Source organism: Mycetomoellerius zeteki, unplaced genomic scaffold (assembly GCF_001594055.1).
Source record: "Mycetomoellerius zeteki isolate Tzet28-1 unplaced genomic scaffold, Tzet1.0 scaffold48, whole genome shotgun sequence".
NCBI lineage: Eukaryota > Metazoa > Arthropoda > Insecta > Hymenoptera > Formicidae > Mycetomoellerius > Mycetomoellerius zeteki.
The window spans coordinates 122,111-194,199 of record NW_017257479.1 but is presented as its reverse complement, the minus strand read 5'-3'; the positions used below and the strand labels follow the sequence as shown (position 1 = coordinate 194,199).

The 72,089-nt window shown below is 35.1% G+C and overlaps 1 protein-coding gene across 1 annotated transcript; it reads right to left on the bottom strand.

Annotated features, from left to right (window-relative positions):
• Positions 1-37,186: 37,186 nt before the first annotated feature.
• Positions 37,187-61,192, bottom strand: LOC108727350 (uncharacterized). Its single transcript, XM_018455460.1, has 6 exons — positions 60,815-61,192; positions 44,314-44,443; positions 41,805-41,947; positions 40,454-40,589; positions 38,734-38,848; positions 37,187-38,033 (listed from the first exon to the last, which is right to left on the bottom strand). Exons 1-6 carry the CDS (start codon positions 60,876-60,878, stop codon positions 37,923-37,925), a joined length of 699 nt encoding a protein of 232 aa, XP_018310962.1. The 5' UTR covers positions 60,879-61,192; the 3' UTR covers positions 37,187-37,922.
• Positions 61,193-72,089: the final 10,897 nt, after the last annotated feature.

Genomic DNA, 72,089 nt, shown 5'->3' with positions numbered 1-72,089 from the left:
CATGCATTATAACGACTGCATTTACATCTCAATTTATACAGAACAATGCAGAATTATTGTCAATTACAAATACTGAACAGATACTAGAAGTTCAGGAATAGCCAATAGCTTTTTTAATATCGTGTGTCACCTAGTTATTAAATTATAAAAACACGAAAATGTTGGTGAATAAAAGTGTGATTCTATTTTGTAATCTCAAGCAAAGATATGCGCTTTAAAATTATGTTGAATTGAAAATTAGTGAGAAAACATCCAATAAAATTCTCATTAAAGCAAAATCGATTCGAAATTGGTACAAGAATACTTACAATTAGATAGAAAGACGAGAAGCTAAAGGATTCCAGAGACGCTAAGAGGTTCTAAAATACGTACACATACACCCAAATACGCACAAAACAAATTAAAGTAAATTGGAAGAAATTCGTTCCTATGAGATGAAACGAATTAGTCCAAAATCTCACAGACTGATTTGAAAATTCTTCGCAAGGAATTTATCTTGAGTTTAGGTGAGAAATTCATCTCTCTGAGATCCTGGTTGTTTCTCGTTGCGGAAACGAATATATAAGAATAGATTTCGCGATATATAATAAATTCCGTCGATTCTTTTCAATTTGTTTATCTTTTTCGTTTTGCACGAACGCAAATGAGAAAGAAAGAAAAAGCGAAAAGAAATCTCAAACATCAAATGCAATGTGTCGCAACATATATGGGCAAATAATGAGCAAATAGCAGATATTTATCGTTCTACCGGAAACAGGAAAAAGAAAATACTAATGTACGTTTTGCTTTGGTTAGTGGCACCAACATTTCCGTTAACACAGCGTTAACCGATATATTTTCCACACAAATAAATAATACTTAAATCGCGACGTTGGCGATTCATCGTAAGGTAATTCGAGAGAAGATGCCACAAGGAGAAAGACGTCACTTTATTTATATTATTAGTATTTTTATACATTGTTAAATCTATAGTGTCAAATTTAACTTAACGTGAGTCGCCACTGCTTCTACTTATATCGTTATTTTATACTAAAACAATGGTTATATTTGACACTATACAGTGTGTCAATTTGATACTATATAGTGTCAAATTGATACTATAGTGTCAAATTTAACTATCGTTTTAATAAAAAATAATGATATATTTAGTAGGAGCAATGACGACTCACGTTAGATTAAATTGGACACTATAGACTTAGTGTAGAACGCGCGTTAATCATACTGACTGTGCAAAAGCGCATGGCAAACAGTTGCGCAGTTATCGGCTTAGATGAACATGTTTATGTCAATGTCGATTGGAAAAGATTATAACGAAATACGAAAAGGTAGGTCGTGAAACATGCTCTTTGTAATATTTGGTATGCTAATAGCTAAGGTCTGTATCTCGATGCTTACTGTAAAACCGGGCAAATGATATACGGTTTTAATCAGTGTTCCCTGACGGTCATGTGGATGATATAGAATAGATTATAATTTGTAATATTCTTATATGCGTAAAAATTGCAATTGAATATTCCTCTTACACTTATAGAGATAAGTTGACAGTAAATACAAAACACAATTTTCCTGCTTGAAACCATTAAAACAATTTTATGAATTAAAATTTGGATGCTTTATATAATTCGAAATATTTTAAGTTAATGAAATGCTGTTTAAACGAATAAAAGTATGTCCAACTTACTTCCTAAATTATTCTCTTTCATATTTCTTCAATTTATGTTTTATCATACCTTTATATGTTTTTATAGCTTAAACTCTTGATTATGGACTGTAAATATACAAGTAAAATAACAAGTTTATATTGCATCGCATTATTTAATTGTTTGTAACATCTTCTCCCATAGGAGGTGGCATCTTATCTATGTATATATACAGGGTGTTTCCAAATTAAATCGCAAAACTTCGGGAGCGTGTAGAGGAGTAAAAAACTAAGAAAAAAAGTCCTATAGACATATGCTCGTTTTTGCTCCGTTTCAGAGAAATCGAAAAAAAATGTTTTTTTTACCTGCAAGATTAAATGGGGACCGTTTTCTAAATTTCTTGGAGAATGAATTTTCTGACTATTTAGAAAACATCCCATTACAACAACGTACTGAAATGTGGTTTCAATTAGATGGATGCCCTGCTCATTACAGCAGAGTCGCTAGAACCTGGTTAGATAGAAAATTCCCACAACGATGGATTGGACGTGGAGGAGCAGTACATTGGGCTTTTTGTTCGCCCGACTTAACGCCATTAGATTTCTATGCATGGGGTACTCTGAAGCAAGAAGTTTATTCTTCGCCTATTCAATCAGAGCAACATTTGAGAAATCGTATCGTAGCTGCAGCGAACAGAATATCGCAAGAACAGTGCCTGGCTGCTACAAGAGCCGTGTTTGACAGATGCAATGCTTGTATTGCTGCAAGAGGTGCACATTTCGAACAAAATCTTCATTAAAAAGTTTATAAATAAAATAATTAAAATAATAAATTAAATATATTTTTTTCTTTTTTCGTGATTTCCTGCGAAACAAAGCAAAAAGGAGCATATGTCTATAGGACTTTTTTTCTTAGTTTTTTACTCCTCTACACGCTCCCGAAGTTTTGCCATTTAATTTGGAAACACCCTGTATATATATATATATAGGGGGAAGATACCACTTTTGCAAGGTACGATATATCAATTTTTTCCAATAATACGGAATATTAAACGTTAAATTTATTAATTTATGTAAATAAAGAAAGGTCTCTAGATTTCTAGAATATAAATAATATTTTTTTCGTAACTTGATTCAATAACATTAAGAAGTTATTCAAGAATAAAAGCTTAAGTGTGGCGTCTTCCCCCCCAATTACCTTATATCAGAAATGTACTTAGTCGTTTCAAAAACACGCGCGATTAAGCAGAAGTTAACCCTTCGGTAATGTGAAATTTACATTCCTTCGTAACCTGGATCTTCGAACTTCGAAGATCCAAATTTTTATATTGTTTCTGACTGTATAAAAATTTTAAAAATCTTACATACTTGGAATTTATTAACAAGTTTTTACTGTTATAGAAGTTGGATCGTATTTTACTTATTTTATCAGAATTCACAATCAGAAAACTGATTGTGCCTTTAAAGTCCAACATTACTGGTGAAGGGTTAATAATACCTTCTACAAAAAAAAATGCCATTCTCTCATCTTTTTGTACCTTTATTTTCTCCGAAACGATCAAAAATAATCTCCCTACTACCAGATGCGAGTTAATAATGGAATCAATACATTCGAACTAAGAAAGAGAATCAATGAGTCTAAATCTTTCTATTCAATTTGAGAAAAGAAAAGAAAATAAATGTATTTTAACAATAAATGCTCTTTTCAGATATACGAACATCGTCGTCCTAATTCCGAAATAGAATTATTATTGGCAACGTCAGATTAACGATTAAGATATTAATTATTAAGACTGATAAGAGGACGAGAACACATTGCAAATTTTTCGTCTAAATAGCTAAATTATAGAAAAAGGGACATGTGAGAGAAATAAGATATTTGCTTTTGAAAGTAATTGGTAAATTTATCTCTCCATATTAATTTATCAAAGTGCAAAATATGTTGTCTTCAAAATTCTAGAAAGAGCTCGGGATTTTAATTACATAAAAAGTTATCTTCACAAAAAGATCTCTCTTTATTAATAAACCAATCTCGTTCCTATTTAAAAACGTGTCCCGAAAAAGCGCTTGCAGCGTCAATAGCTTAAATTATTTCAAGTGAGATCCTACTTTGCGATTTTAATTCACGATGCACAGTGGCAGGATAACGCTTGGAAACGACATTTGTGCCCGTCGTCCGGTAAAGTTCATCGCAGTCGTTTGCAGACGTGTAAAAACTAATATCCGCTTTAAAACGGAGGAGACGTTATTAATATAACGGCATCCCGCCGGTACAAGTGCGCTCGACGTAATTATGATATGTGCATAAAGAGCGGCGTGCATATGCCCGCGGTGCTCATGTAACTCGCAAAATTCAGAAATTTCTTGCGGCGCCCGTAATATGAATGCACACGTGTGTATGCACGTGCTGGGTAGGCATGCTTCGCGCACAAGGCTGGTCGTGCTGTAGTTTTTAATGCAATTAGCAAGAAATAATGTCCGGTGCGTGATACGACACAATTATTGCTTACGCGACAAGGCGTGTTCTTAATTGATAATTAGTTCTTGACTTAAGTTTTACTTGGCTAATTTGCAACATTACACTTTGCGCTCCTTATTTTTACTATCTGCGTTTGCACTTTTAAAAAATTATAAGGTAGTTGAAATAAAAAATAAGTTATTGGATGAACCAACAAATTGCGAATACAAGATAAATAGCTAAATAATTTAAGTTTACAACAAAGAAGATTACCTCAAGCAATTTGTTCATTTTAAATACATAGTAAAAAGATTTGTGTTGGAAACGGTCCACTCACGTTTGTGTTGAATTTTTTAATATTCGAGTGTTAATTTAACATAATGTGATTATGTTGTTTAAAGATTTTTTGTGAAATTGATATTCAATGTTTCTTAGTGTCAAAATGACACAATTTATGAGTAAGTGAACAAGTAACATAAAAATAATGTGTTTTAAAATGTAAATTCTAAGACAAATGAATGAAATACTAGTATGTGTTAATTTAACATCATAATATCATAAATGTTAATTTTCTGAAAAAAAATATGTTCCCACGGTTTGTTTACAAACTGTGTCGATGTTATCTTTCTTTGTATTTATTCTCTTACATAATATTTATGTTACTTTCTAACATATTCATCTTGTGTAAAATTAACTCAAAAATTTGAGTGGACCGTTTGGGACATGCGATTTATGTTAAATTCAACATATTTTTTCCAACTGTGTACAATTAATACCATTCAAAGAAACATCTATTAAGATTTAATAAATTTTTTTGTCAGTGTAGTATAATTACGAATAAATGAATATATATAAATATGTGGCAAATGTATTTGATGGGTTAAGCTCAATCCTGCAGACAATGCAAGCGAGCGTGAACAAACACGAATGAACAACTTGCTTCAATGGACGATACGAATGGTATCGTCAATGCTTGCGGTGCTTTTCGCATTCATCGAAACAAATTTTTCAATCGTATTCGTTCGCGTTTATTTGCTTAATCTGGATACAGTTTGAAACATTGCATTCGATCATCATACATGCCGCGAAGTATCATATTTTAGTAAGTAATATTTGCGTGATTGTAATTAACTGCGAGTGAGACCCGCGAGTAAATTCCGCAAGCGAATTTTCGGGAATGAGTTTCGCGAGAATTCCATGAGCAAATGCAATCTGTGAAGAAGAGATGGCCAGAGAAGCAACAGGCAACGACAGGGAGCAACCGTAAAATGATTTATTATTTGCAATTAATCGCTTATATTCGGATTGTTTATTCGAAATATTAAAATTTAGAGATAAAAAGAAAAAGAACATATTTCTTTCTTCGAAATTATAAAATTATTTTATAAAATATCTGTTCAAAGAGACAAATATAAAATTTGGTATACGTAATAATTATACTCTAAAGGATTAATTATTTTGAACGCTGTAATAATTTGAATATATGTTATACAGATTCAACACAGTACATCGCAATCTACAACTCTATTGTTACGCATCGTATTGATGAACAATAGATTAATTTATATTTTAAACTAAGATAAATGGATCTGTGAAAGTTTGATTAGATATATATATATATATATGATATCAAGTTAAAAACATACACAATATGACTATAATTATATTTTCACAAATCCATTGTCTTAACCCTTTGAATACTGTTGGCACATATATATACTCTCAAGAAAAGAAGTTTAATTTGGTTTGTTGCGTATATGCAAGAAAAAGAAGTTCATTTTAGCCTGTCAAGAAGACGTATGTGTACGTCCTTAGTACCAATCGCACTTTCCGTACTAAAAGAGTTAAAATGGACGAGCCAGAACAAGTTAGAATTTATATTTCTATTTCTATTTGTAATTCTATTTATTTTATAAATTATTTTTCTCCTTTCCTTAAAATTTATCATTTTGCCAAGTGATTAATTGTTTAGAAAATTTCAAAAAATTTATATATATTATATTCATTATCAATTTAAAAAGAATTGAGATGATTGTGTTGTCAATCTAGGGTTTGAAATTTTTAATATGAGCATGAAAGATTACTTTTTACAAAGCGCGTTTCTACTTTTGATGCTCCGCTTGTTAGGGAATATTTTAGTATTAAATAAGTGTGTAATATAATATGTTTTTAATTACTTAAAAGATAAATAGTGAGATAAGAGAAAAAAAGTAAAGTAAACTACTATATAACATCGTCAGAATATAAAGTTTTTATTTTAAGTTCTCTCAAGATGTTCGTATTTTATTGACGAAGAAGATCGAGAAGAGAGAAGATGGAAAAGATTAAAAAGATAAGAGATAAAGAAGATTTAGAAGAAGATGAAGAAAATCGAAAAGAAAAAAAATATAAAACAAAATTAAATTAAAGTTTATTTGTATGTGAAATAAAAGACATTGTGTCATACGTATCTGTGTCATATGCATCGCATGATGGAGAAAAAATGTTATTGTTAATAAGTTAAGTATCTTCGTTTATCTTTTTTTTACATTTTTTCATATCTTATATATCAGAAGTCTGTATTTGACTTCTACATATTTTCTCTTTCTTCCAGGATTAGATATTATATAAACTGATGTGAGAAAATAATATTCAGAGATTTTTTAAAAGCATTTTTACAAATGCTATGAAGAATAAATAAAAGAAAGGTAAAAAATATTTTATAATTGTAAATATTAATTATTCAAATTAATTTTAAAAAGATTTTGTTGAACACGTTGATAATTACATTAGTAATAATTACTTTACGTGACTTATTTAATTAGTTTAAACGGATTTTATTCTGACCTTTCATAACTCACAAGAGAAATTTCACAACCGTGAAATTTGTCCGGAACCGATTTGATTCTCCATGAAATATGTTGTAAAACACGAAAATCTAAGAGACACGTATCTTTTTTTACGTGCACTAACTCATGTTTAAGGGATGAAACACCCCTTTGAAAAAAAAACGGTATTTCTATTTCGAGCCGAATACTGTCGGAAGTATAAAAGATGAAAAAAAATTTTTTAAACAAAAGTTGTACGATTTCAAGAGTACTTCAATGTTATGAAGAAAAAAAATTTTTTTTTCTTCATAACATTGAAGTACTCTTGAAACCGTACAACTCTCTCTTTTGTTTAAAAAATTTTTTGTGTAACATCCCCAACATATAAAATACATTTACAAATTTTTTTAATATAGCAAGATTGAATAATCAAATAAAGTTTACTAGTTAGGAGTTATAAGTGAACATTTAAAGTTTAATAAAGGATTTCTGAACTTCACAAATGTTATTTTCGTTATATTTCGCAAATATCCGAGTAACGATTTGCGAAGAATAGCATGAAGAAAATGTAATGCGAAAAAAAGAAACGCATGCGCTGTGATCTTATTTTGCGTCTTTCTTGCTTGCTCTATGAGGAAAGTCAAAATTTTAGATGCAAGTGCGAAGGAGGAAAAGAAAACGGAGAAGACGAACTCACGGAATTCACAGAACTTCAAAGGCAAAGAATAACGAAGCGAATCGGGAGTACAGGTCGCCGGTCGACGAGCACAAAGATGTAATTTACAAGACGAAGGGGCATATCGTTCGACAAAGCAATTATCGTTGCAAAGAGCACGAGCGAAAGAGAGAAACGGAACGAGTATATTATACGAACATAAAAGGAGTTTCGCGTCGCGCTGGTTTCTACTACTTGCGTCGTGCCACACAAATATACTCGCTTTCTCCACTATTTGCTATAAGTGATGGTAGAGTAGTACCAGTAGTAGTTCGCAACATACAGATCTTATTCTATAAGACGATTGCCTTCTAATTCATCGTTTTGCACTTATGGCTTCCTGATCGGCAAAGAGCATTTGCGTTCTACTGAATATGCTGGAGCCGACTTTTTTGACAATAACAATAATACGAAAGCTTGTGTCACCAAAAAATTTTTGCCTTTGTTTCATGTACACAATACTATTATAAACAAGTGCTACTATACAAAATTACTAAATATATACAATACTACTATTATTATAGGTTTCAATAATTATAAATCAAGTCAGTCACACACATTTATTAAAATTTAATTGAATTTAAATATCATATCATTCATTCTCACTATTTTAAGCGATCACTTTGAGTGAAATACCAATATTTTTGAAAGTTGAAACTTTAATGGATACCTGAAAAATAAATCCATAAACAATACAGAAAATATTGATTCTTATTGTTAGTGATAAACTTATTTAATTATATACGTGAGTGTATTATTATTCACGGGAGTTAATTAATAGCTTAACTGACAGTCGCAAATTATAGTAATCATAGGAAATGATCGCGTTTCAAAAGGTAATAATGCGCTGAGACATGACTCATATTACTGTAACCTACTTGCTCGAATATTGTCATGCGAATGATAACATTGTGATCTTACTTACGCACAACGATCTTGGTTCTCAAAACGCTATGTATGTCACAGAAACGTGCCAATCGATTTATGTTATACCGAAATAACCTAACGTTTTACAAGATACTTTTGTATCATATTGCGTTTTTGTATTTCAAATCAATTTCGATGATTAAATTATTGAGACTTATTAACTTGTCATTTAATTCGAAAAATAAAATTTATTTTCATTTTGATCGAAAGTATTGATTTAAATTAATATAGATTTTAATAATAATACCGGAATATATTAATAGGAATTTAAACGCAGAGATACAAAACTAATTATGTTGTTTTCCTAAAATCAATTTGAAATTATTAATTTATCATAGACATTTCAGATCCAGGACAATCAGAAACAAATTCTCTATTCTCTACAAACGAGATCTCTAATTTGAAAGATTTCTTTCTAATTATTTTCCAAGTAAATTCCTCAAGTAAGGCAGAGAAAAATATTGGGACGGAAGTGATTGATTTCTCAATTCAGTCATTTCGTATCTCCTATATTTTTCTCAGATGCTCGTCTTAATCACTTCTTAGGAGATTTATTTAGAGAATGATTAGATAAAATCATGAGTTAGAAATTGCCAACTTGTTAATAAATTAATACATTAATTAATTATGAATTCTATCAACGCGCATACATTCAGAAAAAAGACATAATGATGGCAATTATATTGGTGACAACTATACTAAATGTATAAGATTAAATGTACAAAAAAATATTATATAATGAATAAGCTATTTTATAGTTATATCAACTATATCAAATAATTTATTCAATTATGCACATTAATTTTATATAACATTAAACTTGTATAGTTGTCGTTTATATACACAGTTATTACCACTATGTCTTTTTCTGAATGCATTTTTCTCGTCATTATTATTGAATAATTATACATCAAAAAAGTTTATATCATTTGCTTAATATGAATGTATCATTATTACTTTTTTACATAAAAAAAATAAAATTGTGTAATTTTAATAAACCGAGAATTCCGTATGATTTTAGCAAATCAAGAAAATAAGATTAAGTTGTTAAAAATAATATATTAATAATAAATTCTAATAAATTCTTTTCCAGATATCGTATATCTGCAATTGACATAAATTTAATTTTGCAAACTTGGACGATATTTAGATTTAATAATTCTTTCTAAACAGAATAATAAATCAGTCATTTAAATTTTTATTTAACAAAAGAATTAATTAATATATATATGTATATTAATTAATTTTTTCTCTATTTATTATATTTTATTTACATTTCTATATTTTCGTATCATAGAATATCTTGGAATTAATCTCCGCAAAATACGCTATTAAAATATTATATGACAGTTGTTATGAAATTTAACTTCCATAATAAAATCAATCATGTTGCAAATAAATTAGAACAATATTCAATGTTTGCATTCGAAGTATTCGAATGCCCGTGAGAAATATAGATATTATATCACCTGAATTATCTCAATTTCACTGTTCATGCTATATTCTATTATATGTATACACACATACATATACACAGGTATTCGCAACATGCAACAATAATTAAAATATCTCAATTAAACGACCGTTTAAATGCGCGGACAACGACTCTTGTAAAAATTTGCGTCGAAGCTTTCGTACCTCATCAGCCGTACACTCAAAATCCAGTCAGCGAAAAGGCTCTTCCCGTTCTAACCCGTCGCTCCCGGCCACCACTGGCCCCCAATAGCGTGCCATTATTTTTCGCGAGAGCTACACTTCCGTGTAGGTGCCCCATTATATCCAGGATCACAATGGAATCAGTGTAGCTTCACAGCTCACCACGCACCCTCCATTATACGTCGTACTCCTTTTCGCTTCCGCCTCGGCCACCGCTGCCAGCCGTCCACCACCATCGCTACCACCGATGCACATCCCCTTCGTGTTTTACACTTCACGCCTGATAGCTCCTTCACGTTTTACACGCGCTCGCATTGCGATTCCGCCGATGTTGTACCCGGTTGTTGCTCGGCACTTTAGTAAAAGGTGTTAAATTAATATCGAAATTCATACGAAAAAACATTTCGATACTTTTGGGATATTTTAGTGTCACGTTGTTCAATTCTTTCAATCAGCAGCCCAACATTTTCGAACCAACAAAATCACTAAGAGCTCTTGTCTAACGCAAAATTCATTTGTCGTGTGCCAGTATATAAAAATAAATAGAAATGACGTAAAAAGAACGTAACGCGTGTCGTTGCTGTACGCGTGCAACCACGGCAACATAATGCGTACGTTGCATTAATGGCCCTTCGAGGAACCCATACGACGCGTCACAGAAAATCGTTATAGTAATAGCATGTCGACGATTACGATTCCATCTTAGGAAACGTTTACACGTTTGTAACATGTTACGTTTGCAGAATTAATGCAAATTGCTATCTTAATTAAATTTCTGTAATATTCATATACTCATGCATCTAACTTTACATCATAGATAATACGTCAATAATAACTCAGTAATAGATTCCTATTTTCATAGAAGAAATACTTTCAAAATCCCATTTTTAAAAAGTGTGGCAGTACGTGTATTTATATAAAGTGTGATTTCTAGCTAAAAATAAATACTGAATAAGCATTAAAAACAATACTAAATTTTTATAAATATTTGTTTGAATAATTCTAAGTAAATATTTACTAATGTAAACGTATATTTACTGATACAAAAACTATTAATTTTATTAAACTACACGGAGAGAATTTTCTTTTAAAATTTACCCTGAAAATATGGTAGTTGTGGTACAATACAATATTTTAAAAATATTTTTACCATGCACTTCAGTAAAATTGATTAAACTTATTTTATACCTTATTGTAGTTTTATTAATGAATGAGAGAGATTTGCATTAAAATTCTTCGAAATATAATGTATCCCACAACTGTCATATTTTCAGGGTAAATTCTAAGAAAACATTCTCTCCGTGTATCATTTATTTTATTGAGTAAATATTTATTTACTGTAAGTAAATGTTTACTTACAAGTACAATATTCAAAAAATATGTATTAAGATTTAGTAAATTTTTTCAGTATATCACGTCGACGCGATGTCGCACTTGCCTTTACTGCACATTCGTCGCGAATATGCGACGAGATCAGCAGTTATATTGCAGTTTTCAAGTATCTTTTCTTCGCTGTTTTCATCCTCAAGCTTGTTGTCCAAACTTTTATGTCGTACGTAGTTATGTAGGTATTGAGGTACCGAGAGAATAACATAAAATATACGCTTCCCCCCCTGGATTCTTATTGCCTCTTTATTATGATTCTGAGGTTGAATTACGCATACGACGTCAACGTTCTTTCACATTGTTCCTTCACGTTAAAAGTATCCGAATATTCCGCGACGTGGAGTGACAGTGAGCTTTGTGCTTATCGGACAAAATCCATCTCTTTTTCCGAGGGATTTTCCTCAATTTTAGTTGGGGATCGGCGCGGGATTAAAAAGATAGCGGATGAGAAACGATCGCGCACGCTCGTACTAGCTATCTGAATTCTTTGATCTAAAAATGTAATTAGTCGTGGTTTGATCGCGCGCAATGAATGGCAGACATCAGGATATAGAGACAGAGGAGAGATACGGATTTAGAATAGAAACATTCGGCCACGTATTTTGAAATTGTACAGGTGTCTACGAGGTATTAAAATGACGAATTTTGACGCAGCACCAGTACGGTGAACATGGACAGGCCGAAACGCACACCGGCGAAAACGCCGTTCGATCTGACCATTTTTCACGATCGAACGAACGAACGTATACGCATAGATCACGGGATTAAAAATCCTTCTCGATATTTTAGTATCCAAAACGAGATCGATATGAGGGAGAGATGATCCACATCTCGCCATCAATCTCACAGCCACTTTTGTTCCGCTCGAGCGATTCCGCTTATGCATATGATATATGCATCACGTGACTCGCGTGCCGGAAAGTATCGCTTTATTTTTACGCCATCCTCCGCATTTCTTCTCCTTCTATACGTCCCATCCCAACCCCGAAGGGGGCTTCTTATTCCCCCGATAAGCGGCTCTCTTCTTCTTCGTCTTCGTCTGCGCTCCTCTGTCTTGAAACGTAGCCGCGATCACTCACTGCCATTTTCGATTCCTCGCTCGAGGCGATCGAGACGAACGGGTAGAAAGGCTCCACGCCGGCTGCGGGAATAGTCAGCAATTTTGTAATGATGCGATGCATGCGTCTTGGGAGGCAGACAACGATATATGAAGAAGAAGCGACGGCAAACGATTCCTGGAGACGGAAGAATAGATCCAGAGAACGACGTGAACGTGTCGGTTCTCCAAATCTGATTGTTCTTTCGGAATTAGAAATGGAATTTCAATACGTGTATTTTTTGTCATTGTGCAATGTATTTTCTCTTCTTAGGTTCGAGTGAAATATCAATAATAATATTTGCATGCTATCTGCAATTTTACATCGGAAAAAAATTCTCAATTTTAATAAATCATTTGTTTGAATAGTACCAACTAAATATTTACTAAATATAAAGATATAATTATTTAGTGTAAAACCATTAATTTGATTTAATAATCATTTTTTATCGAATAAATATTTATTTACTGTAAGTTGCCACTAAAATAAATATTTATTAATATTTAGTACATTTTTCTCAATGTATGCAAATTATCCACTTATAAATATTGTACAATTTGTATCAAAATTTTTATTGAATAAATATTTATTTGCTGTAAATTGGCACTAAAATAAATATTTATTAATATTTAATACATTTTTCTCAATGTATGCAAATTGTCCACTTATAAATATTGTACAATCTATATTGCAAATCGTATCAATGAATTCTAAAACGTTTCCATGTCAATAATAAAGCAGACGACATAAATGTAGTGAATACTATGTGCAAAAGGGTTTAACGTCTCGTCACATATGAGTACTTTCTCAGTTGCCTATAGGGGTTTTCAACCTCGAGATACGAGGGACATGTTCTCCAAGTTTCGTCCTACCTTTCACAGTCACACACCGTCAGCCGTACGCGAGCGAAAGGCGTAATGACGCCGTTAGCTTTCCAAAGACCTAACACAGTATGCCCTATCCCAACCACGTAGCCTCAATAAAGGTACCTACAAGGGGCGTGCGCGCGCGCGCGAGAGAGAGAGAGAGACAGAAAGGACGATAGAGAATATCCAGAGCGACGTTGTTCAGGACTCTGCGCGAACTTTTGTTCGTCAGAGATAAACAAAACTGAAAGTGTGTGTGCCCGGTAGTGCAACCGGAAGATTATTCCGCCCCCTATTCTCTCTCCACCTCTCTATCTGGTAACGAGGACCGGGAGGTCTGTGTAAATCGACGAAGGTGAGACGATATATAGCCGCTTCCTCGACGCCGCGAATCGATCGTGATATTCCGCCTCAAAGGCGGGAGAGAGAATGTCACTCTCGGGCTTGGCACACACAGAATCCGCTTCCGCTACTGCTGCTGCACGTTACACGCCGTGTGCAAAGCAGCAGCAGCAATAGCAGGAGCGGATCGTGCCTTTCGAGCAGCACGTGTGCGCGACGCAATTTCTTCTTGCCAGCAGTTATCGTATTATTTATGACCTTGTGTGTGCTGAGCTGTATGCATTTAGCTACTGATCGACGATAGTTCCGTTAAATAAAAAGCTTGGAACAATGGACAGAGCCAGTGATTTGTATGACACGATAACGAATAACTGTTTTAAGTAAAGCGGCGTTTATAATGAAATTTTAAGGAATAAAATTCAAGTTTAAACTTTGAACCATAAGAAATTGATCAATCACAGTCAAATATGAAAAGAACAACTATGGCTATTGGTAAATTTCTTACAGCCCAGACTCGAAGCTTAAATTTTACGCTTTAAAATCTCATTGTAAACGCCGCTTAACAAATCATGTAAAATCTGACGTAAAATTTCACGAATTATATCCACGTCTGAACAAGACTAGGTCAGGATGTAGCATTAATTTAATTTAAATATAATGTAACTCGATACGTTATAATTATATTATTAATTGGAAAAAATAAAGAAGATATTTTTTAAAAGCAGATTAATCAGTTATTTCCTAATGTATCCGGCTCACGCTGTTTGAACGTACTGATATCATCTCCAGGTATCTAATGTAAACCGCTGCACCATCTCTTCCGCCAAGGCAAAGGAGACTGATTCCGCGACCTTAAGCATCTTAGAAGCTCCTTGCTGTGGATTATTCACGATTCCATCCTTCTACTGTTCTTTCCGAAAAGCTCTTACTTCCACTTGTCGAGGTAAACTCAGCACAGAAAGGCCCTGGATAAGCATGAATAAGTAACACAATTTCGTAACGGCCGCTACGCTGCGCTTCGCGGCGCCGAGTACTTTGCGGGCGTAGTTACGGATTAACTAATCTTACAGCTTAAAAAGGCATGGCCGAGTGCGGGCGATTACATTTGCAGGCAGAGTTCGATTTCGACTCATACCCTCGAACGGCGCCGTTGTATCGTTACGATCGATCATTACGTTAATTAATAAAGGGATATTATTTGCGCTTTTCGTCGACGTGTGTTTGGAAACGAACGCACAACCGGATTATCTTGATTATCTTGGCCACTGTAATTATATCTCTCATCGACGAGACTGCGATGGAAATGGTGGATTTTTCGCCGGATATTTTTAGTCGATATCACGATCGCGAAAAAGAGGCAAACGGTAGGTGAGAGAATGAGCGAGGGTGGAAGCGGGACAGACAGAGAAATGGAAGGCAAACATTTTAGCAATGCGTACTTAATATAAAGTTTAAGTTTCGTGGCGCGCTTCGTTAAAGAAAACTAGCTGCACGAAAGTTTCCACGAACGGAACAGTAGGTACTTCGAGAACGGTCGAATAGCGACGTCGGTATTAGGTGCTCGCTTCTTCTTTCCCATTTTAACTCTGTTTTTTCTTCTTATTCTTTCGCCAAGTTTATGTATTCAATCAATTACCTGACACTATCTCGTATCTGATTTCGTTACAGTCTCTCAAAAATAGCCATTTATATATCTCGTGGAGATTTTTAATTAATATTTTTTAATATATTTATATCTAATATATATATTTCTATATATACATATTCTACAATATTTTATTTTAAATATATATATATAACATCTTATATTTTAATATGTATCTAACTTTGGAACGTTCTATTGTAAAAGTCTATTTTATTAAATTTTATTTTTAAATGGTTTATTTTTAAGCAGTGTATTATTCTAGCGCGATATACTTTTAAGAGATTAATTTTTTTAACAATACATCAACGTTCTGATATCTCCATACGTATATCAGAGCGCATAAATTCCATTCAGCGCAAGTAATCGTTCGTTAGTAGTACGTCGTTAGTATGAGCGTAATGACTTTTAACGATAATTCGGTCAAAATTATTGATTATACAACACGAGAGTATGTACGGTACACGTGAAAAGCACAAATGAGTGTAATTAAGGCATGTGCTACGTCTCCTTTTTTAAGCTAAGCGATATAAATTATCCGCGTTAAATTGCTCGGTCCGCTAAAGCTCGTAATTGGTATTTATAAAGTGCTGCACCTTCTCCAGCCGGCAACCGCTAAGCAACTAACTTGAGGCATTCTACATTGCAGGCGCCTTAAAATATATAGGGGTCCACCTACGCGCGCGCGGAACCACTCGAGCGCGCTTAACGATGATCCATCGCCGTTTTTCTTTGCCAGCGCTACCGGTTTGAAATCGCCTACCACGAGAGAAAACCGGTAATTTTTTTTATTAACATTTATTAATAAAATCGAAGAGAAAATCTGTACTTAAGAGTTGATTGTTGGAAATAATTAGAGATTCCGAATAAAAAATCCGCTTGGTGAAACTCTTGACAGATTTCAAACTATTTTAGAAATAATTGATTGGATAACGTTCTAAGAATATCTCAATTTAAATTGATTCGCAGTGACACGTATGCATTCTCCATGTATGCTATTATTTCACTCGATCTTCGAGTCAACGATATTTGCCGCATTTCGCGAAATGTCACGTCCCATATAAGTGCGCGAATGATGCATCGTTATGTCTCGTGCAAACAATTTTCGCGGACAGACGTGCGCTTAACGTTAACCCACAGTCGCAGGAAGAAATGACAAATCGCGGTTAAATCTTGTACGAGATGGAGCAGATATCCTCAGCGAAGACTCCATTTGCCGAAGGGTGGATTTGTCACAGGTAATGCGAGAGGGTCGAGGGCGAGGCCAGGCACGTAGCTTGTTACCACTTGTTTATCCACTGCAGGGTTGTTGCTGCCAGCCTTAGAAAACCTCGCTCCACCACAGATGCTGTCGACATACTAAACGTACATTCTACGTGTACTCGTTAGTACCCCTCCTACCTGCCTCCCTCGCTCTCTTTTCCGTTATTATGGATTGTATATTTCTGCGAAAAATAATCGGAAATATGACAAGATAATCCAAATATTGTATTAAATTCTTTGAAAAGGAGCGGACTTTTGACAACTCGTTCATTTTATAACAAAATTAAAATTGCTAACTTTATATGATTGAAATACATAATACTTTCGGAAAAACAACTGCCAATCATTCCATCAAGAAATTATTTCATGAATCACAGCATCTACTTTATTCGCAATTTCTAATTTAATTTAAAAATTTCCTCTCGAAGCTTTCTTTTCAATAGAATTAGTAATAACTGTAATTATGACTTATCTCTATAATATTACTTATGTCAGCAAATATTATATGTCAGTAAATATAAACAGATCAGATGAGGAAAACGTATGTATGCTGAGAAATCAGATATTGGATTCACAATCCATAAAGCATCATGAAAGATATAAAGACCGACAAAGCGGCAACAGCTAAGAATAGACAAAGGATTTCATACAAGACGATAAAAGTTGCTTATGCATGCCTATCCTGCGCAGTTTCAATCGATCTTGTCGGAATCTCACATAAACAACGCGGTTTGTGCCACCGTTTATGGTTGCGAAACCAATAATGCGATAATTCTCACGTTACATTGCCGTACAATTTTACAGAGACGTAAGGTAAAACTACCTTAAGAATTCTTCTACATCCAAGACACCAATATGTCATTATATTTTTAAAAAAGGATTTATTTAAAAGATAAATTTAATTATTAAGATTTTCAAAAATTTCTAGAATAAACAAGAGACTTTATAAAACGTTAAATCAGACTTTACAACGGCTGCAGTTCAAGCTGCAACAATACCATATTTACGTCACTGTACAAACAATAATACAATTGAAATCGGCAAAAAACAGGTGCAGTTGAGCCACAGCGTCATGCAAATAAAAATGGAAGAGAATGTAAACGTTCCGTCATCTATTGTATGCGATAATCCATTAATAATAATTGTTCGAAGTGTCGAGTGGGGCTTCTCTTCATTTATCATAGTCATTAGTAAATAGTCATTAAAATTACATTTTTTTACATTTAGGTCAATATAATTTTTTGAGAATGGAGACACCCTATGTAATTGTATCTTAATTTTGTAACAATAAAATAATATATCATGTATGAGATTAATATGTATATTGTTATTATTCTAAGTAATCTGATTTTAATTCTCAAAGACAGAAACGTAAGATATTGTTAGATTTTAATCGTTATGTACTCATAAGTTAAGATAAATAAATTATTAGCTGAATTTACTAATCGTTCAGTTTAATGTTAACCATTTTATCTATTTCACGGATAACCTAAGGTGTAATATCTTGAAATCCTCTTCTGACCACACACGTGCGCGATGTATTGTACAATCTCTACGCGATAAATTATTCTACAGATCTAATGCGAAACATTTTTATTCGCAGCTTCCTCTCTTGTTCTGAAATAAACAGCAGGACGGCCGAACCTGCTGACTAAACCGAGGACCTAGCGTGAGAAGAAGAGAAACTGCGAGCGTTTCACCGCTTTTACTTCAGAACGTGAATCCGGCAACCTTTCGGTTTCTCACGTCTCGCATTGGAACGTCTGACATATTTCGCGTTCGCTTCACTGTCAGTCCAAACAGTGGTCGAGCAGCAGCTCTAAACCTTCGCGTTTCTCGTCCAGTCACGTCTCACCATACATACCCAGTGACTCAAACGGGCGTGCACACTTATATATAAAAAGACAATAGTCAGTACAGTCGCCTATCTATGCAGCTGCTCATCTCTTACGAATGTTTTAAGGGAAGCCGGTATTGGAATTGTCATAGCGTGCAATAGTACGATCGTTTCATTGCGTTCATTCGCGTTCAGCCAATATTCCATTTTAATTAGTTCCATGTGCTTTGTGCATGAAATCTCATTACTGCCATTAGGTGCTGAATTAATGTTGTACCTTAATTAGATTTGCATGCAATAATCGCGGTACTCTGCGTTTCGGCCTACACGTGGACAAATGCTATACATATATTAAATAGTTGGACGGAAAATTGTCATTTCTATCGATCGAGTTGGATAAACTTTAGATTTTCAAACGATCTCGCAAATCGAGCTTCCCTTCGAAAACTTGTGCGTGATCTCTCTCGAGATTTTCTTCGATTTCTTTTCTAGACATATAAAGTGCCTCTCCCGCGTATTTTCTATATAAATTACTTTATAACCGCACACAGATTCCAATATATTTTCATATAATTTTTCTCCTTCCTGTTCTCTTCATTGTCCATTCCCGTTAATTACACAAAAGTCTCATTAACCAGTCAGCGATACCTCGAGCGGCGTGATGGATGTAGAGAAAAGCGGAGGGAAGAATACATGTGTATTCCAACGAAAAAACGTTTGTAAAAAATTTGCTTCAGCAGAAATATGATATGTTTTCAAAATCACTGAAAGTCTACCGTAACGATCATTTCATTCATTATGTTTTTCTAAGAGAAGAGAGGAAAGAGGCACGCGATTGTTAATATATCTACTATAAACATTTCATGTCAATTTTTTAAAAATGTATATCTTTTTTTTTAAATGAGTCAGTCCAATTTTTTCAATAAACTTACTTCGATCACTGTAATCACTATTTACTAAGAACTGAATAAATAACAGTCGTTTGCGATCATTTTGCAAAAATTTTACAAACGCTGTTAATTTTGTTACTGGCAAGTCACTATTTCGTTTGCTCGACAATTCATTCTATTACTTTACTTGGTCTCGCATATATACTTGAGAAATGTTGTATTTCCTACGTTAGACAGATTATAAAAGAGAGAAAAAGCCTTTCCGGATAATATCCCCGCATTACATTTTCGAAAATCACGGTCTGTGATGGAACTGTTTCCGACGTAGGTGAACAAGCTAGGTCATATTAAATATGAATCCGCAACTCGGCTATCTATCTTAAAAGTTTGACGCGTAAGCGCGTTTATCGAATAGCGAGCAAACAGAGTGCTTGCTCTATTATATGCCACGAAATAGTCGCTTCCAATGTAATCGAATGGAAAACAATACAATACGAATTGATCCATAGAATAATCAAATGAATAGAATAATCAATATATGATAATACAAAATCAATTAAACAATAATTAATTAAGTAAATCCAAAGAAGACATATACGTGCACTGAGAGAAAACGAAATAGTTGTAGCAACTATAAATTTGGCAACTTTTGCAATTGAAGTACCTGTAACTAGTTTTACAAAGTAATAGAAACTAAAGTAGTGCTGAATGTTATAAAAATATAGTCACGGTAACAAATTGTATGCACTATTAATTGGTAGTGAAATAGTGACTCAACTACATTGAGTAGTTACTTGGACTCCATGCAAATAGATATAACAATTACATTTTTCTAGTTTAGACAAAAATTTTTTTTTTAATTAAACACTATATCATGTAACTAATTAATCATTGTTGAGGTAACTTCAAGGAATAATATATTATAATTAAAACCCTTTTCTCTAAAATGTCGCTCAGTACGAGTAGTACGCGGCTTTGTCACCAGAGGGACGTAGCGGAGTTCAGTTTCTCCTAAGAAGGAAACCACTCAGCTTACAATAAAAGGTGCAGCGTTGGTTTCAAACTTGAAAGACAAAAATAAATAAGAAATGCATACACAAATTTGTAACTATGTATTATAAAGCTTTAATAAGAACAAGTAAATTAAGTGAATTAAAAAAATATAGTAATATTAACCATTTGTAATTGATTATATAATTAATGTTATATTTTCTTAGTTCATTTAATCTAGTATTCTTATTAGAATTTAATAATATGCATATAGTTGAGGCACTATTTCACTACAAATTTATAGTTACTGATACGACTTTTTTTTCTGAGTGTGTATAATAAATTTTATTAACGTTTAAATTAAAAGAATAAAATTAGAAATAATTATAAAAATAGAAAACGACGTACCTATATAATAAAGAAAATTGTATAAATTATCCATCACACTTTTAAATCAAACAGATCTCGAAATAATTCAAATATTTCATATGCGCACTATCGATCAGACATTATGTAGATATATTCTAAATATATAACGTATCTCAATATTGCAAATGTCTATCTAGTATTCCTTCTCTTCAAATAGAAAATATAAAAATTATATTTACTGTAACCCGTATATAGGAAGAATTTGAGAAGTTGAAGAAAGTCAGTTCGTCGTTGTTGAAATCGTAAATTATTTTTATCAAATGTCTCGGCCAGTAATTTAACGCGAGAAGGAAGCAGAGCGAAAGAGTTTCGCCCGATCGACATTACTGACCATCCGCCACAATGGCCACCGCAAATCTCAAAGTTCGGCTATAACGAATCACCAGAAGTGCAAATCTGGCTTCCGGTCACTGTGAAGGATAGAAATCTAACGTGCCACACGCAGGCAGGATGTCAATTTCTACCAAAGCCTTTAATCGTGTTCTACTCCTGCGGGATTCGATCTGTTTTCTTTTTTTTTTTTTTAATACGAGATGTACGTCATTTCTGCGTCAATAATATAATCAAAGGATCGCGCGAATAAAATGAACAAACGTCACCAATGCAAACTTACGAAAAAATAACTTTGAAAAAAATTCGAAATAATGTTGGAACCTAGAGGTAACCCCCCTGGCACCTTTATTTGTTGTTCACCGTTCCGGAATGGAAAAATTAATCCACCGAAAAAAGTTTCACGGTCGAGCTGTCTACTCTGACACGTCAATATGGCTGACTAACCCATGTGGCTTCCGCTGCTTTCACAGGTTTCGATTTTTCATTCGGAATCTTTTTTTCACAGTTGTACACGCTATGAGCACAATTCGTTGCAAAACGTTTAACTTCTGCGTATTCAAATTATCGTTATTCAATGAAATCAGAATGCCGTGAAAGCGTCGTCGTCCTAATTAAAAGTCATTAAGAATGTATACCGGTAAAATATCGTGCCTGTTAACCGCATAAAATATTGTAGCTTAATAAATTTGTACAATATAAAATTTTAACTATGTCGTTTTATGTAAACCTCGCGAGCTAAATTTTACATTTCAGAAATAACGTTATAATAACGTAACGCGTTATTCGCGTTTAACATGCGCATATTGAATCTCGTCGCCTGTGTGTGTGTGAGACGTAGCTGAATATTTCTCTCGTCAAGGTGCGAAAATTCACGGAGGTGTGTTACGCACGAGTGGCATAGCAGTGCATTAGCGATAATCCGCGGTGATGCGAACGTGGCCGTAAGATCGTTAAAGTGATGAATCGACGAGAGAGGGCGAAGGGCAAGATTCACCCGCGAAATGACGAAGGGCGCGTGGTAAATCATGCCATGTGCGCGATGGCGATTCAAACGATGACTTCCTGGACGATCGCCAAATCCGACGCGAGCGAGCGAGCTGGAAAGCCGGCTGGAAAACGTACATGCGCCTGTATACGTGCTGTATGTGCATCCGCGTGTGTATCGGTGTACGTCCAGGTCCGGGGCTGGACGAGAGAATGGAAGGGAAATACAGAAAGTTGGACGGGGTCAGAGAGTTAGATGACGCAACCAGCAGTCTCCGGATGGCCGTGTCATGTTCGGATAACGGTGTTTGATAAAGCAGAATCATCGATTAATCTAAATCCGACGCGGAAAATGAATGCATAGAATACGCGAAAGTTCACCAATTCATCTATTCGTGTTCGTATGTTCACGTTCTTCGATATAATTCCAACTATGGCGATCTTTATCGCGCGCTAGAAACCAATTTTAAATTTAATTTATTTTAGCAGTATTCATCGATCGTGGTTGTCATCTGAACTGAAAAAAAATTCAGCATTAAGAATTTATTATTCTACCAAGGCACATAAATACTTTTACATATTCTTTATTCTATTCTATCTTTATAGTATTAAACGAAATAGTTGGAGCTCGCACCGTTCGAGCGAAAGTATAAATCAATAATGGTCAGATATACATTGCAAGAAGTATAATACGAAAGTATTCTAGCATAGCATACGATTTCAGATTTTTCTCTCTGCCACGAAATATAGCACTACTAATATGACGTAGTTTTTATTTTAAGCACTTTCGCAAAGGTTACATTATTCTAGCATAAAATAATAATACGATCCATTTCACGATCGTATTACACATTTGTCGATAGTATCAGTTTCGTATTTTTCCCAAATACTTCGTGATCCCTTTCGACATACAATAAGTACCTGATACCGTTTTTTGACATGGCAAAAATAATCCTATATCTCGCAATTCGCAAGTACATCTTCGGACAAATGGTAAAACACGATTGAAACGCATCGAATCGAACGGGCGAATCTGTTTGTCTGACGATATATTACACGCTTTATATATCCACTTTGCAAACACGAAAGAAAACCAAGGACATTCTACCGATATTCGATAATCCGGAATAGCCGATATCCAATATAATATTTCCGGAATTCTCCTTTATATCCGTTGATCGACGAGTCGGAAAGATCATGAATAATAAATGTTGAAAGGACTTCTGCTCACTATTTTCACCCTGTCTCTCTTTCTCGTTCTCTCGTCGTCTTATTTGCCTGTTCCATCTTACCGTTTACTTTATTCTATTATTTTTCTCCTTTGTTTTGACGTCAACTCATGTACCTCGTTATACTTTCAGCTGTATCAATTGAATTCAACACGTTTGAGCTAATACAATATAATGAGATTTATCCGACCTAAATAAATACGTTAATTAATAAAGCACTAATAGACAGAACGGATTTGTATCACTTATATAGGATGTTCCCGAAATAGGAAACGATTCATAACCATTTTTTTTTAATTGTTCCTCAAAAAAAGTTTCATCGAACGTTATCTTTATCTCATTTTTCTTCACAACTTTTTAATTTCATACTTCCATTATCTCAGACCAAGATTCAGCTTTAAATTCTATTAAAAGTCTATCCGATATTAAATCGATTTAAGTTTTTGTCATTTATCTAGCTTCCTGAATAGTTCAATTTACAAAAAAAAAAGCTTCATAATGAGTTATAATTTTCCTCTAATAATTTCAATGAGGTTGTTCATAAAAAAGATTGATCAAAGATTGTAATTCAAGCTTAGGAACATTCTATTCTATATAAATACGGCCGATTCACCTTTTGAAAGAATTTTTCTCTTCTGATTATGCACTTTTACATCCCAAAACTAACATTATGATATTTTCCTTCATTAAGAAGTGTGAGTTAGCAGTCTTTGAAATTTTTGCCCGTCAAGCGTTTCTCGCGAGAATGCAACGCAGACAGCTCGTGAATCAAAATTAGAGTACAAGTAATTATACTTGTTGGTAAAAGCGAATCTCTCTACCGGAAACTTGTGAAACCCCGAAAGACGGGCAAACGCGAAGGTACGCACCGCGTAAATGGTAACCCGCGTTATCGCGTAATTAGCTGTTAGAGCTTTTTGCGCATTGCGGTTAGAACAATTGAGATAGTGAACAATCGAGGCAACACAATCGGCAAACGGAATCATTAGTTTCTCCAAAACGATTTTTTGGAAGCTGCAAAATTCCGCTTTGCTTTTTATAATGTTCAAAATTTTATTTCACCTCCATCCAGTATATGTAGATTTCTCTAGAAAAATATGATTTTGACATTTTTAACACAACAGAAAATTGCAGTACTGTTGTAAAATAATAAAAATAAATTGTAATAATAATAACAATGTCTTTTTTTAAACGACGATATAAGTTTCCTTGATATCCATCAAGATACAAAGAAAAAAAAAAGAAAAATCCGAGAAAGCATACGAACTGTTCATTTTCTCTTTTACTAAACCTGTCGTTCGTCCGCCTGTAACTCGCTTTTAATGTCTGCATTTTTATTCAGATACAACAACTAACTTTTTCTTCTTCGAAAATCAATAGAGAAAAGTTAAACGCACAAAGGACAAGAAGAGTATTCTTTACTTTATTCTCTTTAAAAACGAGATCTTTAACGGGAGTTTTACTCAAAATATCATTTCAAGTCCCCTTTTCCGCTTTGATTGCCATGAGAAATTCTCCTCTTCCAATTATTAATTGTTCAGATATATATTTTTTTAACGCGGATCATCCGTCATCAATCCTAATGTAATTGCTCGGATTTTGTCGTATGGAGAGTCTAAATTGAGGTAGGATTATAGAAATAAAAGAAAAGGCGAACGAAAGAGATCGCAAAGAGACTGTCGGTGACAGTTCGACGATTCTGTTGGCTTTTTTATTCCTTTCTCAGGAAACATGTTCACAAGTCTGACTGCAGCATATCAATCGACAGTCGCTTACAGAAATCGCCGCGGGTGTTTCGTTTTAATTAAATCACCAACCCACACAACATAAGTGCTCCATCATAAACTAATTAAAAAGCTTCGGTCAACAATACGGCGCACGCCATTTAAAAGTAATTTCAGGAGAAGCGCAACCGCAAAATATTAATGAGCTATAATTCGTTAAAATTTAAAAGCTTAAATTTACAATTCGTTACATTTATTTTGTTAAATATAAATTTTAGACTTTTAATTTTATACGATCGCGGAACTGTTGGATCATTCACAATTCGTAAATATTCGTTATCAATTAGAGTCAATCAAATTACGATCATGAAATCATTACAATTTGAGTGATATTGTTTTTGATGAATAAAATTTTACCGATCTCCGTTTATAAATGTAGCCTTGTGCGAAAAAACAATATTCCGCACAGATAAAAACGAATTATAATCCGTATGTAATCCAAAATTTATCGAGACAATACGACGCTTTTGCAATTCAGTTAAATGAAATTTCCGATAAATAATATAGATGGGCGTTGAATTTGTTTCAATTGTTCTTCGGAAGATTTTACTACATATCGTACGTGGTACAATAACAAAAATAGCGTGAAAACTCGCGGGCGATAAATCTTTGCAAAATGCATTCGATCAGGTATGACTGGCAGTTACAATCACTGTAAAAACTGGCCGAGATGCCTACATAAGCCTGTATGCGTTATATGTGCGTGTCGCGCACATATTCACACGCCAGGGAAATTCAGTCGAAATTAACCATAAATCATCGCCCGAGATCGACATCGACGATTATTTATAGTTACGCGGGCATGCGAATGGTTTTTCAGCCATTATTCCAAGCTAGATCGGAAATGTGATAGGTGCGATCATAAACACCTAAACAGGTTAACACCTAAACGAAATCGCTATTTTTCTCCCTTGTATATATTTAAAATCTATTAAAATTAATAATTGATGGAATTATGTTTCCAAATTACATACATTGATACAACTCGAGCGGTACTAACGGGATCTGCCAAAAATATTTATCTTTTTTTTGTACTTTAAAGAGGAAATGTCGTGTTAGATTCGCAAAGTTAACACGCCATATTTTCAATAAAAAATACGAAATCTTTTTTTATTTTTATAAGGTATTGTAGAACTATGAAAAGTATTTGAAAAGTATTATTTGAACCATCATTTTTTTTTATATTAGTAAAATATCATGCTAACTTCACAGCTCCCACTTTAGACTATCCGTGAAGTTAGCACGACATTCTAATAAAAAAAATAATAGTAACAGTTCCAGTAGTACTTTTCATAATTTTATAGTTCTTCAAAAAATAAAAAAGTTCCATATTTTTTACATTAAAAAATCCAAATTGAAACAATAGCAATAGAAACTCTGTTAAAAATGATTGTAGAACATAGAATTCTGATAGAACCAACGCGAAATATCGCGGGAATTGCAATAAATTATCAGCATGATACTTTTTTCCAAATATCGTGATGTCTTCTAAATGTAAACATCAAGTAATCGGAAAGTGGATGTGTACAAATTAAATGAGTAATGTTCCCTATATAATTAATTATCTGTCCAACAAAATTATTTTCTGATCTGCATCTAGCTAAATTTTTAGATATTTCAGTAAAACCGTTTTCTCTCCGTGAATATAAATAATAATTAAATTTCATAATTCATTGTACCTTTCAATAAGCCACACAAACATTTTTTAAATTTATCTTTAAATTTATTAAATAAATATATAATTATAATGCGTACGTTCAAATTCAAGCTACGAAGCATGGCGATATTTCAAAAATATATGCATAGAAATAAGTTCTGTTATCTTGCTATCGTCAGCCATCGAAATTACCTGATGAAATAACTCGTTTTCTGCTTATTTCATTTCCTTTGCGATCAGCCAAATTACTCACGAACGGGTCATGAGTTCAGATTTACCGGAAGAGTTCTATAAAGATTGTAATCGAATCAGAGCGTGTGAGGGATGATTTATCGATCAGAGCGATGTATTTAATAGCGCGATTCGAATAGAGTTTCTTTAATTTTCACGCGCAACGGTGATGGTTTTTTAACACGATAATAATAATAAATAATAATTCGAACGGGAGAAGCTACCCTCAGCCGTATTTAATTCCCATAGCGGCGAAAGCCGCGGTGACTTACTCCAGCTTTTATTTCTCTCTTTCTCTCTCTCTCTCTCTCTCTCTCTCTCTCTCTCTCTCACTCACTTTCTAAAGCGAACCATTAATTTCAATTAACCATCGACAAAACTCGCCCATCGATACCGCCGGGCACCGACAACTCCAGAGAAGTCACGGGAATGGGAAACAGAAGCTAAATGACGCGCGTATGTGTAGGGATACACACGTACACATTCGTGAATGCATATATAAACCTTGACTCGTGTGGGACTTTTGCCTTTGTCGCGTATTTTTATCCGGCTCGTATAAACCAATAATTCCCCGGCAAAAACTGCTCCTACGGGAAACGCGCGGGAGTATGAGTGCAGGTGGAGTGGAGGAAGGGGGTGCATAGTCAGCCCTTTCGCGCTGACTTCTCGTTTGTATTTGCTCCATTCAATATTGCGAATTATTGCACGGTACCGAACTATCGCAGCGATTGTCGTATGTGCCGTTGATTGACATGTACAAAAGCTGAAAAGGTGTTCGAGTGAAAAATTCGATATTTTTTTAGGGCAAATATATGCGAACGTCGGTGATACTTGTACAACGCTATAATTATACGCAAATTTCACAAACATTTTACAATCGAATTTTCAATAAAAACAAATTGTAGTGGTCGAAGTTTTAAAGTCTTTAGTGTCAATTTTGGTCTTTTCAACGTTTTTTTAATATTTTATAAATAATCCTTCGCGTAATTTGTATAAAGCTGATACCGTGAACCGACATCTCTATAGAATTATAGACATATCCACTAAACTTACAATTAATGTGTGTTGCAACCGTTACAGACGGAAGTTTGCTAGTCCGTCGTCCTCTTTCTACTTGTACCTTTACGAATCCCTATAATCTAGTACGCGTAACTAGTTCAAAACTTGGCGAATACAGAATCACTACTAATATATCTTCACGATGCAAACTTATTTGACGGTCATCCGACCTCTCTCAACTGTCTCGATAGAGATTAATTCTAATAAAGGTTATTTGTAATCTTTTTCAAAATCCCAAAATAAATCGTGTTTTCAGAGTATATCATTACATGATAAAATATGTATTAAGAATTAATTTTATGTATTAAAAGAACCGACGTTTCATAATCAAATTTTGATTTTGTCCTCATTAAAAATTAACTGAAACTGCAGTACCTATTCAGTTGAGAAACAAAATAATTATTAATGCAAAACAATGATTAATAATTGTACGATTGTTACAAAACATTCAATAATATTTATAAACGACATATTTATAAACATCCAATAATATTTATGAACGGCAAAATAACTATTACATTTACTTTACTTTTGTTTCAAATAAAGTGATTCATAAATATAAACGACTAGACTACAAAAATTAAAATAAAGCTGCAATATAAGAAAAACATAATTAATAATTAAATTTTCGTTAAATAAATTAATTTGATGAGTCTAACACATGAAATATTTTCTATTTTTCTGACATGTGAAATATTTTCCGTTCTTCTTTTATCTGCGTGTGCTTATTGGAAAAATCTCTAAGTATTATTTTATGGCATCAGTTCATACAATATTTAATCCTGGAAGAATACGAATATGCCAAGCTTGAAATTCTATTAAAGAGATACTTGCGTGTGGGAATGGATAGAAGGAAAAAATACAGAGTATCCATGGGAATGTGTTGAAACTAATCAGCTGTCATTTTCGAAGGCATTCAGTTATTGAAAAAACACAAAAATTGCGCTGAAAAGAGGAAAGTCTGTCAATTTTTAATGAGTATAAATAAAGTTTAACAAAATGTTTGCGTATCATTAATTTTATTGATGAAAAATTATGCTAAAATTAAGTAAGCGCTAAATAAAATTATATGTAAAATCGCAGATAAGATCGAAAAACAGCTTCAGATTTAGTAGCAACTATTTAGAAAGTTATTAGCAATATTAAAAACGATATGTTAGAAAAAGTTTTTACGAGCTTTCGTAAAAAAATTGTGGTTTGTACAAATTCAGATGGTGCACCCTCCGAAAAAATTACTCCTTGGGATTATAAGCATATTTTTCATCAATAAAATTAATTGATACACAAACATTTTGTTAAATTTTATTTATACTCATTAAAAATTGTAAACTTTCCTCTTTTTAGCGCAATTTTTGTTTTTTCAATAACTGAATACCTTCGAAAATGACAGCTGATTAGTTTCAACACATTCCCATGGCATTCCCTGTAAAGTATCATATATAAATAATAATAGTTAATATTAATATTTCTTTGAAGTGTATTATATTAATATCAATATATTTTTATTTCACATACAAAATACTTAAACATTTAAGTCTGATTTTCGTCGAAATATCGATCGGACCATCATTAAAATACGAACATCACGAGGAAATTTAAAGTAAAAATTTTACCTACATTTAAAAAATATCAATAATTTATTCATTGCAATTTTATTTTATTTCTTTTTTTTCTCTTTTCATTATTATAATGATCGAGATATAAGTAATAGAATAATAATTCGGATATAAATATATCCAAAAATTTTTAATTTAATTAAATATATATTAGATTTTATTATTCGCAAATGACGTTATTAACATTTTGTATCCTCATGATATTCTCTTCCATTTCATTACTAAAAATCTTCCTTGTACAAAAAATACTTGATAAAAATGTTATAAATTTCGTCGAACGGTATATATTATCATATTAATTCCAGAATTAAATATTATTAATCTTTTTTACTCTCCGTCCATTTTAAAGCAATAAGATATAAAATATTATTATCTATATACAATATTTCGTACTCTTAACTTTATATATGTATTTTTTTTTCACGTCATCCGATATAATTCTCATAGATCCATTGCCTCAAACCAAAACATGAAATTCAATTTTTTACTCACCAGTACGATGCGTAGCGGCGGAGTTGAATATACGTCGATCTGTAAAATACAAATAAATCCAAATTATTGCAATGCCCAATGTATGCCACATTTCAAAAGATAATCATTGCGCGCATATGGAACATTAATTCCAGTGGCGCGCAAATGCAGATAAATATTATTAAATGATATAAACAATATATAGACAAGTGATAATTAAATATCAGGTAAATTATTCACCTCATGTTTGCTCCGCCGTCACCCGATGCCTCCCAGGCCTCCACGTCTCAGCTCCTTCGTGGCACTCACACGACGTTCACTTCCGAAACAAGGTTAATTACGATCGTATTAATCACCAGAACGATCGCGCGGAACTTTGCACGGTACTCCCGATATCATCCCGTACGCGACGAGCACTTTGCGACGGGAAGAGTAACGCGAGAGACGTTTCTATCCTTTCCAAAATTGCGATCCGCTCGATGTGCGTACGCCACACAAAATATCTTTTTCTTTTGCTGTGTCGTGTCTTGTCATTTCCTTCTCGTGCCTTCTCTCTGCCTATGGGTGCAACTTTGGATGTTAAAGGTATAAAGGAGGTCTCGCGTATACGGCAGTGTCTCGCGCCATGTCTTAGCGAGACACTACCGTGTCTCCAGATTTCCCCGTTGTATACGTAGACATTTTGCAAATTAACACGACCAACGCGTCCAAAATGGCGGAGAGAATACGCGCGGCTAACTTCGCATGCCAAGCTTGCCGCCCGTCGCGTCGCGTAGCAGCGATTACATCTGTTGCTCTTAGCTGCGCTTTGAATTACGAATATATATATATATATATGCTCGCGATCTAAACTTGCGATTATTACATCGCATTACAAGATAAGTGAACAAATATGCGAGTGCGAACAAATATACGGTTGAAATTAAAGATAAATATTCGCGGCATGCAATATCCCCGGAAATATGACCGTCGCCGCGTCGCTTTGCCGAGCATTTCAAAGCGATGGATTTCGATCGAATAAATCTCGCGAAGCGCGCGTTTTATACAAATCACCGTGCAGGCACACACACACACACACACACACACACACACACACACACACACACACACACACACACACACACGCTCGAGCTACGAATTTATGTCATACGGCTCACAAATATTAAAAGACAAGAGTTAATTACGAGGTTATTTACCAATCGAACGCGTCGCGACGCCGTCCAACTCGGCATCGATCCTCCCCCTGGCTATACGACACTTCGTCAATGCCCGAAATGGTCATTACGCGTCGAAAAACTGCTGCCAGCAACTTCACCTCAATGCCGCTCGACTCGACACGAATCATATCAATATCTAATTAATCCTTAGTACATACGATGAGTCTTCGAGCTTTTACTACACACATTCACACACACACACGCACGCACGCACGCACGCACGAATTTCTATCTCGGGTTAATGTTCATCATTCTAACAAATATACAAGGATTATTAAGTTCTTGTTATTCTTATATATACAGGATGTCTCTTAAGTAAGATCCGGGCCGCATTGAGGGTGTATATGAAGAATGTACCTCTTATTTTTATTTTTGCACTAAAAATTCATTTTTACGTAAAAATGAAAATAAGAGGTACAATCACCAATGGCCTTGATCTTGACAAATGTTATCCAGGACATGATCCTGAACAACATTCAAGAGGTTTTGGCCGTCGGTCGGACAACTTGCATAATGCCGGTTGTACTGTAACTTTCGAGCCTTATAACTCGAAAAATACTTAATGAAACAATATTTTATTATAGTGTTTTGGAAAGCTCTCGAGGTAGGCTACAAGAATATGTAATGAAAAATAGTGGGTTTAATTTAAGAAATTGAAGGTGACCTTCATGTGACCTTTAAGCGACTATCCAAAGTCAAACCAATTTACCATTTTACAGCCCCCTTGAAACAATACAACTTTTGTCTGAAACATTTTCTTGTAAAATGCGAGGTAACGGAAATATTTGGGGTCATAGGTTAAAATGGGTCACCCTGTGTGTGTATATATATATATATATTCTTTAATATCTTTAGAAAGTATTTGATGGTATTATATGACTATCTCGCAACGTTCGATTAACGATTGAATTCAATTACGATTAATTTTTAAGTGAGTTATTCATTGAAAATGGTTTTGTGAAAACCGAAACGTTTGGAAAAATAAACATAGTTTGTAAAAAGCACTAACTTCATGTCTGGCTTATTGTATATTTTACATTTAAATTTATTTAATTCTCTGAGTCAATTAAATTTTTTAGAAAGTATGTATGAGGTTGTGTATTTTAATAAATTGTATATAAGGAACCATCCATATATTACGTAGACAAATTTGGCCATTTTTAATCCCTTCCCCTCCCCCATGTAAGCAAATGTAAGGATTTCGGAGACCCTCCCCTGTAATTACGTAAGATTTTTGCACACGCTCGATGTCCAAGACTAAAAGAATTTTCAAGGCAGTTACACGATTCTTTTAATATTATTATACGAACGATACAGTTGCATTGAAAAAATTTCAGACAAAAGTCTTACGTAAGAATATATGCAGCCCCCCCCCCCCCCCCCATGTAAGCATTCGTTAGGCAGGAATCAGACTACGCATTAAAGATTGAGGTTGAAGATTGAAGATTGAAATTTGACCAAGAAGGACAAAGAAATTTGAGCTTCTTTCGTTTCGATTGGTCAAATTTGAATTTTTCAATCTTCAATCTCAATCTTCAATGCGTAATCTGATTCCGGCATAAGAATTTGTCTGACTCTCCCCTCTCCCAATTATGATTACGTAATATATGGACGGTCCCTAAATATAACTATAATTACTTGATGCTCCTAGTTTTTCGAAAAAAGAAACGTGCAGGACACGAATAATCGTGTGTGTTAAGAATACATTTCGTGACACAAGTCGATACAATAATTACTATTCTATCTTTGCTCAGTGAATGCCAAGGAAAATAGATCGACATACCGATTTGTGTCATTAATGGAAATTAAGACGCAACGAACCGTGGAAAATATACAATATTATCGAAATTCGGTTATTGCATTAAGTAAGTATTAAACAGAGAGATATAAACGCTGCTCTATTTTTATTTATATCACGTTACGTCCGAATCTGTTCGAATTCATTTAAAATGTAATCGGTCGAAAATATATATCGCGAGGATGCGATATAAATTCGTCTATTTTACCTCTCTCAGTTTTAAGCGTTTCTGTTTTAAGCGAGTAAATTGCACGAAATACCCTACTTCGATACGCTTGGAAATCACGGAAATTGATAGTCAATCTAATTGGGCAGCTAATTGCTAATTGTAGGAAATAACACGGTTCCGCGCGGTCTTCGAGCTCCTCCCGTCTCAACTGGTCTCAACTGCGTCCCGGGGGGAGTAAATGCGACGCGCGACGAAAGGCGTAACTGCCAGGCTCCCCATCGAGCTCGACCGCGCGCGACAGTAAACAAGGTCGCGAGTCGCGAGCGCCGTAACAACAAACGGTTGGCGCCAGCGAGCGACGGAAGTTCCAAAAAACGTTACAACAGATATACTCAACTACGAAATATTATTCCGTCGCGCATCGAATATTCCGTCTCCTTACATTTCCCATCTAATTTCGGTGAACAAGCTCTTGTCGAGTATTACATCCGGATTCCCTTCGCTCATTATGTAAGGATGCAACTCATTTTCGTCTCTATTCTCGACAAAAGAAAATACAAAATATTCATGTAAAATAATATACATATGTATTTAATGATTTTCATTTTTTTCCAAATTTTGGAGATGAAAGCGTGCAATTTTAATATATGAAAAAGATGAGTCGCTGTACTTTCTCCGCGACGATTTTATTTTCCATTTTCTTTATTATAATAGTTAAAATTGTAATATTAATAATTTATGGCAAGATTTTTTATAATATAAATTTGATAATTTAATTTAATTAATAATAAATAAATTAAGATATCATATGGCACTCTCTTATATTTGTCGGTAATATAAATTTTCAAAAAGTCATTTTACATACAGCTAAAAACTTAATACATAAACGTGAACTTACCTTTTCTCGAAACGTTTTTCCTCGTTTTTCGCATCTTATTAATTTCTAAACAAGTCTCTTAAGTATAATAAAAGAAAATATCTTCGTCGTGGAAAATGCCCTTGTTTTAGAATTTCAAATAAAATTAGAATTTTTCAACACGAAAAAATTATTTTATAAAAAGGAATATAATATTTCGGAAATTTCGATATTTCAAATTATAGAGATAAAAGTTAGAAATAAAAAGTATGTCGAAAATTATTTATCAATGATCGCTGCAACTTATAACATTGCGTAAATTCAAAAAACCAATATTAGTTTTGCAAGAACACAATCATCGTTTTATACAAATATCAAAGAGTGAATAATTGAGGGGATCCCATAAATTCGATAATCTGTCGTTTATCAATGCATCTACGTTACTATCTGAACGTTAGTCAACGGCTTTTGGTATTCATGCGTCTATCGCGATGTTATTGTCCCTAGAGGAACGCTGTATCATCATCACCTGGAAAGGGTTGAAGGGAGCTTATTACTTTACGAGGCTCTGACACGAACGCACGTGTACTTACGCTGTGCACAATGCGCCATGCACAGCTCGTACGTCGCGCGTTCCGAAGAGCTTGTTGCGACAGCGTTGGAATTAACGGGACGGGTGCAGAGCTTTCTCCTCTTTTCTTTTTTCTTAAATAAAAATATAATGGATTTTATTGTGAATGTATTTAAGTTATCTTACATTCTCTTAAGCTCGACAGCTCGATGATATTTACAATGCTTTCTTAATTAGCTATATATTACAAATAAATATTCTCTGTTCATGCATACCACGGGTATCCCCCGCTAAAACGGGGGAGATTACAAGACTCTTGGAAAACTTAAAAATAAAAACGTATTCTCTTTCATAGAAAATTTGCCGTTTGTTTTAACATTGTGCTGTTAAAAGCGCGAATTCTCTAGGAAATGATAAATTACAAACGATGTCGACATCGAGTACACATTATACACATATATGTGGGTGAGGCTATCGATAAACGTACTCCCTCTGTTGAAGGGAATTTAATTTCTAGATTATTAATCTGCATTATATTCCGAATGGCACGGCGCGCAGGATAATAGAGAAATATCGATAATTGCATGAATGGGACACGTTTGATTAAATGCCGTGACTTTCTCGTATGGATTTTATAATAACTCATAAACCGAACAATTGGTTACAATTAATTATTTACGACATGGGCCATAATGTAACAAACATGTCGTAAAAGTTTTTTAGTCAAATAAATGAAATTCTTGGATAAAAGAAAATATCATTTTCGTATACATATATAAACCTTTTGCCGGCCATTTCGGTAATTTTTGAAACATTTAAACATTTGTTGAAACAGCAGCATGCCTCTCCTCGAAATCTTCCCAACACATAAATAAACTTTATTTTAATAAAATTTATCTAAACACATAATACAACATACAAATTTTAATGACGGCGTAACGTCTTCACGATAAACACCGAAAATCGATTTGACGTGAAAATATGGCCAGACATACTTTCTCACCGTCTCTTTTACAGTCATTCTTTCCATCTACTTAATAATTAAGACACGACAATGCAAGTGCTAATACTATCATTTGTGCAGCGAGTACAATCGCGATCGTGCGCGTGTGTCTTTATATATATAGGTAACGTACAACACTACATCAGATCTCAGAAAAATAGACTCATCCATATCCGGTTCTAGCTAGGATTTCGTCTGACATGTTGAATTTGTACAAACCGGCATGCCCCGAACAAACATGTCAAATGCACCGCAAGTCACCCCACAACGTGGCCTTACAAAACCCTCTCGAGTTCCATTTATTTCATTTGTATCAACAGCATTTCGCAAATATTGTGTTTACGCGTACGAATATTATTTACGATATTGAACGATACTTTTTTTTTTATATAAGAGTAGTTCTTTTTACTTGTTCTAATTATTTCGGTCTTTCAATTGCGCAAAATTCCCCGTGATTCTATCCATTCTGATGAGAAAGAATTAAAATTTCTTTTTAAAAAGCCACATTATGACGATGAAATTAAAAAGTGCTCTTCAAACTTTCGGATCTCGCTCATTTTGCAAATATTGAAAGTACGTGGCCCCCGATATACTGCGACAGTGCTCGTATAATTCCGTGGAAGGAAAATTAGTTTGACATACCTAACTCGAAGCTTCGTTACCTATCGGCTCGCCGTTATTTCGAGAACGAGTTAGTTAATTGTACTGATCCTCCTTTGAAAACTTTCATTTTGGATGAGTCACGATAACGCGTGTCGATTTTTAACGTTTCTCTAACTTTCGGCGAAGCGACACGTGCTTGTCAAATCGATAGCAACACAGCGATTGCATTTTCTACCGAAACATACCCGCGCGCGAAAGAACGCACCGTGATTTTATCCACCGTTCTCTCTGCTCAAGTAGAAATTCTTTGCTCTACTCAGACGACTCGTCTCGCCGAGCTTCCTTCTTTCTAACGCTGTTCTCGCGAATCGATAGATCGTGATTATTCGATGAAATTGATTTCTGGGCGACGATAGTTCGTTCGTTCCGCACGAGTGCTCTTTTTCGAAATCGAGGCGAAAACGTGCCGGAAAGGCACGTTTGCCTTCTTCCTCGCTATAAATGTTTTACCTCTGCCGTCTTTTTCTCCGACTTCATCCAAACCCACGCCAGGTATTCTCGAGGATCAAATTCTGTCTCGCGTTCTCGCATCAGAACAGCACGCGCGCGCGGCCATTCCAAAGGACACTCCGCGAAAGATCTCGCCGATTAACAAGGAGTATTTTTTTCTTATTTCATTTCTCATCTCGCGACAAAACCGCGTAAAAATCGAGTCAGTCTTGCGTCGCGGTATCGTACGGACTAGCGAATCGCATTAAACGATCGATTGAAGAGACTCCATTTCTTTAGATATATCGCATCACGATCGGCTTTATCGTTCGATATCTTCGATGACGTGCGTGGAAGAGAGCCGTCCTGAAAATCCTCTTCTGCGATTCCGCTCCCTCTTCCTTCTACCACTCTTTCATAACGTATTTCTAAAGCATTTTCCTTCTCCCAATATCTCTTCGGCTCTTAATACTGATCTCTCGTTGTTGCTTGCTTCCGTAATCGTGATTATTGCGATCTCTCGCATCATCTTGCAAATGAAAAATATATTTTCTTCGGAGAAAGAAACGCCGTACTTTTCCTCCTCTATGTATCCCTCCCTCTATTCTCAAACCCTTGTGGATATCCTCTTTTGCCCTGATGCTCTCCTCCTTTCTTCTCCTTTGATCGCTTCGGCCTCTTCTTCGACCTTTTACCGAGAACTCTTCGAAAATAAGGAATATATTCCCTCTGAAGCAAAGCACGATAAAAGCCGAATGGGCTATCTCCAGTTTCTCGTCTTCTTGGAGCGCCCTTCTTCTCATCTCTTCATTCTTCTTCCTCGATCTCTTTTCTCTACATATCCCGCCCTCTCTCATTTGCCTATTTTCTATCTTTTGAAGATAAAAAATGATCTTGGCCAAGACCAATTACGTAAAGTACCTCATAAGGAGAATAAGCGTCATTGGCATAATGGCAGAAAGATTTAGCGTCGAGATACCGCTGTTCACGGTACATTCCGTGTAGGGTGCACAGTGCGCCTGTAACAAACAAGACAAACAATTCGCCCTCCCTTTAATACGCCGGTTTTGTTATCAACCTTACTACTTGCTAAGATGATGATCATTTACTATTAACAAGTGTAAGATGGTCATTTGCTGATTTCGCTCAATATTTTCTTTGGCTCCGTACTTTACTCCGTACTTTCTACTTTAAAGCAGAAATAATACAAATATAGGTACTCAAGATAATTTACTTTTTTAAGCTACTTTTAAATTAATTAATTGTACAATAAAATTGATTAGCTTACTTCAATTTATTAAAAATTAGATTCACAAGATTACGATAATAAGATTTAATTTATATATGCGTGTTATCTATCTGTTAAATAATATGAAGGAACTTACTTCTTTGCTCCATCAAAATATTTTCAAAGGTCATTCAAGATATCAAGTATCAAATATTCACAAAATATATTGAAATATGATGACTTACCTTAAAATTTTATTTAAAAAAAACATTCCAAGTTTATTAAAAAAGTATAAAAATTGATTCTCTCTCCCCATCTTTTTCAAATATAGTCCAAATAAATGAAACGAGCCATATAAAATCAAAATGTTTTCGAAGGCAATATTGCAACAGTAATTAAAATCAATTATAAACGGAGCAATTAATGAAAGCCTTCAGCGTGTACTTTCATGCCAATAAAACATGATGTCAAATGAAATATGTATAACTCACCTTCAGCAGCGAGCTTGACATTCTGTCGAGGAACTCTTTTGTGAATCGCGCTGTATCATCGCCACACTGACGGCGAACCGTATGATGAGAGCATTCCAAGTACTCCTGGAAGGCGCTGCACAAACAATATCCCATACTCTATTCAAAGTCCCTTTTCCAGCGTCAAAATGGAATGGAAATAAGTGTTATCGAATTACTGTTGTAAAACGCTAACGAGCGTAACAAATCGAATTACAACTGGAGAATACCACGCAGAGAATCATTAGCGCTAGAATTACTATCATAAACTTTTTGAAATTTTTCCATTGTTTTTCTAAAATATTATTCTAAAATTATATAAAATTCGTAAATTTATACAGAATAAATTCCCGTTTATTTTTTTCGCACTTCGCTCCGTCTTTTGTAAGGTAACCTTTTCTCTTTCCAAAAGAGAGCGCTCGCGACGGTTTAATTAAATCATGCACTACGAAGAAACAAAATGACGCGAGGAATGTGCTTTTGCGGACCTGTTATTCAGTTTCGGGTCAGCATCATACTACTTACGTCCCCCTTTCGCGAGGGATGCGCAAGTTCAAAAGCTGCAGTAGACCGTGGTTGAGATACGCTAATGACATTACACCCCTGTGTGTCTGTACAGGCATCAGCGTGAAACTTCCGACCTAAAGGACTGATTACACTCTTTTTGCGCGAATCCTTTGAGCAACGCCCGTCGTTATTAATGCAGTTGTTTCGCCGGCGACCTCTTAAGTGTTAAATTATCGCAGTCGAGAGATTTTACGTCTTTGCGCTAATGCGAAACGCCAGAATTTCGAGTATTGCTTAAACCTATTTGTCCGTGTTTCGCGTATTTTGCTCCGCTCTCCGTCGATCTTTCATGTCATAATCTTAACTCGATTTTTCCTTAAATTTAACATCTTAGAGAAAAAGGATCATCACACAATCCCCGTGAGATGCACTCGAAACACGAGGATGCTTTTTCTTCACATTTTATTTTTCGTAAAATATTAGATCGATTCTTTATAAAAAATTTATTTTAGCGCAAATCTAACACAACTTTTAATAGATTATGATTCAATCTACAATTTAATACAATTATAATAAATTAATTATTATATAACAGTATAATGAATTATTTTATTATCCATTAATTTCGTTTATAAAATACGCGGAATTTATTCTCCATTTGTTGAAATAAATTATTAAATAAGCGCGCATTCTTTTTCTTTGAATAATACAAATGTTATACTCTATTTTATTCTCACACGTAAGAGTTAATAATCCGCAGGCATATACAGACAAAACAGTTGAGGGTCTACATTTTGAAAAGTGGCTAGGTCAAATTGACTCGCGCTTTGAGTTCTAAGGTTTACCTCCATGTTGCTAAACTAACAAACTTTCTCGGATAAGTAAATGGACTGTGAGTTGCATCCTATTTGCAAAGATGTAGAAATTCCGGTCAAGTGTACATATACATATATATTTGATATAATATATATTTTATGACCCAACATTAATCATTTTATTTACGACATAATAAAGTAAGTAATCCCGAAGAAAAGTGATGTCATCGTATCTACAATATTATTTTTTCGCTAAGCATTTCAATTATTTTCGGATTGTATCATTGAAATAATAACAAATGCCATGACAACTATCTATCTGCGCTTATTTCCTACTCATCGTTTATATACGCATATCTAAAAAGACTTGTTCGACTTACCAGCAAAGGGACTTGAGATTCTGTTGTCCCAATGAGCGGTTGGCCATTATTTCTTGAGTCGTCTTCTGATACGATTTGTAACACAGCTCGTATTCGGCTTTGGATTTCTGCATGCACGGCGCGTGTTTCAAGAATTCTGCAAACAGAAAATTGCATTTCCGTTATTGAACAATTGCGTATTCGTAGGAACATAGATATCAATAATGAAATTTCGAAGTCAATCAAGCTGACTTGAAAAGCGAGGAAATATATAATCTAATATTACTAAAAAGAATGAATATACATATGTATTAATTTTCCAGAACATAATCATTTTAATTTACAATAATATAATAACTAAAATCGACAGACCACGCGTTCTGATTTAAAAAATAGATAATTACATTATTTCGCAAATAAAAATTAAAGTTGATTAATATTGAATTGCATTTCCTCTCATTCTCGATTCTGTTCTTAGAAAATAACTCAAGCTATTTACGAGCGCAGTCTATAATTACAAGAATATACATATATCATTGACTGACGCACTAATCTCGTCATGCTTTGAGATCATAGTTTTGAATATAAAGGCCGCTTTTTCGGCTCTTGTTTACGATGTAGGCGTGCTGTACATTACGCGGCATGCGGTATGAGGAATCAATATTACTCTCCTTGCTAACGATTCATTATGTTACAGTGCCTCTCTCTAACGGAGGAGAGTACATTATGAAGAGTCATGCCGGCTCGATCGACCCGCGGACAATCTGCACGATATTCCCGTAATCTCGAGAGTGCCGGATGCATTATTGAGTCTAGTACTATCTCTGACTGGACCGACAGTTTGGAATTGCATTGATGCCTACCGCTTGCCCAATTGGCAAAAGAGTTGCTGGCTTTGTCGACTGGCGGATGACTGCGCCTCATTATATATTTCTCTCTTCGAAGAGAAAATCTATGTCAATTTACAAACGATGGATTTACTTTTAATAAAGCTTTTATCCTCGAAAATAAGAATCTAATTCCGAATTATATAGAATATCGCATATTTAAATAGAAAAGTCAACTGCATAACTTTTCCGTGAGACGTAACGAGTTTCTTTACTTATCGATTCCTCAAACTTTCTGCATTTTTATTTAAAATTTCCGTATTCGTTCTTTCCCCATTTAAATTCCAAAATATGTTAATATTTTAGAAGACATAAAATATAAAAATGCACTTGGCTAAAAAAAATTCTATATCTTTTATTCAACCGCGCAAGTCTTAAAATAATTTTTTTCTCTCATTTTGATAATTTTTTAGCAATTATGATTATACATTGAAGATTATACATAAATATCTAATTGGTTCGATGATTTAGGCAAGAGCACTTACCGTCCTGGTACGGGCCATCTTGGCAAAGCTCCATGATAGCCATGTTGGTACCGATGTACAGAGAGTTGAAGTGATCCCGTTGCTTTTGCTGCATGCAATTTAACGTGTACTTTTTGATGCATTTCATACCTGCCTCGAGATCCCTGTAACAAAACGGGAAACGCTCGTTATTTAGACATTCGCAGTTTCGAAATTGATGGGAAAAAAAATGAAAGTTTATCAGTAAATTAATAGAAACTACGTACGATAAAATCGCAAATATCCTAAAAATATATATATATCAAACTGAAATAGCTTTATTAGACTGTGTTAAAGTGTTTACAAATGTAAACATACGAAATGTTTACTATCCAATTGCAAAAAGGACAACTATACATTTTATTCAATAAACCAAAGAAATTACCTTTATGTTTTTATTTATAAATTATTAATTTAAATACTAATTAAGAAAATGTTTGGTCAAGTTCGAAAACGTATAAAAACTAAATTTCATTTATGAGAGTTTTTATAAAAGATAAAATAATAAATTGTCAGTTTTCAAAAATTTTTGCAAAAATTTGTTTTAATATATTAATTTTCTTATTGAACAAAATAATAATTTATAAAAATATTTGAGAATACAATATTGTTACTTCCAATTAACATCTTTTAAGTTTAAACTTCTTTTCAAATTACTTTCGCGTTGAGCAACGAAATCTTTCCCAACTTAATTAAATAAGACAATATTCAAAGGCAATACATATATATGTATTATACAATACGATCCTCTCTCAAGACTCGAACAAACGAGAAACTTTAGTCGTATCTCAAGACAAGCCTCCTCAATAGAATCGCGATTATAAATATGATATCACGAATATCAAATTGACTTTCAAGATCTGTCTATCGAACCGTGTCATTTCTCAAGATCGTTTCCAAATTGAATTGCTCAGCACAAACGCGACTATAAATACAGGCCAATGTCATGTTGTATCTCGAATAGAAAGCCATATTGAAACATCAGGAACAGATCGATATTCGCGCAATGTAGAAATTTTCCAACTGTTTCGACATAGCAAGTAATTAATAATAAAGACATGTATGCATGACGTACGTTTCGTCTTATCTTTAAAATTGATAATGGAAAGTGCCTGTGTGATTTGTACAACCATCGCATCAAAGAACAAACATAGTGAGGCATTATGGTGCAATACTACGCTACACGTGTAGTATTGCATTTTGATAGCGCAATTTTTATAGTGCCAGCAGTTTTACTATGACTACGGAAGGAAACACGTCGGCACGATGTGGAGCAACGTGATTAATAATTTGTCATATCGGCTTGCCGGGCACGCACGAGTATATCAGGCCTGAATGAAATTTAAAGTTCCATGAAATGAGCCGAATTTCCTCCTGGCCCGGCGCTATCGTCGGAACGGCTAAATTGCAGCCGTAATAAGATTCTTCGTCGAATACTGGGGCTGGAAATATCGTGCGAAATATCCGGCAGCTTGCATGCAATCATCCACTCAATTACATACGTACCGCGCCGACTCGACGGCGCGAGAGAGATTCGAGCGATCGAGCATCGCCGAATTGTGATAAGCCGGCACGGTGCAGAGACCTCGATACGATCGCGAATTCGGACGGATATAATAGACTAAAGCCAAATGTCGTATATTATTCTCGGATCAATTTCCAATTTTGCGAGAAATCGAAGAGTCGTCCACGAAATCTCTGGGTCGATCATCAACCGACTTTTTAACGATAAACGCAGAAAAAAAGATTTTCTCTGCCGCAGCTAATCTTGGTTTGTTATAATATATAATATTTGCTGTCGTAACTGTAAATTTATAAACTATAGCGAAATGGTTTGCTGTTGCTGCTATAATATAGATATCACAGCTAAGACATTAGTTATAATACCTATATTTTAGCTGTCCATATTTTACACCTGCCATTTACTTACCACATGCAGTTTTTAGTTACAACAGCTACTTTTTTTTCCGTGGCGATAAATAGAGATTAATATATTTCGTGTATATATATATATATATATATATGGCGAAATGCTGCGACGAAATTAAACACGAGTATGAATTTTAAACATGTGTAATGGAAAAGAGGAAAATTTTTCTAATGATTATAAAATCGTCAAATGCAATAAACACTTCTTTATTATATTTCCTTATCTTTTCTCTCGACGTCGCAATTAGCGCGATTAAGCTCCGCAGAGAGAGTTCTGCGCGACAGCGCGCATTCCCGTACGTTCTTAAAATTGATATGAAGTGCGAGGAGAGAAAGAAACGACTGGATATTTTTCTCGTAGCGAAAAATTTCCCGTGGCACGAGAAGAAACTGGAAGAGGAAGACGAGGAGGTAGAGGTCACGAAATTCCCCACGAAACGGAACGTCAGCGTAACCCGCACCGACGTCTTCCTCCCATGGAACATGTAAAGACGGCGAATAACAACGGACGTTTTCCGTTTAAAGAGATCGCCCGTGCGAACACAGAGAGAAGAAAACTCACGGGCATAGTTTGTTGATATCTTCCTTTTTCGTGACGAAACTCAGGTCGCTATTGCTGATTCTCTCAAGGGGCCTGGCGCACCTCACCAGCTCCTCGTGTCCGCACTCTTCACCTCGGCAGCTAGCGAGCACTGAAACAGAAACGCGATAATCGGGTTAGCTGAGAGAGAGAGAGAGAGAGAAAGAGAGAAGCAGAGAGAAACGTGGTCGATTCGCGAAATGTAAGAGGCAACAGGGACTCGATACGTCGTCCCCATCGATAACAATGTTATTAGTAAGGGAATCGCAAAGAGCAGCGCTGTTTCTCGAATTCGATTAAGCGCGCGACGAGCACGCGGAATCGATGTTGCCGTTGCGGCGTGATTGCAGCGGAAATATCAAACAAGTTTAATTGACGTGGAAACAATGCAGATTGCACCTAGAACTTCATACTCGGACGGATCTCCAATATTCTCTCATTTCGATGGAGTTGTCGTATCACGAGATATCGTACACCGTCTATGGAGCAAGACATTATACTTAAAGTTTATATCATATTATATTTGAAAAAGAATCCCATGCAGAAAGAAGTTTTGCTGAAGTATTTATAAATTTAACTGGATACAAATCTGAAAAGAATTTTGTTGAACCATTAAAATAATTATGTAGGACGCTCAAACTGGCTATTAAAATGTCAAAATTTTTTCAGGACTGCTAATAATGCTTGAAAATTCTACCTAATTATTTTGATAGTCCAACAAAATTATTTTCAAGCTTCGTCTGAATTTTTAGATACTTGAGCAAAATCATTTTTTCCGTGCATTATTCCGTTGTTTGATAAATTTTTGCTAGAAATTTAAATTTTAATAAAATAAATTTCGCTTCAACTCGATAAACAAAAATAAGAGAAATGTCAGAAATATTACGTACATATTTTTCTCAAAGTTTAATTCGCTACAGCCACATATTTCCATATTTTTGAACTGAAATCTCTATCAAGCCCGTTTTCTCCATCTTTCATCCTTTACCTGTCTATCATCTGTTATAATGGTTCTGTTGTTAAGTCTTTTGTGTCTGAATTTTGAAAATAAAATTAGCCCGGCAACAGCGACGGCGGCAGCGGGCACCACACACATAAGACGCGCTCGCGCTGCTCGCGTGTGAGTATCGGTGGTCACACGCGAATTTGGGATGCAGGATAAAAAACACAGGAAATGCATTCGCCGTCCGAACTAATGATGACGAATGGCGCACGATATTATCACGGCGTCATGTGCCGTTGGCGAAAAACCATTCGTTCATATTAGGAAGTTGATTTGGATTTAATGGGGGAGCATCGTTTGCTAGTTTAGCCGCGCTTTCGTCGTGCTTTTCATTCCAACTTTTGGAAATTCATTACCAATTACGCCATATGCACAATTCGCAAATGTTATATACACGTACATTTACTCGGTACCTAAAGACACTCTGCTCTAATTTTAATTTTAAACAGAAGATAGTTTTGCAAATTTAAACGATTTATCTTGCAAATCTAAAATTTGGTAAAATGTTTGCGTCTCAACTTTTTTCAACATCTCTCATTTAATAATAAATCTCGAAATGTGAAATACAGAAAAAAGTTTGTCAATCTATATGTATGAGGAAATGATTTTTCTTCTTCTAATTGCACTCTCCAGAATGTCGATGTATCTCGAAAATCATCGGTGCCTCGAGATATTAATTAAGAGGAAGTCGACTCTAAATTGATCAAAGAATCCGTCACTAAATTAAATCCGAAGATGCCGGAACATTCTGTACAAACACTCTAGCTGGGTAAAGGAACACCGTACCCACCTTTTAAAGGGGAGAGTGCGAATCTCAGGACATTCTCGGCGAAATTATTAAGTACTTTTAAGAGAGAGCTTTACACTTTCCTCGTAATAAACAAGCTATTGTAAGGAAAGGGTAAAGTAGAGACCGGAACGGGGTCAAGATTTCGACTTTTCTCTCGATACCGCCAAACGAACTTATAACTTCCGCTCGAAACCGATTACCCGGAAGTGCCACTTTCCAGGTAATAAAAGAGAGCCGGCAGTAGGACCACTGCTCTTCGTCTCTCTGTGTAACACTTGCAACTCTTCTTCCTATCATCTCCCATCCCGTGTATGTTTGCTCTAATATAGAGTTTCTGTATACGCGTGATGGTGCTGCTAATGGAAAGTAACGTTACATCTCACCGTCATGATGAAAAAGTAAAATAAATGGGTGTTATATTTAAAGCCCGATGGAAATGTTCAAATGTCCATTACCCATGTCGATATGTCTTATAAATTATTCGAAATATCAAATGTTTTATGCAAGAGATCTTACTTAGCTTAAGAAGACGACGAAGTGAAATATAATAGAAACGAAGCGGTGTCCGTATAAATCAGAAAAGGAGAACATGCGAATTAACAATTTAGACTGATTTCTGTATAAGAGGAATCTTGTAAAACTTTTCTTTCTGTGTAGTTACTTTCAGACTACTAAATCGACGCTTTTAGAAAAATGATTCTTCCAATATCTCGAAATGCATTTACTCGTTCACGTAATAGAGATATTGAATAATCTTTGCAATCTGTACATCGTATTTGTAAACATAACGTTCAGATAAACATTGCAAATTAATGTTTGTAGTTGCTGCTGATGCTACATCGTTACCAAGACATGAGATTACTAAAACATATCACGATAAATACGATTCTCATCCTATTTAAAGAGAAGAATCGCATATTCCTCTATTAAAATTTACCGTTAACAACGATAAAGTTTCGAGAAAAAGAGAGATATCGTCCGGAAAAGAAGTCTTATTCAATTAAAAAATTTATTCAGTGAGCAACATTACTAACTCAGGAAATACAACCCATGATGTTTGCAAAATATTTGCGGAATAAACAATAAATAAACATATAAATCTTCAACTGGGACAAATCATCCCGTTAGACTAGAAAGAATTGAAAGAGAAACACGAGGTGTTTCTTTCAATTCCTTCGAGTCTAATAGGACCATTCGTCCCAGAAGAGATTTATATATTTATTTATTGTTCCGCGAGAAACAAGTTTCTTTACCAAGTAAACTCTTATTACCAGACGGGGAAAACTGCATTTTCCTGAGACAAAGTACGAATTCTACGAGAGAAGAGGATATAGGGATGCATCACGCAATATGGCTGTGTATATCGTGCGTTTCATTACGCATCGATTTGGTGATGCGTGCGACAAACTACGCGACTAATCCCTCGTGCGGCGCATCGACGACCAACCGTCATTAAATTTAATTACAAACTATCGAAATTATTGGAGAGCTCGACCGACTATCGCGGTAACGACCAAACGATTCGGCGAGCGAGGCAAACGAACTGTCCGCGAAACTGGCCGCGGCCTACTCTATATAGCGACGCAATTGTTTTGTAAACCGAATGCAACAATGGGACGGGCGTCGTCTGCCCGTGATAAATCTGTCCTTCGATGATTAAACAAATAACTCCGTCCCAACGGGACTTGTCGAACGATTTATGCAGTCGTCAATTGAAATAACACAACGATAGAGAGTTCGATATATTGTCTGTCTTCTTGAAATACCTGTCGCTATATACTATAAATTTTTTTCTAGAGACATAAATTTTTTCTACGACGATATAAATCACGCAAAAATCATGTAATCATATTGTTTTTAATATAATATCAAATCTTATACACGAATGATATAAATACCACTTTGGGTTAAGAAAATTAACTTGGCGCCAATTGATATAAGATCTTTTATACAAACAATACTTGAGTAAATTTTGTGATACATATAACAGTTTTTATGTAATAATTTTTGAAGGAGAATTAAAGCTACTCGGGTTACAATAAAAAGACCGTCCATGAAAAGATAATACCACTTGAGTTTTACTTTTTAACTTGATACAGGTTTTTTTTTAGGATTATAAATAACGTGAAAATTATATAATCACTTTCAATATAAATGGTAATAAAATCTTTTAATTTAATTAAAAATGGGCTACAATAATTATGCAATTATCGTAATTTATTAATATTTGTCTTCACATAATGGATAAACGAACAAAAGTATAAACATCTTTTTCAGAGATGGTTATCCCTCTATATATCACTCAACCCATTTTCTCATCTCCGATCGCATTTCGTTTTCTAGTTCTCTTCTACTTGCTTTCTCCGCTCGGCTAAGATATCACTCGTGAGAAGAGTACCGGGCTTACTGCAAGACAGAATAAGAGTTCCGTGTGTAATTCTATTCGCACCAGTGATTCTCCAGCGAAATGAATCGATCTATTATTCAGAATTACACAAATCATGGCAATTCCAATTTTAATCGTATCTAATAACCATTTTGATTAGTAATCGACTCATATTCCGCAGTAATTACGATCATAATTAATTTCATAATTAACATTTTTATTACATTCCCCACAACTTTGTACTTCACTTAATTCGATTCGTATCTCATAATTATGTCACGTGGAAGTTATTACGATATTATCTCCAGGTCTTCGTTACTGTTTTATGGTACATCATTCAAACGTCTATAATGAACTCATCTTGCGCAGCTTCCGATTTAATTCCAAATAATAAACAACCCATTTTACGTCGTCAACAGTTCTATCGTAAAGAAAAACCATCATGTTTTTTTATGTGACTTAATATTTTCTTCAGCTCACGTCATTCGCTATGTCGATATTTGCTGTGTCGATGCAGAGTGTTTTAAAACTAATGGATATTTTAGTCAATGAGCAGTTAATGTATGCATATATGGCTCATCTTAATGTCCGCACGCAGGCATACACGCGTGCACGCAGTTGCAACAGGAAAAGGTTGGTTAAAGCTTGTATTTATAACGAGGTGAGATGGGACCATCGTACGATGCCGGCACAACCAATCGCAAGCCAACCCGTAGGTTAGCCTTGCCACGACTGTTAAACGCGCGTGCGAATACGCTCGCTCACGCGATTGTCAAATCGTGACGTCACGCGCACTAACTCGTATGACATTTATCTACGTTTTTGTAAAAACGAAAATTGATCAAACCAAAAAATTTCTACTCGTTTCGGAATTCTCGCGAAATCGATTTCTATCTCGACCTTTTTTCCAAAGAGGAAGATAAAACGCAGTAAAAAAATTATTGTAAAAATTCTTATAATGTTCCTTAAAAATTCATTTTTTATTTTAATTCTTAGAGTAATAAAGCGAAAACTTTATGAAATCTTTGCAGATCTTACGTCTTAACAAATATTTCTTAAGTACAGTGTTTTGCATTCATATACTTATCGGCTCGAGTTTTTGAAATAAAGATAGAAGGAAATTTACTACATTAATTGTAGTTCTATTTGTATATTTATGAATATACTTTCTGTACAGTGATTTGCGAAGTCATAAAATCAATACACATTGATTTATTAACAAGTCACGCCACACTGTAATATTAAACGCGCGCGCGAAGACATCTCAGCTGTATACCTTATTTTATATAGACATTGATAAGATTTCATTTCATAATGCGGTATTAATCGTTATCTCGCTACTTCGTTTCACATTACATATAAAAATTTTGTTTTTTTAATTTTTCATACCATCAAAAAAACGAAGATTATTATTGATTATAAATTTTTTTTACTTATCATTTATCTAAAAATGAATTCCATACTAAATGTTTACGAATAAATACACTGTAAAAAATAAAATAATAATTTTTCATATTTTTGTATTAATTTTAATACTTTTAAATATACATAATATAATATGTCTCAAGTAATAAAAATTAAAAGAAATAATGTAGAAAAGGGCTACGAGCCAAATACATTTATTGTATTTGGCTCGTAGCTCTTTTCAGCATTATTTCCTTTAACTTTTGAATATCTCAGAAAATCTATATCACTATACGTCTTTAAGTCAAAATTAACATTTAATTTTTTACAGTGTATAAATGAAAATCGTCTTCGTGCATTTCTATCTAAGCGCACGACGCGCACATACCATCTTCGAGTTCACCCTCCGAATATCTCCTGATAGAGCTAAAGCGGACTGCTTCAGCATTTCTAACGACAATGGAAACTATCTAGACAACATGTATCGGTTACAAGTAGCCCCGTGGTCCATTGTCCATAACCATGGCAATGGGCATGCAAGTGGTATTGTGTTCATCGTTTCCAGAGAACGATCGTCATGGGATGAAATTTCAGATTCGAGATGATTGACATTAAGAATAGCGAGCTCACAGGGCATATTAGGTTAATGAAATCTCATTGGGTTACCTGACAGCCGAGCACGACTGAAATAGACTAAACGACGAAACGATGATAAGGATGATAAGAAGATCGCGCGGCTGGAGGACGAGAAGAAGAATGGCTGCAAAATCGTTGAATAATTGACCGACGGTTCATTTGCGTCAATGCGAAAGCGTTATCTTATCTGTGGTAATATTACGCGCATAATTATGAGAAAAGAAGAGTGACTCGTGTTATTATCTAGTTCCGGTTTTATTATCTGCTCTTTTACTATCCTCGCGCGAGATGAGATGGATGGATGGACTAATGGACAGATGACGATGACGATGACCCTGCGTGATGACTCTTCTTTCGCGTGCTATCCTCGTCGCGTGCCTGACCTACGAGCGGAATGGCCGCCGACATAATGAATAACTCACAATAAGCTGATTGCGTGCAAAAATTGTTTCATTTTTAATCTGACGCGGGAGAAATAAGACGCGAAGTCGTTTTATTCAAAACTCTTTCTTTGTGTCTAACGGTAAAAATTACGCGAGATATTTTCGAAATATAGATATGTATTTATTGTACAAATATATTTTTCTCTATATACACCGCATTTGAATACTGATAAAATAAACAATAAATATAACAATAAATATTGATGAAATAACCTTAGATAAGAATTATGTCTCTATCTTGTCGCGAGTAATTTGATCGTGCAGCATTCCGAGTCGTGATTAATGGGTTAAAAATATCTAGAAGGTTATAGGATGATACTTTATACGATAACACAGATCTCAGTTCATATTATATATGGTGCCTGCAAACCATGTTAATCTAATCGGTGTGTTATATTAAGCTGCGTTAAATTAAAGTATAGTCACTTATGTCTCAGATATTTCGTGTATATTTCCAAAATTAAATGTTTGAAAAAATCTCTCTCTCTCTCTCTCTCTCTCAAACATTCCGAAATCGATCCACTTTTTCTAGATAAGTGATTGCTTCAACATTAATTCCTATTAAGCGATTTTTTTAGAGCAAAATCTACAAACAGCACGGCAAAATGCTAATCCCGAGTTGATGAATTAAAACTGTTGTTGCACTTACAATATTTTAGTCGGTCTAGACAAGACAATTTTCGCACGTATTTAGCGATCATTTAGCATAGCGTTTAATACCGAAGTTGACTCATGTTTACAGCTTTTGTGTTTATTAACGTTCATTAGCGATGTGTTACTTGTATTATCATACATTAGCGCTAATCGGCGTTGTATTTTTTATTTTCTTTTAAATTACACTACACAACGCCGCTTTTATTAGACACGTCGTCTAATATACGTTCGAGTGCCACGAGTATCAATACCGGTTCGTATACTCGCGAAAATTCTTGCAACTCTTGCAGTATAACGTTAATCTTTAAGTAGGTAGGCATGTGGTTTAAAGGTACGTAAATTGATAGGTAAGATGCAGAACACTTAAAAAAAATTTTAATTTCATTTCAAAGTTATACTTTTTACTAGTATATTTATATTATATGTTATAGTTAAAACGTTACTTATACCCTTACGAGATAGAAGAACATAAAAATAATGAACTTTAAGACTTCTGGGTTTCTGGGCTGTACCTTTTATTTTCCTTTCCAGAGAACAGTTTTAAAGGAAACTATACCTAGGGTCCTCCACCCCCCTACCCATTTAAAGGTTGACGATTCCGAGGTAGACATCGATACTTTTGGAAGCTGTTTGATTCCCTTGAAAATCTCAAGTACGTCTTGCACGATCTATAACTCGCGATGCGATACCGTCGTGGATAGAAAAATTGTCAAATGTCTGCAAAGACATGCATTATAGGAATGCATTAGAGAAAAGATGTACGAGTGATAGAAAATAGAAACCGACAGATTAACACAATTATATCTGTGTAATCGAACAACCTTGCAATTTCTAGTTAGATTTGAAACAAAGAATAATATTTCCATTTAGCAAAGAAATGAAATATATCCGCATTCTGCAGTATCTTTCATACAACTCGTTATTTTATCTAAGTTTTATTTCCCATAAATGAAAGATGGCTCTCGGAAGAGAGAAACGGTAGCCGTTTGTTTTATTCTTCAAGTCTTCGTCCTTTCTCTACATTTATTTAATATGACATTGGTATACATGAACGACAAGATTTCGCTAACTTTAATTAATTTGCTTCACTGTGCACGTTTATTACAACGGTCTCTATTCCTTTTCATTCTTTTCATGCATTATCGCTCCGTTTACGCTATTTATTATTGTAATGTTACTGTGCGCATCGTATCCTATTTCCAGAATAAATAGCAATGAGAACAGCAAAGAGGAAATAAACTCGTACCTACTCGACGTAAGAAGGAAAGGAGTCCAAGAGGCGAAAGAAACGCGAAGTAAAGTAAACGAGTATTAGTCTCGGGAAACCTATACCGAAAATATCATGCGACACTAGACAGACCAGGCGGATCAGTCAGTCACATGATTCGTACGGAGAAGCAGCTGCGCTTCTCTTCTCTCTATATCCTCTATCCCTCTTTCTCTCCGCCACGCAACAAGTCCTCGTTCTCGCGCGTATAGTTACGTAGAAACACCTAAACTCTATGGAATGCGTCGTGCACGCGCGCGCGCGTGTTACGAACCGGCTGTTCTCGCCCTCCGTTTGTTTCATCCTCGCATCTGTCGTTTCTGACGACAGAGGTTTCTCCGCTCTCTCGCGCGATCCTCGTCAAGGGAAAAACAGCTCCGGCTTATCGTCCGATGATGCTTTTAGTGTGGCGCGACTATGGCGTGACGCCGAGATCGGCGTGTGAGGTGAGTCGGTAAAGGTAAGGCGAGACTCACGCCCATCAGCTCGGCCAATCGCCAGCCGCTACGTCATCTCGTACGATGTAACGGAGCGAGTCAACCACGTGGTCGCCGGTCGCCGAGCGCCGTCGTAGCTATTTCGGTTGCGAGAAAGAGACTGTCGCGAAAGGCGACTGATTCAAAGAATTACTCGACGGAACGCTTTCCTTTCTTCCGTTCCTCGTGATAACTTTCGGCTTTATCACTAAATTAGCTTTTTTTCACACTCAACGTAAAAATATTTTTAGGGATATATAAATTCTTTAAGGTGATTCTTCAGTAAATCGAGTTACCATAGAAATGTCGAATTTTTTTATTATTCATATAATGAAGTTGAATGCGAAATTGACGTGTGCCAAATTCTACGGTAGATTAACGATGAAATAAGAGAGAAAAAATATGTTGAAAATGTAACCTTTCATGTATAACTTGTTAGTTAGTGACAGATAAGGCTCGCAGACGCTTCTTTGACTAACTGTACACAAATCTTACCATAAACTTTTCTCAAAAACAAGATTATAATATACATATAATAATAATAATTTTAAAAAATAATTTTAAAAAAATACGATTTTAATGGTCACAAAAAAGTAATAAATCAACGGTTATTCTGGAAAGATATTTACGTGCATAAACTTGAATATATGGTAAATTTAACCTCTAAAAGTTAAAGCCATTGTACACAAATCGACGTAAAGACGTACGCGCGTTTAATAAAAACATAGAAACAAATTAAACCGCGAAATCCTCAATACATTTTATTGTGATATTTGATAAAATATACATTGAATATTTTATTAATTGAAATATCTCACTTTTACATTCAGATTAAGTTAATGTACAACAGCTTTAATGGACATTGAGTGTGCACCAGTTCTGTCAGTAAAAAACGCTATTAATTGTCTTCCACCATGAACTAAAACTAGTTGACAAAGAAAATTCCAGAACATGACAATTATGGCTAAAATACAGGAATTGCGACTTCTGTAGTTATAAAAAAATGATATAACCGTCTAGCCTCAGTCTAGTGAATCTGCAATGATAATTTCATGTTTGGAGTCAATGAGGCATCAGGACATTAAAAGTATCAATGACGGGAAAAAAATGGAATGAAATACGAATTAAAATGCGAAGAGATTGTAACAAATTATCATATATCATAAAAAACAAAATTAGGATATCTTTATATATGTTTTATTACTTGACACTGCTGTTTAGATTGAAATACGTATTTGTGAATTTTAAATTACAATGATAGTGAAGATGACTTGATGTTAAGATCGAAAATTTATTCTTGTTATTAACTGTCGGGAAAGCCACTTTTGTGGCTCTTAAGTGTGGGTTAAAATTTGGTGGCATTTTAAATACTAATTGTATTAAATATATATATGTGTATGTTGTAAATATATATATATATATAAAAATATATAAATGTTGAAAAATATACACAAAAAAGTAAAAAAATTATAAAACAAGAAAAAAGTAAAAAATACAAAAAATAAATTTAAGAACCAAACAAAAAAGAAAAGTCAAAAAGGAGCTATAAACTTTTTACGTCTATGTCGTTAGCTCTGGATAAATAAAGGAAAGTTTTCTACATGAGTCTATACGTTTATATTCATTTATGTTGTCAATATTACGTTTAGGGTTCGAGATTTCCTAAATCTATGCTCAGAATTGGAATCAGCGATACCAAGAACCATGAAATACACTATTTTTGAGAAAATAAAAAATTTTTTTATTTGATCCTACGTTCCCTGCCGGGAAAGCCACTTTTATGGCTCTGCACAAATCTCGATATTCTGCGTTATAGGTAGGTATGTTACTTATATAAAAAAAATTTCGAGAAAAAGAACCACTATTTTAACGAAAAAATACCGGCAGTTTAAAGGTTAAATGAGTCGATGCCGTCGATGGTATAAAGAATAAAGAATTGTTTTTTAGAACCTCGTAAACTTTCATGTTCCTTCCATAATAATATCGATTTTTTTCATTATCGATTAGTCAATTTTACGGATGTTGAGAAAAAAAACTGAAGGACGCACAGATTTCCACACTCCATCAGCAAAAATATTAAATTATTCAATTACTTGCAATTGCGCGTACACACTCAAAATGAAATAATTGACATGGATATGAGACGGAAAGATCGATACAGCATAGTTCAGTAAACAAGTCAATTATCTAACTCTCGCACATGGGTATGTTAGCGGCGCCAGTGATGATGTAATCCAATTTTACATCGCTCAGGAAATGCGTCTGAGAATTTATCAGAAAAAAAAACGCCACGGTGTACAGTGTCACGTTTACTGTTTATTTATGAATTGAAATTGTCTGCTTACGAAAGCGATCACTGATAATAGAATGATTAATTTCTTTTAATACACACGATTGAATCATTCTTGTACTGTCTGGGTACTTGAATAAATAATGGCCCTTTCGTTTTTTTTTTTAAATACACAACCTTACAAATATTTTCTAAAGATATTAAAGTAAGTATACATAAGATTCACTTAAATAATTTTGCTATTGTAAGTTTATACTTTAAGTAATTAAAATTAAACCAAAACGACTCATCACGTGCACACAGTTGGAAAATTTTAGTTAAATTTAACATTTTACTCAAATTTCCATTCAAATTTTTGTAATTAATTTAAGATGAATACATTAGAAAGTAACACTTATTATGTAAATAATATAACTTTATTATGTTATATTATTATGTAAAAAATATTATGTAAAAAATATAACATTAAAATAATTCGTAAATTTGTGGAAGCATATTTTTTTTAAATAAAATTAACATTTATGATATGTTAAATCAGTTAAATTAACACGTATTTTATTCATTCAATTTAAAATTTATGTTTATAAAATATATTATTATATAAAATTTACGCATATAAAATATATTATTTTTGTGTTATTTATTCACTTACTCATAAATTGTGTTATTTTGACACAAAGAAATGTGAATATAAATAACATAAAATATTTAAATAACATAATTACATTGTGTTAAATTAATACTCGAGTATGTTAAAAATGCAACACAAAATTTCAATGAAGACTCGAATGGATCGTTTCTAAACACAAATATAAAATGTTTTTTTTACTATGAACCGTAAAGTCATCGTGTGTACTACGTAATTAATACTTAGAAAATTATGAGCAATTTGCACCACGTTTCGACAATAAAAAGCGCAATGTACTCGCGGATCGTTCTATTTACTCGTTTTCGCGGTACATGATTGTGCGCGTGAGATGAACATACATAACGAATATACGCTGAATGAATTCAAGGCCAGCGCGATTCTCGTCATCGCACTTGCCTCCTCTAACGTCAGAGACGCGCTGTAAACACGTTTCAAAATTTCTCTTTGCGAAACTAATTGCGTTTCGTATTTCAAATCCACGTACTGCGTCACGCGGGTTACGCCTCTTCCTCAAGGAGCGACTTTAAATTCGGATTCCCAGTAACTCAAGTGTTTTGAAAGCGTTTCGACACTTCGCGATGCTGTGATTTCTCAGACACGTGTCAATCGTTTATTTCAAAGATGCCAACTTATTAATCGATACGGTAAAGTTGAATCCATTACTTATTAGGTCCAGTTCCACAACTCATGGTTAACGCTTAATGGTTCAACTTATTCATTATTTCTTTCTAATTCTAGAATTAGTTAAGAGTTAACCGTGAGTTGTGGGATTGGGCCTTATGGCCCGTCTACAATACATGTAGTAAGCTTAGTTTAAGAAGAGTAAGAAATTGACCAACCACATGTGAGAAAAATAATTGACTATGATTAGTCAATTTCCTACTCTTACTTCTTAAACCAAACTTACTTCGCATATTGTAGATGACGCCTTACAGCGCCGCTCTCAGTCTATTTTTTATTTCAATCTGTTGGATTCCGACACGTGTCGGGTGAAAATTAAATCTCGCTCAAACGAAACGTTTAAAAATTTCACCAATTAAATTATCTCTATTTAATCACTTTGGAAACTAAATTCTAGATAATTGTTTAACCCTTTGAAGCATACATTTTTCTGGAAAAAAAAAAAAATGTTGATCTTTGTTTATTTATAAAACTGTTACAATAAATAAAAAATAAGGACTACTGAACTATTTTTTTAACACAAAAAACCAGACCTAAATGCGTCAATTAGAAAATAAACGACCAAAAACTGAGGAAGTTTAGGTGGTAACGTGGGTTACCACCATGCTTCAAAGGGTTAAAAGACGTGAATATGTTTTTCCTCATCGTCGAAATAACATTCGCAAGGAATACGAGGATAAATCTAGCACTTTTCCGTTGTAATTAATATTTCGTCAGGTTTCAAAATCGGCTCGATAAAAAACCGTTTGATAAGCGTTTCTTTTCAATCGCTAAATTTTTGTTGCACCGTGGCACCGATGGATTAGTAGATTAGCAAAAATCGATTCGCGTCGCTATCAAAATAAACGACACGGGCGAGCGAAACACGGGGGCAGAAATTGGAGCACTAATTGCCGAAAAGCTTCCTTCGCCCTAAAATATCCAGACCCTTCGATAATCTCGGAACGTCGCGTCGCCGCCAAAAATACGGCGGAAGAGAAAGACCGAACTTGTCTGTGCGACCTAATTAGATAAAACTTGGTCGATACTTAAGAGAATTTTTGCTTGCACGCCAGTATCAATCTTCGCTCTAATTAAACGTTCTCCGATTTTACAGCGGGGCCAATTACCGCGTTCGCACGGATACCCCCAAACGAGCCTGAATCGCGCCCCAGCGAAACATTTTCCAACGCGGAAATTTTCCCGCCTTTTTACGATCGCCCTCACCGTCGGCCGTTAACTTTAACCGTAGTTTAACTTGATCGTTTGTCCCTCGCTCCGGAACTGAAATTAGACGGAGACGAGGGATCGTTCGAACTAAGGTTAAAGTTAATTTCCGTGTGAGATTAATCTCAACTATAATTTGCAGCCTCGTTAAAAATGTCTTCGAAAGTTCGAAATTCGAAAGCTGACGTCAATTTCGCTAGAAATTATTGCGACATCGAAACACACCCTCCTCCCAAATTATCTATTTCTAATTTCACCAAGACTTGGCAGGGTTTCCGATTAGCGTTTTCGCTGACCGACGTCATAACTCGATATTGAACGTCAAAGAACGTCCGCGCGAGACTCGACGTTTATAGCGTTCGTCTCGCGCGTTTCAATTCCAGAACGTAATTCTTATTCCGGATTTTAAGCAATGACGTCGATTGTCGGGATGTGTCCCACGCGCGCGCGCCCCCCGTTTTAATCTACGCCGTCGATCCTCCTCCACCGTTATGCACTTCAAGTGCGGCGTCCTTGACCTACGTCTCGCGAAAGAGAGGATTGTCGCGCGCGATATTTATTACTTCATCCTATCGGACGGTATCAGACTTCATCATAGGCCGGTATTTATAGTCGGTTCTTATATTCGAGATCGTCTTAATCCATTAAGGATGGAATACTGGTCGATTTTTCGATCAAAAAAATAGGTCAACTTTGGGATGCGAAATTTTTGGCAAGTAGGCTCCTTAAGGGCTTAAAATTTTGAGAAAAAAAATTTGTCTCGGTTCTTAATGAGTTAAGTTTTGTCTTGAGGTGTCACGAACCAATCAGAGGGCCGCATTAGCGTCTTAAGACACTTTAAGTAGTGACTTAAGACGGCTTTGAAATAAGAACCGACTACGAATACCAGCCATAGTCCGGTCTTATTTCAAGACTGTCTTAAGTAATGTCTTAAGACGATAATACAGCCCTCTGATTGGTCCGCGACTTCTTGAGACTGTACTTAAGACGGTCTTGAATATAAGACCTTCACTACGAATACCGACTCTAAAAATGATGACAACCAAGTTTGGGAAAGCAATAAAACGCCTCCGGCGTGGTCTTCCTCTTCCTTTCGTTCAGGAGTTTCGAGTTTCCGGAGTTGATTCGACGCAAGAATATTTGACACACGGAATTAATTCTCCAGCAACGGATCGTTTGGACCCAAAACGAATATTTTTGAACGATTGAACGATTATTGATACGATTTGGAAGTATCTAAAAACTTAGTCAGGAACAGGTCTGAAATTAATTTTAGACCATAATAATTATGTGGAAATCTCAAGCAAACTTTTAATATTCTAGAAACCGGTTTGAGCATCTCCATCATTATTTTGATGGTCCAACGAAATTGTGTTTAGACCTGCAAAATTTGGCTAAACTTTTAGATACTTCAAACAAATCGTCCTTTCCGTATATATTAATCGCCGGAGGTTCGCTTGCATTCTGTACTCCAAACGCGACGCTTTAAACTTTAGAACTTAGGTGTAGGTTTTCACAGCTGTAATTAAAGGCGGGACGTATCTACTTAGCGTGGAACACGAGTAGGCGTTTGTTGTTTCCGTCAGAAGTACTGGAGCACGTGAAATTTTACGCGAAGTTATATGGGTGCGAATTTATTCACGATGTGACCATCGTGCGTTCTTCTTCCCCCTCCACGTTCTCCGTTTGATAATTTTGCGATTAACATGACAACAATGGTTCCTCAGGAGGCTCAATTGCGTTTGCGGAAATACCTGCCATCCCTCATCCCTTAAACGTCACTTTCACGCACGTCGGATGTAAACCTCCATGTAACCCTGAATGTTATCGCAGCGAAACACGTGGATAACGGATTTCGTGTCAAGGAAGTCCGGACTGAATAGAGGAACGCAAGACGATCAGCAGAAACGAGACGTTGGCAACTTTTGCGTAAATTAAGAACGAGGAGTGTTGTCGAAAAACTCACCGCGTCAGCAGATTTCAAAACGTAGCTCGAGAAACATTACGTAAATCGAAATAGACGCACGATATTTTGATCCAAGCGATCTGCTTGTCGCATGATTCAGCTCGCTGCGAATCTACTTCAATTAAAAGATTCTCGTGAATCGTCACGTAAAGCGAGTAGTCTTACTTGCGTTTCCTGCAGTCGCAGCAGGAAATGAGTCGAATCTTCGGAAACGGCAAGATCAAAGAAAAATAAATGCGAAAGTATAAAACCTATTCTACGATACGCTTTCTGTCTCCTGTTTCTAACTTTTTGCTATTTTTTGAATCTTGCCTTTTTGCCTCTTATCCCATTTTTCGTTTTCTGTTCGAGATAAACGTTAACGAACTTCGGAAGGAACAGAAAACACACATCAAGAAATATAATTGTCGATAAAATGATCAGAAAGAGGAAAAAGCAAAAGGTAAAAAGCAAGAAACAGGAAACAAAGAGCACATTATAGTAGAATAGGCTTAAATGCTGAAACGAGCGAGCTCCGTAACGCTGTAATATAATAGAGCGAAAAGTCGCCGGTCGCCGGTGTCGTTGCACGACACGATCTTGGCGAGCAGAATCGAGAGGCAGAATATGGGAGAGGGAGGATAAATACTCACGAGAATACAAGGCGGTCATGAACAGCGCGAGCCAGGACAGCTGATTCTCCATAAGTGTTTTCATGTTCCGGGCCGCTCTTCGTCGTTAAATCTCGTTGGTATGCCGCACCGATACGTGGAGTTCGTTGCCGAACGAGAGGAAGGTGGTGCGGTTCTTCGAAACTCTTTAAGTAACGTAAATGGGAACGCGCGCGAGCGAGAGACGGAAAATGGAAGATAGAAAGTAATCGAGTTCGAGTAAAGCAGAGCGGAGTGCCGAAGTAGCGTTCCGCGTGTATATGCGACTCCGTGTGCTGTTAGTTTTTAACTCTCTTGGCTCTCTTTCACCCGCGACTCGCACCCATCACATGCGTACAACGCGACCGATCGTGCACCACTGACGGCACCGACTCGACGATGACGGCGACGAGAGAAGTAGAGAACGCGCGCCGAGTTTCGAAGGCGCGAGCGCGCATGCGTGGATCGCTCACGCCACCGATCCCGCGAAACCGTCCGCCGTCTCCTTCCTTCTCCCTCGGTCGCCGCTCGCTCTCTGCTTCTCTCTCGCGCGACCTTCTCCCGCGTCTCTCCCTCTCTTTCCTTCACGCTGACTCTCTTTCTCGCTCCTCGGATCTCGCCACTGCGATCGGGACGTCTTTTCGCGTCATCGTTATGCACCTCCGTCGCGCCCGCTGGCGCCGACGTCGTTACGACGCTCGTTCAACTGGCGTGAGATTTTATTAATCGAACTCTTACGAGCCAATGCGGCCGCGGGACAAGAGAAAGATGAGAGAGAGAGAGAGAGAGACGTTTCGCGCGCTTTCCGCAATACAATGTTTAATAAGGCTATTTAATAGAAACTTAAATATCATTTCCATAATTTACAATTATATATCTCGAAAGTAAAAATTTTACTTTCTTCGATATACTGTAAAAAATTTTTGTGTAAAATTACAACTATTATATAGTGGATAATTTTGAGACCTACTATAATAGTTGTGTAAACGTCCACGCGTTCGTAAATTTGCAATATGCAAATAAAAATAATTTCTTGATTTGTAACTAAGCAGATTGTGGAAGTACAATTACAATGTGTATGTGTAATTATAAGAACGATAATATGACAATACATTACAAAAATTTGGATAATTACAGAAAATATTCAAAATATCCTGCTATTTACGTAATTTTCCATATAAAATAAAATACATTATACAAGCAAATTTACATAATTTTTGTGGAATTACATAATTTCTGTAAAATTGCATGATTTTTTTATATTTACGGGACTAATCATGTAATTTTTACATCTATTATAGATATATGTAAATTTACGGTATGTAAAAAATTTCGTAAATTTTAAGTGTTTCTTTTTACCTCCAACAAACACTGGAAATAACAAATATGAAAGAAACAATGATAAACCTATCTCTTGAGTTAAATTACATTTGTTATTTTTAACTTGCATGAGCGTCAAAATGTAAATCAATTCATTTCCATGATTGCAAAGTAAAACAACGTTTGTATTAACATATGCTTAATAAATCATAATTTGAGTCAAACTTTACATTTTCTTGAATTGAATTATTTAATGGTTAAAAATAAGTCAAATTGGGTATAATTTGACATTATAAACTCGACATTGAAGTACAAATAAAAAATTCAATTTCACTTCCACGAAACTGTAAGAAAAGTATGTTCAAAGGAATCTTTTCAATTTGATTAGGCTAGCTTTGAAATCTGAGGATTTATCGATTATATGTATATAAAGAAAATAACTAGGGAGCTGACTCTCGTATTTTAGATTATATGACACATTTGAACTATACTTCCTCTCGTGCAATTCGCAATATTTTTGTGGAATATAAATTTGTTTCTTTTTTTGGTTCAATTGTACAGGTGTTGAAAAATAAGTAAAAAAAAAGGGGGATGAATTCTGTACGTTAGTTTGTACAGACGATACACATCGTGTCGCGGCACATCTAGAATAGATAGAATTTCGAAAAACCATTTTCGAATCCATTCCCCGGGACGGAAGATCGCAGGATAGAAAAGAGTCTTGCTCGATTTTCATTAAAAGTTTCTTAGCGTTACCGGTATGTATGGCGAGTTTTCCAACTTCGCCGGCGCCATTCGCGGAAACTCCTTTCTATGAAGGAAGCAGTAAAAAGCTTCGTTTTCGCTTTACTGTTTCGCCGAAAGCAGTTTGTACGCGTTTCAATATATGTACCTGACTTTCATAATCGTCACATAAATTGCATCACAAAGCGTCCGGCCATTTTACTCCTGAATATCCGCCGAGTATAGGAATAATTGTGATTACAGATATTCTCTCTCTCTCTCTCTCTCTCTCTCTCTCTCTCTCTCTCTCTCTCTCTCTCTCTGTCGAATCATCCGGATTAATAATCTTGAAATTGAGAATTTGCATTAAAGCGTTAAAATTCTCTATCGATATCTATTGAATGCTGTATTCGGATCGAAACTGGAAAGGAACGACCGCATATCTATACAGAAGATATTGTTACTTGAATAATGAAAATAAACAATAAATATAAATAAGTGATTTAAAATTAAAATGGTTTAAAATTAAATTTCTTTTTAATAATATAGGCATGTAATGATTGTAAGACTCAAGTTTTAGGTACTTTGCGAAAAATTGCATAATTTCTTATACAGGATGTCCCATTTTAATGTCCCACCCCAAATAAATTTTTTATTTTTTATTCTTAGAAAAAAATATTTCAGGCAAAAGTTGTATGGTTTTGAGGGGGACATAAAATGGTGTCATTAGTTTGACCTTGAATAGTTGCTTGAAGGTCACGTGAAGATTACCTTCAATTTCTTAAACGGAACCCCCTACTTTTTATTGCACATTCTTGTAGATCATCTCGAGAGCTTTCTAAAACATTATAATTAAGTAACTTTTCGTTAAGTAGTTGTTAAGTTAATCCGGCCAGTCAAGGCAAGATAAAGGCACGATCTGGCCGAATCGTACCTTTATCTTGCCTTGACCGACTGGATCATGTCCCGATCTTGCCTTATAACTTAACAAGTACTTAACGAAAAGGCATTTAATTATAGCGTTTTGAAAAATCTTCGAGATGATCTAGAAAAATATACAATAAAAAGTAGGGGGTTCCGTTTAAGAAATTGAAAGTAACCTTCACGTGACCTTCAAGCAACTATTCAAGGTCAAACTAATGACACCATCTTATGTCCCCCTCAAAGCCATACAATTTTTGTCTGAAACATTTTTTCTAAGATCAAAAATAAAAAAGTTATTTGGGGTGGGACATTAAAATGGACACCCTGTATATGTATACTGAAGATGGCCTAATTAACCCTCGGACGTCGTGATACTCGCACGCACGGCGGACGCAGAGTCAAAAACGACCCAAGAATGAAATTATTTTAAAACGTTTGAAAAACAATTTTTTATTATATAATAATATGTATAAAATATGTAGAAAGAAAAATAAAAACACATATTTATCATAGAAACAAATATCCATTTATTCATTTTCTTCACAGTTGAAAAGATTGAAAAGACTTAAACAACTCTAACTCGCGGGTCTAGCGAGACTCTGCGTCCGTTAGCGGAAGGTTAAGGCCGAAACGTCTATTTTTAATTTGTGAATCTATTAAATATCTAAATATAAAATATTCGCTGCCGATATTTTGCGGTGTACGCCCTTTGTATTTCCGTTTTAATGAAAATAAATTTAAAAAATGAAATAAGAAATTAAAATTATATCCGAGAATATCCATTGGAGGCTACATGATCTACCTTTAAGTCATTAATTCAGACTAGAAAGGGGTAACGACGACGTCTATCCAAAGGATACCGCTCGCGGATTCACGATCTTTGAGATTGAAATCCATGCAAATGGGGCGGTCCACGGTTCCACGTTGAACTATTTTCTAGGGTTAGAGAGAGAGAGAGAGAGAGAGAGAGAGAGAGAGAAATAAGTAAATAAAATGACGAAGCCCCGACAAGGCAGTAAAATGTCGTCGCCAGGACGGTGGTCGCCGAATGACGCACATCGATGAAGTATCGTAACGCTTCGGGGATGATCGTTACAAAAATAGGGCAAAGATCAAAAAGAAGTAAGGTCGAGCAGTCGCCAGATAAATCCTTGAATGTATGAAAACTGTATTATTCCTTAGGAAATCAAATTAATGTTATGATCATTTGTATCATTAATAATGATCAAAGTAATATTTTGTAATAACAGTATTATTATGAAGGGAATAATGATTTGGACCATCGTTTGATGACTAATGGTCTCGGGACTTGATAAACATTACCTATATTTCTCTCTATCGATTTCAAATTTGAAATTCTTATTAAATTGGTAGAAGGTACAAATTTCTTTTCATTACGAGCAAGCATAAGTCCTGATTTATGGAATTTTGCTTTTTTGTCGTAAAATCTATTATTAATTAAAATGTTTGAAAACCCGATCTGACAGATACCGCTAATAGCATAATTTTTTAAACATTTAATGAGGGATCAATAAAATTTCATGTCGGTTTTGTATTTTTATTTTAAATACAACGTTCGTCATTAGTGATGCCTTTATTCACAATTTATTTACAAAAAATATTTATAAAAGAAATATGATATAAATAATCTATAAGAGCTCATTTACCTATAAAATAGTCTAGAAGAGCTATACAATAAACATTCTTTAAAAAAAGATGTTACAAAACGTATATAGAACTATAAAAAATTGATCCTTCGCGAATAAAATTAAAAAGAAGAAAATTAAACGTAAAAATTAGATAAAACTATATATTATGTATAAAACACATAATACTACACCCTCCGTTTACTCCTCAGCTACAAATAACTGTATCCTTATCTCATAATCAGTAACTCAGTTTCAGTATACTACATAAATATTTTGACAGTCTAATAAAATCATTTCAGATTTATCTAATTTTGACCCTCTAAAAAATAGCGCTATGAATTCAACATGCAGTATCTAATATAAGTCTTACTTTTAATATTAACTTCAACACAGTAAGAATTATACCTTACGGTGTGTACAATTTTTACTCTATTGATGCTAATATTAACAGTGAGAATTATACAAGTACCGCATATTAAATTCATACCGCTATTTTTTAAAGGGTAAGAATGAGGTTCACACCGACATTTTTTTAGAGCGTACTTCAACAAAATATTCATCCCCGTGTATATGTTACAAAACGAGCCACCGCAAGGAACTTTAATTAAATAAAATGTGTCATACTCGAATAAATAATTGCGCAATAATGTTTACTGTTCGAAAAAGGAGAACGAGGAAAATTGTCACATATACATATATATGATGTGCATTATTCGCCGTTTGTACGCATACTTTGCCGGAGCACACGAAAGTTGTTGTAATACCACTTTGCCATTCACTCCTGCACCGGCTGTTTAACTTTCATCAGTGGCCTGATACCTTTGTGGTATATCATCTGCAAGTATTAGCATCAAATTGAATCTACGTCGTTGCCTGGGACTCGCAGAAACTACGCGTGTCTTGGTGACGCCGTGCTACACGACGTTGAATCGTTCGCCAACATTTTCGTAGGTTCTTATTCCCGCTCGCGGAACATTTTTTTCTTTTTCCGTTCCATATTCATCGATCGTCCCTCTCGACTCTCGCGAAACGCTGAGTCTCTTCTCTCTCTCTCTCTCTCTCTCTCTCTCGTCGATCACGCTTCCTTTTTCTCGTTTTTTCGTCGATTTTCAACCAACTACCATACGCGACGATGCGGCGACGACGACGACGGTGAGGATGTAATGTCCTTAACATCGATTTCTCGTGGCGAACGCTAAAATAACTGACGTGGCTTCTCGCACACGCACAACAGGATCTGTATATTCCCGCCGCATATTCCCGCGAGTTCGTTGTCTTGTTCTGAATTTTGGTTGATAGACCAAAAAAGATCGACGTCAATAGGGACTCGCTTACGCGGCACGTACTTTTCCGCATATTCACGTCATCTTCTCTTTTCCATTGAAAATTCACCGGCGAATATGATTTTTCTGTCATTTATACTCTCGTTTCAAATGGCATACTTTTCAAGATCAAAGTTAAAGAGGTTCTCGCGCTACTTCCTAGTCAATAGACAGTTTATTATAATAATATGTAAAACAATTAAAATAATGGAATAAAAAGATTACTAACAATATCTTATGCCATTATACATAATTATTGTTAATTTTATATGTTACTAAATATTTTCGAAATGACAAATTACACTGAGAGAAAACAAAATAGTTCCAGCAACTATAAATTTGGCAACTTTTGCAATTGAAGTACCTGTAACTAGTTTTACAAAGTAATAGAAACTAAAGTAGTGTGCTGAATATTATAAAAATATAGTCACGGTAACAAATTGCATGCACTATTAATTGGTAGTGAAGTAATGACTCAACTACATTGAGTAGTTACTTGGACTTCATGTAAATAGATATAACAATTACATTTTTCTAGTTTAGACAAAAATTTTTAAAGGGTCGCTCAGTACGAGTAGTACGCGGCTTTGTCACCAGAGGGACGTAGCGGAGTTCAGTTTCTTCTAAGAAGGAAACCACTCAACTTACAATAAGAGGTGCAGCGTTGGTTTCAAACTTGGAAGACAAAAATAAACAAGAAATGCATACACAAATTTGTAACTATGTATTATAAAGCTTTAATAAGAACAATAAGTAAATTAAGTGAACTAAGAAAATATATTAATATTAACCATTTAATTGTTTATATGGTTAATGTACTATATTTTCTTAGTTCACTTAATCTAGTATTCTTATTAGAATTTAATAATATAATATGTATATAGTTGAGGCGCTATTTCACTAAAAATTTATAGTTACTGATACGACTTTTTTCTCTGAGTGTAAAAGTTGTACGATGCTCATTTGATGTATACGCGTTGTCCATTTGACATATATTCTAGCTTTTTTCATTAAAGAATATAAATTTCTTGTAAACTGTACGGTCAGTTTAAATTTTAAATGAAACTTTACGATAACAAACTTAAGTGTTTACCTTATAATTATAACGATTTTTAAATTGCTTATTAAATTGTCTTATACGCAAGTGTCTCAATTTAAAAGAGCATAATTACGGAATAAGGTTATACCTTCAACTTGTAATGTAAAATTCTATAAATTTAGAATTAAATATCTTCAAAACATGTGTGTGTGTGTGTGTGGTACGGTAAACATTAATGAAATTTTTTCTAGATATTATTGATATTATTAACTTTTGTATTACATGTACGTATATTATAGACTTGTCTTATATTTCATCAAACGCGAAAACCTCCTTAAGGGATGCTGGAGTGACCAAATTATCACACTACAGTCGTATAAAAATCTTCGAATTGACTGAACGGAATAAAAAATCCTTTTATAGGATTAAAGTAGACGCAAAATTTTAGGAGGTGGTGCAGTGGACCTTGTACTAAAATCGAGAAAAAGTTAAAAAAATTTTTTAACATTCTTTCGATTTTAGTATAAATAATGTGATAATTTGGTCACTCCAGCCATCCTCTTAAGGACATGACGGCAACGATATTCTCGCGGTGGACAAAATGAAGCGAGATAAAATCATTTATAACGAAACGTTTATCTCTTATCTCGGTTGCCTCAATGCACCTTTTAACAAACAGGGCTTCATCCTTTGCCGGGAAAGGGTGAGGTCCTCTGAGTGAAACTAAACGTCAACGTGATGTGACGTTGCGATTCATGACGGCGCGTAAAACTTTGAGACTGACAATGAATTACGTCGCGGCTCATTTAGCTTTCTCAGTGCACCTATTGTCGTGGCACCGAACGGCCCGGCCGACCGATGACGCGAACTTCGCCAATTGGAATATTTAAAGCCCCAGTACGCAAAGAGAGAAGGAGAGAGAGAGGCGAGCATTAACTACCAACCGAGCTCGAAAGTAATTTTGAGGCTTCCCTTGCAATATGCACGAGGGGATACGGTCGTCTCTGTGCCTCTCGCGCGCTTTTGTACACTCGGCCCTCGGCTATTCATGAGTAGCCACGGTCCCGAGTAATCGTTCTATAACGAACGACGTCCTTTCCTCCCTCGAAAGACTTACAAGAGAGATATTGACATCGAATAAAAAAAAATCAATGGCGTCCATTGATAAATTCAACCTGGCGATATTTTCGCCTCTTGATCACCATACTAATTTCGTAACACTTCGATCCTTCTATTGCGAACGAATTTCGGAATAAGACGCGATCGCATTTAGCAACTGCGATGGGAATACACGCCTTATTGCACAACAGGGAAGTTAACGTCAGTTATTTTAAGCGAACTTGATCAGCGTCAGTCCTATGTTTGATTTGGACATTTAGTTTATATCACTGCGATGTCATGCGGTTGATGGAAAATCGAACAATAGTCAACGCGTTTAAAATTTATGTGATATCACGATGTGTAATTTACAATTTTGACGAATTAAGCGTTTATTTTTAGTGATAATTTTGACACAATCGAGCAATAACTGTCACTATATTTAAGATTTATAACCGCGAGTTATTTTCGAGGAATTTAGCGCGTTCGTTTTTGGTTCTTTTTTTTCCCCATCAGAAAGTCGCAATAATAGAGAGGAAAATCTCAAACGAGTAAAGTCGAATGCGATATGTTCCGAGTTAGAATAATCAAAACTTTAGATCTCATATTTGCATCAAAAGTACTGTTCATTAATTTGGTATGTTAAGCTGCTCAGGACGCTAAGTCAATATTATGTCATATAGCAAATTTGCTTTTAACAGTCTCTCCGACGGCGTACGACGGCTGAATTAAGTAGGTTCCATTGAACGTAGAAAATCACAGAGAAACGAAGTACATCGCGCAGATAGGAGAGGGGGAGGGGAAAAATAAAAGGCCAGAGAAGATCAGGGCGCGTACACGGCTTAACGTCCGCGCGCGGGCTGGTGCTTTACGACCGTGGGATATAAAGTTCCCGCTAATTCCACCTGGCAAACTTTTTCCCAGAGGTACGAAGACAGACAAAAATATCGTCGCGAAAGTTCCTTTGATAAGCGCACCTCGAAGAAGGCGTAGCTGTCTTACCGAAGGGCACTTAATCCCGCGAGGTGAGATTTTGATGGATAAAACCAGCGATTTCCTCGAGACCTCATCGTATCGGCGGTAAACGAACCGGTAGCTTTCGAAGCCTTCGTTTTTGAGAAGTGAACGTGTTCGTGTGTGTTCCAAACTATTTAATCAAAGAACCATCCGTAAACTGTAACCGTTTGTGCGAATTCTTGCAATTTACCAACGGCACAATTATATTGCACATCATAGTATTACTACTGTACGTTCAATAAAGCTACTATTATTATTATTATTACTATTATTATTATTAGGTTATTAAATCTATTACTATACTATTATTACTATTATTATTATTATTATTAGTATTATTAGTATTAGTTGTACAAATTACCATTCAAATTCTAGAAAAAAATATTGTCATTCTTTCTTTGTGATGGTAATGAAATTCAAGAGGTACTTTGAATTGATCTATAAAGTGGGAGGATAAATCGGTGTCGCGAATAAAGTTTGCGTGGCTAAGGTCGCAAAGTGACAAGACGAACTCTTAAATCCGAAATTTTCGATGCAGCTGAAACTTGGCGAACATTCGGAGAGATAGCGAGCTCAGACGTATCTGTTTCATGGAAAAACGATCCGCTAGTCTCTTTCTAAAGACATCCGACATAATTTTGCCTTGCCTCAAATGTTTTCATAAAACGAGGCAAACGTCAGAACGATGTTTAAATAAAAATTTCATAGTGTTCTCGATTCTGTCCTTTTACCGATATCCAATGAAGATATCGGTAAAAGGAAAGCGACATGGAAAGTAAAAGATCGATGCGATAATACCTGATATTTTTCTATCTAAAGCTCGTTTTTTTTTGCACAACAATCGAGAACTTTTTCAACGCGATATTACGGAGTTGTCGTTAGAAATTAAAATATATTTTATTTAAAATAAATTAAAGATATAAAATTACGGACGAATATGAAATATAGTATTTTTCAGCGGACTTAAAATAGATTTGCCTAATAAATAAAAATTTAATTTGAGGCATAATCGCGTAAAGATATAATATTTAACGCTGACGGTTCAATCAGGTCTAAGCTTTCGTCGGGGGGAAAAGTCCTCCGATTTCCGCTTTCCGCAGACGAATCTTTTTTTCCATTTATTTCTTTCTCCATTTTGATAATTTTGACGAACAGACTTGAAATCCGATCCCATCACATAATACCCAAAAGCACTCGGCGCAATAATGGAGCCATCGTGTTATTTCGGCCGGCGGAGAAGGCATACGTGGAGTTTCAAATCGAAACGGTCGGGGAAAGAGAACGACGGCCTGAAGGTGGGGGCCGCAGGCAGGGTGGCATCCCCCGGGACTCCGAAATCCGTTTCTGGGCAAACTGTCTTGCGAGTAGTTCGTCGGATAGTTTCGGATCCAGATTCCCGGGAGTTAAGCCAAACCGCCTTCTCAAGCGAGACGACGCGAGGATCGTTCCCTCCCTATTTCCTGATCTTCTCTTTCCCCCTTTGATAGTGCATAGTGCGACAGTGCGGTCCCGATGGCTGAAATGAGATCCGTTTGCTACTCCTAGTTACTGGAATAACGCACCGAGGCTGGATTTATGACGGCCCGGGTCAAATAAATCGCGGATTATACGACTTGACGAGCACTTTGAGAAGCTTTCTGCGTCCCTCCGGTCTCCTCTCCCTCCGACGCGACTTCTTGGAATTTATCGCCATTTAATCCATTTAACCCTTGCGGGACAATTTATTCGTTATGCGAAATATTTGCATCTTTCATGAGGTATCTATCCTTACACGATTACAGACTGGAATTTTTTTCTATGCCTTTGAGGTGAATCTTTCATTTAAGTGATACTCTCTTATTTGAAATGAAATGAACACGGACTTACTAATTAAAGAACTTTCAGATTGTATGTATATTACTGAACTGACAAAATTGACTTCGGTTTAGTTTGTACTTTATTACTTTTCAAACCTTGAGAACTAAATAGATTCATGTAAAAGAGTTTTTAGAATAATATTATAAATTTATTTACAATAAATTTATTTAGTTTTTCAGCACATTAATATCTTTCTAATATGATGCCTGATTGAGCATCAAATTGTTAAAAATTGCTTGTCAATTTAATTTAATTTGTGATATTATTACAGTAGTTTAATTGCATTTATAAATCCAGAAAACCAATTCGGCACACAGTTCGAATAACTA

Coding starts and splice junctions, on each gene's coding strand:
- LOC108727350 (XM_018455460.1), bottom strand. CDS start 60,878: ATGAAAACACTTATGGAGAATCAGCTGTCCTGGCTCGCGCTGTTCATG. Junction 40,590..41,804: donor AGATGGCCCGTACCAGGACG/GTAAGTGCTCTT, acceptor TTCTGTTTGCAG/AATTCTTGAAACACGCGCCG. Junction 38,034..38,733: donor TGTCAAGCTCGCTGCTGAAG/GTGAGTTATACA, acceptor TGTTTGTTACAG/GCGCACTGTGCACCCTACAC.